Source organism: Sapajus apella, unplaced genomic scaffold (genome assembly GCF_009761245.1).
Source record: "Sapajus apella isolate SASKATOON/1434 unplaced genomic scaffold, GSC_monkey_1.0 scaffold100, whole genome shotgun sequence".
Taxonomy (NCBI): domain Eukaryota; kingdom Metazoa; phylum Chordata; class Mammalia; order Primates; family Cebidae; genus Sapajus; species Sapajus apella.
Genome location: NW_022437040.1, coordinates 3,998,354 through 4,054,280, shown reverse-complemented (window position 1 = coordinate 4,054,280; position 55,927 = coordinate 3,998,354). Strand labels below are relative to the sequence as shown.

The window sequence follows — 55,927 nt, the reverse complement described above, 5'->3', positions numbered from 1 at the left end:
TTTTTTTTTTGAGATGGAGTCTCCCTCTGTCACCCAAGCTGGAGTGCTGTGGCGCCATCTCAGCTCACTGCAACCTCTGTCTCCTGGGTTCAAGCGGTTGCCCCTGCCTCAGCCTTCCAAGTAACTGGGACTACAGGCATGCAGCCACTATGCCCAGCTAATTTTTGTATCATTAGTAGAGACAGGCTTCCTCCATGTCAGTCAGGCTGGTCTTGAACTCCTGACCTCTGGTGATTCACCTACCTTGGCTTCCCAAAGTGCTAGGATTACACGCGTGAGCCACCACACCTGGCCACAGGGCGAATTCTTGATACAGACCAGATTAAAATCCAAAGGGGAAACTGGGACCGGAAAATACAGAATTGTTTTACATGTTGTTTTACGCTGATCATTGTGTGTGTTAATAATGTGTGTGGTGATTAAGTGGAATTACAATGATATGGAAATGGGGAATAACTTTGGCCTCTGCGTAATCAGTTAAAGTCCGTAATTAATATATGCCCAGCCTGCTTATCCCCACAGACTCTCACTATCCCTTGGGAAAATGTATGCCCTTAGTAAGTGTAATTTTCCTAACATTAACTTTTTTCCTCCAATTCTCAAGTGCAACTGCAAGAAAAAAAAATTTTTTAGGCTGTCTCCTCCATATTATGATAATTACTGCCATATTTCAAATGTAATCCTCTTCTAAAAATATGAATGTTAAATGCACCAGCTTAGCTCTACATTATAATTATCCATCGCTTCAATTTCTCAATTGATGTTCCAAACAGTTGCAAATCAGTTAGGTATTTATTAGAAGAATTTTTTTTTTTCTTTTGGAAGAAGAAACATGCATATTTCCATCTGTGGGAGAGATAAAGTAATTAGAGCATTTTTAAACTGGACTGGTCTCACTTCTAATGCCTTGGGAGGGGTTAATGATTATGTATTTAGACACATTGAAAATGGACATCACTCCCTGTATGCTTTAGAGAGTATAATTGTATACAATACTTAGGCTGAGCCAGGCATGGTGGTGTTTCATGCCTATAATCCCAGCACTCACTTTGGGATGCCAAGGTGGGCAGATCACCTGAGGTGAGGAACTCAAGACCGGCCTGATCAACACGGAGAAACCCCATCTCTACTTAAAAAAATACAAAATTAGCCAGGCATGGTGGCGCATGCCTGTAATCCCAGCTACTCAGGAGGCTGAGGCAGGAGAATTGCTTGGACCCAGGAGGCAGAGGTTGCAGTGAGCTGAGATACTGCCATTGCACTCCAGCCTGGGCAATAAGAGCAAAACTCCATCTCAAAAAAAAAAAAAAAAAATAGCCTGAAAAATGTGATATTTGTTAGCCTGTATCAAGGTTGAATTTTTAGTAATGGTGGTTGATATCCAACTCTGGTAACCTGAATTCACATTCAGGTTGCATAAGAGAATTTTGTTGGATTTGGCCATATCATGTAACAGTATGTATGGGTCTCTCTCTTTCAAGACAAATCACTCTGGCAGTATTTTTTGAGCTTTTAGTGGGTACCCAGCACTTTCAATTACATTGCCACTCTGACTGCTCATTCGGTATTTATCTCTTGAATTGGCCATGAGTTTCAAGTTTCTAAAATCAATGATCCTCCTCCAGGATTTATTCAAAAGAATATTTTTTCTTGCTCGGGTGACTTATTATTTGAGCATTTCTAATTTCCTATAGCTAGAAAATGATCAGCATTACTGGGAAAAAAATGCAAAGTCTGAGGCATTTCCTAGACCACATGAACCAATCTGAACACGAGCCTCCCTGGTAGGTTGCTGTCCAAGTCTACATAAGAGGATCTGTTGACGCCATTGGGGGAAGGAGCCATTGAGCTGGAATTCCCACCCAGGAGCAGAGCTCTCGGGGTCCTCTTCAGAAAATATCTTTTGGCCTCTGTTATTCCTCGACAACATGAAACATGATGTTGCCCAATACTTGATGAAAGTTCGATGTTTTCTGCATAGAGTGGGTTGTGTATTTTTGAAACACCAAGCCATCTTGTGAGCAAGAGTGGTTCCCACCCACAAAGTAGGGTGAGGAGATAGAAGTTCTATTTAAATCGAACTTATATAGACAACCACATGTGGAATGTTCCTCTATTACCAAGGAGGGACAGAGTGATGGAGAGAGGAATTCGGCATACCTTCCTCAATTGTCTGGGCATTCAAATCTGTAAGGGGGATGGAAAAAGGTGTCTGAATCAAGAATTAAGCACCAACTATGGTACACAGAAGAGGCATTAGAGGCCCAAAGAAAACAGAAGTCATGAAAAGTTTTGGGGAGATGACTAGAGGCTTTACATTTTATGTTTTAAATTTATTTTTATTTATTTTTTATAGAGACAGGGTCTTGCTCTGTCTCTCAGGCTAGAGAGCAGTGACACCATCATGGCCTGCTACAGCCCCAACCTCCTGGGCTCAAGTGATCCTCCCACCTCAGCCTCCTAAGTAGCTGGGACCACAGGCTTTCACCACACCACAGCTGGCTATTGTGTGTGTGTGTGTGTGTGTGTGTGTGTTGTGTATGTGTGTGTGTGTGTGTGTGTATGTGTGTGTGTTGTGTATGTGTATGTATGTGTGTGTGTGCGTGTGTGTGTGCACGCACTTTTTTTTTTTTTTTTTGGAGAGACAGGGTTTCACCATGTTGCCTAGGCTGGTATTGAACTTCTGGGCTCCAGCAATCCAGTTGCCTGGATAACTCCAAAGGTGCTGAAATTACTGGTGTGAGCCACCGTACCTGGCCAGCCTCACATTTTAGATTTTGATTTACTGATATTTCATTCACTCTTCTGGATCATATTTGATTTAGCATTTTACAATAAAAGTGCCCCGGGAGTCTTGCTGACGACATGGGACCCAAATCCCTGAAGGCTTCATCGAGCTCCCTTTTAATCTCTCTTCCGTCACTGTAATAGAGTCTGTCTGGTGACATATGTCCTTCTGAAGATAATTATCTCCCTCTGGCATTTTTTTTATTCTTCAATAACTTCCACAGTGTTTGAAATCTTCAGTCATTTCTCTTTTATCTCATATGGCATAACACATAACATTTTCCCTCATGAAGAGTTCTTTCATGAGGAGATCTTAAAGTCCTTTGCAGATGTTAATTCTCTCGTCTGGAAATTCCTCTCCCTATTTTGCATCCTTGGGAAACTGAGGCAAAAAAACTCACTGACATATCAAAGTCACATTAAAAATAAATGGGACCAGAGGTTGAATTATTATCCAGAAGATAAAGTTCTCAGTGCTCTCTTCAGAAAGAAATTGTATTCTAAATGTGAGCTAAATAATGATGATCAAGAAATTAAATCAAGGAGTAGACAGACCTGTGTAGTTTCAGTTCGATGATCTACAACTCTGAAGAACAACTTGCTCTTAAGAAAGATTAGCCACTACAACTTATGGTGAAACTCATATTGCCAAGATTTATTACCATGCACACATCCCCACACAGCAGGATTTTTAGTATCCTACTATGAGGTGTTATTTGAAATTAAAACTAAACGGCACCTGTCAAAATCAATCAACCAATACACTTAGTGATTCAGAATCTCTGGTTTTTAATGTTTTCTCTATATTCATTAATTCTTAATGATCTTTCCCATCATTAGCATTTAATTTCCAAGTACTTCTGTCCTATAAAAATGGTGCATTAAAATGAAATTAGCTCTTTAATGCCCGATTCTGTCTTTGATTCATCTGGGTTGAGCTTTTGTCCACACAGTGCCACTTCCAGGGTTGCCCACGGTTTTCCCTCCTATAAAATGTTTTTATGGCTTTATGCTGTAAAAGTCAATCCAGCTGACATTCTCGGCTGTGGCCTCTATGTAGGTCTATTTGATTGAACCCGCTTCTGTTTAACAATGGAGTTTCCTGATGCTGTCAAAATAAGTAAGGTATTAAACGCCTTTTGCGAAATGACTGTTTTTAAAAGAGAGATTAAGTAAACAAGCCATTCCTGCTGGTAAAATAATTGATTACGTTACTGACTATTTAATATTATGTTTAGCCAGAACTCCCTAGGGACAGTTTATTACATTAGCATAAACAAAGAGAGCAGCCCAGCTCCACTAGCGAAGCTCAAGAGAAGCTGATGCAGATATTTGCATTTGAAAAGAAGAGAACAAACAAGTTCCTTGTTGAAGTGACCAGCAGATCCCGTGAAAATGTGCACACCGATTGGCATGTTGCAGACGTATCCTTGCCATATTAAAAAACAGACCTACGGGGTTCATAAATAACTCCTGCCGTTCTCTAACGAGGTACGCAATTAAGAAAATGATTTGGTTAAGAAAGTTTGAAATCCTAAAGGCAGGTAGGAATCTGGCTGGTTTTCATCTTCATTTTTCTTCGTAACAGTCCACTTTGCTTCCACATTCTGGTTACACTCGGGGAAATCTGTGACCCTATTTTCCACAGACTCCTTTGGTCAGGGTATCATAAAGAGAAACCGATTCACTCTCCAAGGCTCCCTTGCTGAATTAGACATAAAATATATTATTAAAAGATACTGGGCTAGCCAGAACATGTGATTATGTTTATATCTGCACATGCCACTGTGTGACAGCTCTGTGAGTTCTTGAGCATGTGTTTTCTTTTTCTGTCTTTTTTTTTTTTTTTTTTGAGACTAAGTCTCATTCTGTTGCCCAGGCTGGGGCTCACTGCAACCTCCATTTCCCAGATTCACATGATTCTCCTGCCTCAGCCTCCCAAGTAACTGGGATTACAGGCGCCTGCCACCACACCTAACTAACTTTTGTATTTTTAGTAGAGATGGGGTTTTGCCATGTTGGCCAGGCTGGTCTCAAACTCCCAACCTCAAGTTGATCTGCGGCCTCAGCCTCTCACAGTGCTGGGATTACAGTGCAGTGAGCCACTGCACCCAACCTCTAGTATATGTTTTCATTTTGGGATTAGAAAACATTTGTCTCTCTCGCTACGTTGGATTTCGAAAGAAAGAAAGAAAGCTGGAAACAAATGTGTTAAAAACCTAGGCAAAACCATTCAGGACATAGGTGTAGGCAAGGACTTCATGACCAAAACACCAAAAGCATTGACAACAAAAGCCAAAATAGACAAATGGGACCTAATCAAACTCCACAGCTTCTGCACAGCAAAAGAAACAGTCATTAGAGTGAATCGGCAACCAACAGAATGGGAAAAAATTTTTGCAGTTTACCCATCTGACAAAGGGCTGATATCCAGAATTTACAAAGAACTAAAACAGATTTACAAGAAAAAAACTAACAAGCCCATTCAAAAGTGGGCAAAGGATATGAACAGATACTTTACAAAAGAAGACATACATGAGGCCAACAAACATATGAAAAAATGCTCATCATCACTGGTCATCAGAGAAATGCAAATCAAAACTACATTGAGATACCATCTCATGCCAGTTAGAATGGTGATCATTAAAAAACCTGGAGACCACAGATGCTGGAGAGGATGTGGAGAAACAGGAACACTCTTACACTGTTGGTGGGAGTGTAAATTAGTTCAGCCATTGTGGAAGACAGTGTGGCGATTCCTCAAGGACCTAGAAATTCCATTTGACCCAGCAATCCCACTACTGGGTATATATCCAAAGGATTATAAATCGTTCTACTATAAGGACACGTGCATACGAATGTTCATTGCAGCACAGTTTACAATAGCAAAGACCTGAAACCAACCCAAATGCCCATCGATGATAGACTGGACAGGGAAAATGTGGCACATATACACCATGGAATATTATGCAGCCATCAAAAATGATGAGTTTGTGTCCTTTGTAGGGACATGGATGAACCTGGAAACCATCATTCTCAGCAAACTGACAGAAGAGCAGAAGATCAAATACCACATGTTCTCACTCATGGGCAGGTGTTGAACAATGAGAACACATGGACACAGGGAGGGTAGCACTACACACTGGGGTCAGTTGGGGGGAAATAGGGGAGGGACTGTGGGGGGTGGGGAGTTGGGGAGAGATAGCAAGGGGAGAGATGCCAGATGTAGGTGATGGGGAGGAAGGCAGCAAATCACACTGCCATGTGTGTACGTATGCAACAATCTTGCATGTTCTTCACATGTACCCCAAAACCTAAAATGCAATAAAATAAATAAATGGGAAAAAAATAAAACTTAATGTGTTTCTTTGGGTCTAAAAAATAAAAAAGCCGACTATATTGTCCTTGTCTGTTTGTGAAAGCCAGGAATTTTTTGCAAGCACTCATTTATTGAATTCTCCCCCAAACCATGAGAGGTAGTTATTATGTGCATTTTTATAGTTGAAGACACAAAGAGTGAGTGAGGTTTAGTAACTCACTCAAGGCCACATAGCTAAGAAAAGGCACCATCAGATGAGCTGGTGTCTTCGGGATGTCAAAATCCTCTTCTTCGTGAATGCAGACTGGCACTCCCCTACCATATGCTCCCCTCCTGGGGAACCCAGGTAGGAAGGCTGGCACTGAGGAGTGGATGAGAAAAAAGGCTAAATAACAAGGGACCCAACAAAGGCAGGAGCCAGCCTGAGGAACAATCCTCCCCGAACCGTACCAGTCCCATAACACTCTGTTCAGAACATCTAGCATTTACTGACTGCACTGATACCACCTGGATGCCTCCCATTCTTCAGAGAAAATAGCTGGTTAAATAAAAGTGTCAAGAGAATTGGCCCAATATGAAGGCCTACATTTAAATTCAAAATGGAAATATGGGTTTTAGAGGTGGGGAAATAAGAATAGTGGATAAAGAGTTAACATTAAGTTTCTCTCTAGATATTCAACTTCATAGATTTTTAATTTAAAGATAACTGAAAGAACTTTCTTCTTCTTTTTTTTGTTTTTGAGACAGGGTCTTGCTCTGTTGCCCAGGCTGGAGTGCAGTGGAAATGATCTCAGCTCACTGCAACCTCCACCTTCTGGGGTCAAGCCATTCTTGAACTTTAGCCTCCCAAGTAGCTGGAATTACAGGTGCGTACCACCATGCCCACCTAATGTTTATCTTTTTAGTAGAAACAGGGTTTTTCTATGTTGGCCAGGCTGGTCTCAAACTTCTGACCTAAGGCGATCTGCCCACCTCAGCCTCCCAAAGTGTTGGGATTACAGGCATGAACCGTTGCACCCAGCCCTCTTCCCTATTCTTTATCATTGGTATATCTCAGTTCATTATATATTTGCCAGTAGAAGTGTTTTCTTCCTTAAACTGGAACTCATAATGGCCACCACTAATGGCAATCACACATTCTCATCAGCTTCTTCTATCAGCATCTACAATGGCCCTAAACCTAGAGGAAGAGTTGAAGGAAGAAACCTTGGGTCAGAATTACCATGGGAGGATTCAATCAGTCAAGTTTTCTGTGGTTTGTGGGACATAATTTTAAAAGCATGCGTTTTGGAATCAGAAAGGCTTTTATTTATATGTTAATTAGCTAGCTAACTAATCCAACCACATGAATTCACGATTTGCATTCTGGCTCCAAAACCAGCTATGTGGCCTTGGCAACTTTCTTTCTTCTTTTTTTTTTTTTTTATGCCTCTGAGTTTCACTTTCCCTGCTGAGCTGTAGAGGTGTCATCTTGGTCCTTCTCAAGGCTGAGAACAGGCAAGCAGCAGTGGGCCTTGCAGGGCAGCTCCCAGTTAGGAGACAGGGTGAACCAGCTGGAGGGGTGTTAGTGGGAGGGCAGCAGGTGAAATCGAAAGTGGGGTTTGAGGTGAAAGAAGGATGAGTGGAGCAATCTGAGAAGAGTTCACTGTGTTGCTGGGAAGACAACCATATATGTCAAATCTGTGCAGCAAGACATGCTCCGAAAGATGAGCCTAAGTAGAGAAACAAGAGCAGAACTAAGACTAGTGCAGTAGCTTAAAGTGATGTTGGTAGGCAAGGCAGAATTAGATGAGATAATGTAAAGGAATGTAGCCTGGATTTTTACAGTAGGCTCTCCCAGCTCTTCCTTTTATTTTTTCTTCCCCTTTCTTTCCCCTTTCCACTTCCTATAAAATAGGATCAGTTGCTCACACAAGCTGCTAAAACTCCATCTGACCCAACTGCATTGCTTTCAAATGATGAGTCATTAAGTCAGTGATATTTCTAGAGGGATGCTCTAAATCCAAATGCTGCCAGATGTCCCTTCCATTCAAAATGACTCGCTGTTCATGTGTGCACAGTTTGAATTTTTGAGTGTGATCTCATCTGTAAAGATTTATTCAAGGATGGAAATCAAAGCTAGGTTAACTTTTTGACACAGAAATCTGACCTTTTAAGAAAATGAATGTTTAAATCATTTTAAATCCTTGCCACATTTCTAAAGCTCAGCTTCTATCATGAAAACGCAGAATTAAGTTGCATGACTGAAGTTTACCCTGACAGTATTTTTTTCTCTGATGTGCAATCATTTCTATCAATGTCATTGTATGTGCCTTCTGCTGCTACCGCCTCCCCTGCCTCCCCGAATATTATAAATCACCCAAGACCTCAGAGTACTTCCCTTGGAAGCTTGCACAGAGTCTCCTATTACTTTAACCACTAATACATAGTTTCCACTTGGATGAGCCCCTTCCATTGCTCCAGGCTGTCTCTGGGACAGTCCTGCCCCACCATTGACTGGGAGGGGACTGAGGAATGTCTGGACATGGCCATCACAGACTAAAACTCAGGGTAGGAACAGATATTTATAGCATAGACTTCAATGCCTTCCAAACCCAAGGTTCAGGTTCCTGCATGCACGGCGCTGTGATAAGAAGATCTGAGTCATAGACATAGGCAGATCTGTACCCGACACATACTAGAAATTGACTTCTTCTTGCTAGTTTTCCCATTTGTAACATGGGAATAGTGTTACAAATGCCAACCGTACAGTATTGTCAGAATTAATAAAGACATCACATAAAAGCTCTCGTCACATAATGGCCACCTAATAACTAGGGCGAACAGACACAATAGCTAATGTTTACGAAGCACGTAATAAGCTCTGGGCACTGAAGGAAGTGTTTTATGGGCATTGTCTTTCTGTTCCTCTCAACAACCTGAAAGACTGTGTATCATTATGCTCATTTGACCCACCAGGAAACAAAGCACGGAGAGGCGGCAGGACCTAGCCAGGGTCCCACAGATGCTGAGTGGTAGATGGGGACTCAGATCCAACCCAGGGCTGTGTAAGACTCCTATGTTAGTTATATAAATAAGGAACAAACCCACAGGAACCATGAGATTATAAATGACTTAGAGCATCACAGAGAAAGCTGCCAGATGTTTATTATCAATAAAACGAAATATTTTTATCTATAAGTAAAGTGGCATTAACTCAGATTACCAGAGCCACTAGGGTTTTTCTTTTCCAGACTCTACTTTTCTGAAATTCATTAATTCCAATTTTAAATTCCATTATTTTTTTTTTCCCGGAGACCAAGTCTCACCCCGTCACCCAGGCTGGAGTGCAGTGGCACGATCTCAGCTCACTGTAAACCCTGCCTTCCAGGTTCAAGTGATTCTCCTGCCTGAGCCTCCCTAGTAGCTGGGATTGCAGGCCTGCACTTCCAAGCCCAGCTAATTAATTCCAACTTTAGCGACCACACTGAAGTATAGAAATAGCGCCCAGATGAATGTCATGGTGTCAACCCAGAGGAAGGTGGAGGTGGCTCGGAGAGACGGCACTAATCCATGCAAGAGATGCCGGCACATCATTTGGAGCTCTTATCTCTGTTCGGATTATGATGTAACCATTGACTGTCACCCAAAACGCTGTCACTTGCGGGCCGAGCTGAGATTCAATCTCCAACTCCATGTTTAATGGTTGTTGTCAGCTTGTTTCTGGAGAAATTATACTTAATTGCATGAGTAATGTGGCGGATGTTTGCGTGGGCATTTTTTTTTTTTAAGAGGAAATGGCTTTAGCAAACTTCATAGGGTGGGGGGGGTCCTGGGACGATCACAGACAGAGGGAGAGACGTGGTATCGAATAGGAGAGGGAGAACTTCCTGTGAAAAATGGGAAGCTTAATGAGAAAAAAATAGAATACATGTGATAAAAAACAGCGCAAGGGAACAGATCAGGGACAGAGAGTCTCCAGTGTCTGTGTGCTTAAGGGTGTCAGGGATTGCCATCAACTGCCATCCTGTAATACACTGGCTACTTGGGCCCACTTTATGCAGTGCTGAGAGCTACAGCAATTGAAAGATAAGAGGAAAATGAATAATGAATCCGTTTGGTTGTATGCTGTAAATGGCCTCATTGAAACAGCCTGTGTTTAGACTGGTAATAAAAATGAGTGATGAAGGCAGACGTTTAACATGGGAATTGGTTCAAGCAAGAAACATATTTTCTGTTTTTTTTTTCTTTGCCCTCACAAATAATTTGTGTTATGGCGAAATTTCTTGCTTGGAAACTTTCTGTAACTACTGCACAGTTTTTATAAGCCTTGGCAAGGTGTGTGTGTGTATTTTTCTCATTTTGTACCTTGAAACGTTGGCAGGGGCTATCACGGTAGCCAAGGAACTTTGAATTTTATTTGTTAATTTGTCACATGTGGGCCTTTGTCTCTCCACTGGGTGAACACAGGAGCCCTAGGAAAGACGATGATCACAAAACATGGAGCACTTCTTAGGTATCATGGATTCTGCGGATGGGGAGATCTGTTCATCACATACTCAAACTGTAGCCTTGTCTAAGCCCTGAAATTATTAATCCAACAGTATATCAGCTCCTCCTCCTTTTGTTTATTTTTATTTTTTATTTTGAGACAGGATCTTGCTTGTCACTTAGGCTGGAGTGCAGTGGTGCAACCTCATCTCACTGCAGCTTCAACTTTCTGGGCTTAAGTGATTCTCCCTCCTCAGCCCTGCACCGAGCAGCTGGGATTACAGGTGCACACCACCACATTCAGCTCATCTTCAAACCTGTTGTAGAAACTTTTTGTAGAAGTGTTGCCCAGGGTGGTCCTGAACCCCTGGGCTGAAGTGATCCTTCTGCCTTAGCCTCCCAAAGTGTTGGGGTTACAGGTGTGAGCCACCTCGCCTGGCCTCGTAGCTCCTCCTTCTCCTTCTCCTTCTCCTCCTCCTCCTCCTCTTTCTTCTTCTTTTAAGACAGAGTCTCGCTCTGTCACCCAGGCTGGAGTGCGGTGGCATGATCTCGGCTCACTGCAACCTCCACCTCCACGGTTCAAGCAATTCTCCTGCCTCAGCCCGCCAAGTAGCGGAGATTACAGATGTGCATCACCACGCCCAGCTAATTTTTGTATTTTTAGTAGAGATGAGGTTTCACCATGTTGGCCAGCCTGGTCCAGAACTCCCGACCTCAGGTGATCTACTCGCCTCGGCCTTCCAAAGTGCCAGAATTACAGGCATGAGCCACCGCCCCAGGCCAGCTCCTCCTTCTTATTTACCCTCCCCCTAAAAGAAAAAAAAAAAATCTGACCAGGCACAGTGTCTCAAGTCTATAATCCCAGTGCTTTGGGAGGCCAAGGCAGGAGTAGCACACTGCTACAGCCCTAAGGAAACAAAACAAAATAGCAGTTACCCTCTTCTCTAACCTGGGCCAGAAAATGAGACGTTCTTAGTAAGTACATATGGAGCACATTGATATAGTTAGGTGTGGCATTCCGTGTGGATTACGACTTTGCAACAGTTAGAACGCGGAATCCCTGGATCAAGTGACACACCACTGGCAGTGTGGGTGCTGGAGAGAGCAGAGGCAGGAGGGAGAACAGACAGCAGGGGAGCAAGGCCCGTGGGCAGAGATGCAGCTGACCCTGAAGTGTCCTGTGCCTCAGTTTCCTCCTGCATACAGGAAGGTTAGATAATTGCAGAGGAACTTTCAGGTTCTAAAATGTGTGGGGAACCTGAAGACAGTGAAATATCACACAGAGGCATTTAAAGACTAGGGAGGGTAGAAGTCAATCTTTCAGTAATACATTTCATCAAAATAATCCTTTCAGGCTGGGCACGGTGGCTCACCTCTACAACCTCAGCACTTTGGGGGCCGAGGTGGGAGTATAGCTTGAGGCCAGGAGTCCAAGACTGGCCTGGGCAACACAGTGAGATCACATACCTACAAAAAACAAAAATAAAATCAATTAAGCCGGGCATGGTGGCACATGCCTGTATAGTCCCAGCTACTTGGGAGGCTGAGGTGGGAGGATCACTTGAGTACGAGACTGCAAAGAGCCATAATCACACCACTGCACAGCCAGGGTAACTCTCTCTCTAAAAAAAAAATTTTTGAAGAAAAAAAATCTGATTTACTATTTTTCTAACCCATTGTAGTTTAAGAGTCTGTTAAGAGTCTGAACATTGGACTAGCTCATTGTTTGGAAACCTAGAATGTGCCTGGCACCCCAACACAACCCTTCCAGCATCTCTGTGAGGTGGGTCCTTTTGTCCTCATTTTAAGAAACAGAAATTGAAGGCTTAGAGAAACCTACTGACTTGTCTGCTAATAAGTGACAGAGCCTGGAACTCAAAGCTGAGTTTGACGGACTCTGGAGGCTCATGTTCTCTCCAGGACACTGTCGCTCAGAGTGCAGTGTGTCGCCTAAGTCATGAAAATGCCTAGCGGTCATCACCTGGTGGATGCAACAATAACGAAGAAGAACACACCTCTGGCCAGGCGAGGTGGCTCACGCCTGTAATCCCAGCACTTTGGAAGGTCGAGGTGGGTGATCACTTGAGGTCAGCAGTTCCAGACCAGCCTAGCCAACATGGTGAAACCCCATCCGTACTAAAAATGCAAAAATAAGCCAGGCATGGAGGCACATGCCTGTAATTCCAGCTACTCAGGAGGCAGAGGCAGAGGAATTGCTTGAACCCAGGAGGCAGAGGTCGCAGTGAGTGGAGATGGTACCACCGTGCTTCAGCCTGGGTGACAGAGCTACACTCAAAAACAAAAAAGGAAAACAAACAAAGGAAAACAGAAAAACACTTGTGGGCATAGGAGATGGCACGGCTGTCTGCAACAGGCTGGGGCTAGAGAAGCTGCACCTACACACTGCCCTGGGATTTTTTGCTGTCTCCGCTCCTCAGACCTTTGCTCCAGCCCCTAAAGCAAATTTCCTGGGTTGCTTTCGCAGTGGAAAAGCAGCAGCACCCATTACAGAGGAGACTGTGATTAGGAAGCGAGGGAAGAGTTGGTAAAATGGGACAAAGATGAAATTGGAACACAGCCTGAGGAAAGGAGATTGTGGGGACCCTCCCTCCATTCTCCCAGCCCCAGCTGTGAAGTGATCCATCAGAGGCTGACCAATGCAATTTATGCTTTCAGTCCACAGGAGCATCCAGGGAAAATGGAGAGGGTGGCAGGGAAGAAAAATTACTTTCTTGCTCTTCCCATGTTGCTCCGGCTTTCAGCTCATGCCTGCAATATCCTTGATGTATTTGTGCTGCTTGGAATTCTTAGCAATCACAAGAGAAGGACAGAATTGGTGCAGGAGATTCCATCCAAGGTTTGCATCTGCTCACAACTCAAAGTAGTTCTTTTGAAAAATGGATTCCCACTTGAAAGCAAAATTCATTTCCTTGTGTTTACAAGGAAAAAAAATTCCTCATTCTTTCAGGTAACTGCAGTCCACTCAGCACTTTAATCTTTTAGAAACCAGAGCTCCAAAAGCTGCTAGAACACCTTCAGCAGATTAACTGTGGCTTTCCCATGTGCCTAGAACAGCACTCATTCCAGGATTCCCCATAATGCGTAAAATACTAATATGTGATAAACTAGAAATGAAATAGCACCGCATCTGAGGAACACAGATCAGTCTACCATAGCCGAACGGTAAGCCTGCAGGGAGATTTCTCCAGGATTGCAGGTGGAATTTCAGAAGCAGCAGCACAAAGCCCAGACACCTGGTCTGGCCACGCTGGCCAAGACAGCACACAGGACACCTCCTTGTATCTCATGTAGTAGGGGTGGTCAGTGCCTCTGGGATCCGGGGTCTGGGGACTGCCCCTCATCCTAGCTGGCTGAGTCATCCCCTTTCTTTAAATGCACAGTGATTTGACTTTGTTACTGTATTTCCCATCCGATTCTCTGCCCTGTCTCCATGCCCAGGCAGTGACCAGAGCGCCATGTATTCAGATTCTCTAAAGGAAACACACGTTTCAGTTTGCAAGCAGGTATTCTGCCTCCCTCTCGTTGTTCTTCCCACTTAGGCTTTTCTGGAACTACTCAATGAGCTTGCAGCTTGGGCAGCCCTTGAACTTGAGAGAGGAAGGAGGAGTGGCTGCAGGGAGTGGGGCAGGAGCAGAGGAGCACACCTCACACCTCTTTGGGGGAACCCAGCCTGAGATTCAAACTTGGTAAGTCAGCACAGGAAGCAGCAGGCTGGATGGGGACCTGGGTCCCACGACACACGAAAGGAGGAAATACCTGGGGCCTGAGTGTGCTCCCACCGTGAAGCTTCAATCACGCCGTGTAGACAGCTGACTCTGTGCTGAGCCATGAGTCGGCTCATCCACAGGCCATGCATGTCCCAGTGCCGCACAATCCATGATTGATTTTCCCTCCATAGTCCAAGAAGAATTCAGTATAAAAATACCCTGTTCAACAAACAAGTCAAACGACCTGAAAGTGAGATAAATTGGAGGTGAGGCATGGCTGGTGGGTTGGGCAAGCCATTTGCAAGCTAAACATGCCTTGCACTCAGCCACTCCGGGGTTCTCTGCAGGAGCACAGAGCAGAGGTAGGAATTGGAATCCAAGATGTGGGGACCTCTCCACCCCATAAAATGGGTAATTTTTAAATCTTGGTGCTAATTTTTAACATGGCAAATATCAACACACATATTAAAAAAAGCTCTAGGATTGTGAATAATGTTTTATGAGTTTAAAGATGACATAGACCAAAATGTTTGAAAGCCACTAAAAAAACTACTCTTTTTCCTTGAAAAACAAAAACAATTACAGTTTGTATTTCCCTGTCACTATTATTCTTAGTCTAACTGTAACCACTTATATTAATTATCACTTTTCATCACAGCAACTTCTGTTTCATAAAGGAAACGGGGAGCCAGGGTGGAGGTTTGAGGGATGTCATACACAAGTATTGTCTACAGGAAAATGGGTAATTTTGAAAAAGCATTTTATGAGTAAATAGTTACATAACCTGAAATGTAAAACTGTTTTAATTCCCATTCTTACTTTACATGCTTATACTCATAACTTGCATTGAGTCTTTCTTTTTATTCCCCTTGAACTCTTATTTTTGCGTTTTTCTATCAAAACATGTCATAACATTTGTCTGCACTATGACGGTGCCCCAGTTATCACGGTATCCAGAGAGCCCTCGCCTCGGAGTGTCACTTCCTAAGTAGGAAGGAACAAGTGGTAGAAGCCGTGTTTCTGACTCTAAATTCTAAAGTAGTGGTCTCCAATTTTATTTTTATTTTTGGACACAGGGTATTGTTCTGTCATCCAAGGCTGAAGTACAATGTGGCGATCACAACCCACTGCAGCCTTAAATGGCCAGCTCAAGTGATCCTCCCACCCCCGCCTCCCAGGCAGCTGGAACTACAGGCACGTACCACCATGTCTAGCTAATGTTTTATTTTTATTTTTCATTATTATTTTTTTGAGATGGAGTTTTGCTCTTGTTGCCCAGGCTGGAGTGCAATGGCACGATCTCAGCTCACCACAACCTCCGCCTCCCGGGTTCAAGCAATTCTCCTGTCTCAGCCTCCCAAGTAGCTTGGATTACAGGCATGCGCTACCATATCCAGCTAATTTTGTATTTTTAGTAGAGACGGGGTTTCTCCATATTGGTCAGGTTCATCTCAAACTCCTGAATTCGGGTGATCAACCGGCCCCAGCCTCCCAAAGTGCTGGGATTACAGGCATGAGCCACCTCCCCCGGCCTAATGTTTTAATTTAATTTCTTTTTTTTTTTTTTTTTTAAAGACAAAGGTCTTGCTGTGTTGCTCAGACTGCCCTCAAACTTCTGGCCTCAGGCATTCCCCCTGCTTTAACCTTCTAATGTCCTGGGATTACAGGCACCAGCCACCACACCTGGCCTCCAAAAATTTTTATTGCCTCATATCTCTATCTGTAAAAAATTATAATATAATCAAGCCTAAGCTTCCCATTAAATTTATAATTATTTATTTAAAGAGAATGACCATGCGCTACTGTATTAATACATGAGGTACATTATAAAACATCCAAAAAATGGGGGAAGAAAATTTTAAAGGACCAGAGAAAAATAAGCTTAATTGGATGCTCCCAAGTTTTCCCCACATCATTTAATTGAATCAGAAATCCCATTTTTAAAAACCATTTGATCCAGTAAAAAGGAAGGATGACTTAATAAAAACGTCCTGTGTGTTTGATAGGAGAGGCTTTTCCATTGTATTTCTTGCCAAATAATCAAACACGCTGAGAACACAGAACAGCTCCCCAAGAAGCTTCCCTGTTTCTGTCCTTAGATGAATTTAAACCAGGCTTGCTGCTACAAGCTCACTTCCTGTGGCAGAGAAAGCTGCCTTGGCTTCCTGGCTTTGTCCCTCGGTGGGTGGCTTCTCCACCGGGTGGGGCTGGGGACAGGCTCAGCAGAGCCTTCACTTCGGTGGCTTTGCAGCAGCCGTTTCTAAGGAGCTGGTGCCTGTGCCCCGTGCAGAGCGCCATCCCTTCCTTTCCCAGCGATTTGTCTCGGCCTAATTGAACTCTCGCTGGCTGTGTTTCGGCACAGTTCTGTTTTGCCTACTGATAAATGGTTGTTCACTTTCCAGTTTCAGAACTTAACTAACCCCTGGAATGAACCACGGTTCATCTTCACCGTGTCCCCAGCGCAGAGTCTTGCGAATCTGACGATCGATGGTGTTCACAGCAAATTGGCTGTTCAGCAGTGACGTGCAGGAACCCCCCCAGACGATGTGCCATGGCTTTTCTGACAATGCCATGGCCTTCCCCAGACTCACTGGGGAACCTTATTTGAAGTTTTAAGAAAAAGAATTTGGACTTTCTTATAGCTTTTGCTAAAGTTCAGGAGTTCTAAATGATTACCCCAGTGAACCCATCAGATAAATATTTCTGCAACTAAACGAATGAGATGAAATTTGAAACAAAATATATCCATATTTTGTATATTCATACATACATACAATAGCTCTGCACCTATCTATCCACACGTCATGTGGGAACACAAGAAACATGTAATTAAGGCATGTCTCTGAGCTTCTCTACCTCCAGTCATCAAAGTAGCCAAAGCTTATAGAGCCAGCAATTCCATGGATGATCAAAACCCATCCTAGCCGGACACCTTTGAGAAAGTGAATTAACATTAGGATTGTGGTACAAAGATAGGAATCTAAGTAAGTCTAAAATGTGGAACGTGCTGCTTATGTTTAATTTTGTTTTGTATTTTCCTTTTTTTTTTTTTTTGAGATGAAGTATTGCTCTATCACCCAGGCTGGAGTGCAATGGCATGCTCTCGGCTCACTGCAACCTCCGCCTCCCAGCTTCAATTATTCTCCTGAATCAGCCTCCTGTGTAGCTGCAATTACAGGTGCACACCACCTCACCCAGCTAATTTTTTTGTGTATATATATATATATATGTATAATTTTTTTTTCAGTAGAGATGGGGTTTCACCATGTTGGTCAGGCTGGTCTCAAATGCCTGACCTCGTGATCTGCCCACCTCAACCTCCCAAAGTGCTGGGATTACAAGCGTGAGTCACCACGCCCGCCCTTTTGCCTTTTTTCTCTTCTAATGAGGTGATTTTGCAGGAATAAACTCCCTTAGCCATTAGTCAACATTTTACAAATGAAACCCAGCAAGGAAAAGGAACTCACTGAAGGCCGGTGCTCATTATTGAGGAAGCAGAAACAACAGAACACGGGCTGGATTCTCTGGGCCACGCTCCTTGATTTCGGAAGCACTGTTCTGGTTCACCCAGGACAAGACATCGTTTTTCCTTCTAGAACAACAGCTCGGCCCCATCTGAAAGTAAAAGTTCATTGACACTTTTTCAAAGGTTTCACAACTCTTAGCTTTTTTGCTGACTTCAGCAAAATAAGCAGTTATCTGGCCAACTTTAAGACTGAGGTTTGCTAAATTGATCAGCATTCTGAGGCTATCAGAAGACTCTGCATATCTCATGGATACTGTCAATAAATTCACAGTTTCATTTGCTCATTGATTTCACACATTGCTTTTCCTATGTGAAATGCTTTGTAACAGGCTCAATATGAATGTTCAAAGGGAGTGTGATGTGGTCTGCCATGAATATAAGTCAGTGAATAACAAACATTGCTAAATGTCCTATTCTGTGACATAGTCATAACCTACTCCCTTGATTTAGGAAAATCATGTGACCCTTGACTTTTTTTTTTTTTTTTTTTTTGTAAGTCAGGGTCTCACTGGCACAATCTCAGCTCACTGTAGCCTCAACTTTCTGGGCTCAAGTGGTCCTCCCATCTCAGCCTCTTAAGTAGCTGGGACCACAGGTGCGCATCACCACTCCCAGCCTTTTTATTTATTTATTTATTTTTGTAGAGACAGCGTCTTATTATGTTGCCCAGGCTGGTCTCAAAACTACTAGACTCAAGTGATCCACCCACCTCAGCCTTCCAAAGTGCTAAGATTACAGGCATGAGCCATCGCACCTGGCTAGGCCTTGATTTTTTAAAAATTCAAGCAATAATACCTCCTAAAATGAAAAGCAAACCCCCTTCATCTCAGAATCCTAGTCCCATTCCTCAGCAGTTCCTGGTGTACCTTCCAGATACTGTCCCTGCAACCACACAACGTAGATCTGCTTTTCAATACAAATGGGGACATATACGTCATATTATTCTATGTATACGTCTTGATTTTTGTACCTGGTGACACACCTCAACAATCTTTCTGTATCAGCACACACAGCTCTATTCATTTGTTTCCAGTTCTGGAGTATTCCACTGGAATGATGTGCTATATATACATTTTAACCAGCCCTTGATTATGGATATTCATGTTATTTTCAGTTTCTGTTCTTGCCGTGGCAAACAGTGTGGCAATGGCTTTGCTTTTACATACATCTTTATGTGCATTTTCAGAATTTTTGCAGAATAAATTCCTAAAACTGAAATTTCTGGGTCAAAGGGTGTATTCATTTTCTAATTTGTTAGATATCACCAAATAACACTCTATCTTAACACGAAACAAACACATGCAAGGAAGCGGTGCTAATTTACACTCTCATCTAGCATGTGTGCATGTGCTGGTTCCTCATGCCCTTGCTACCACCTAACTTTGTCAAGGTGACTGGTTAAAGAAAACCATGTCTCGGTTCCATTTGTAGTTCTTAATTGTCAGCATGTTTGAGCATCATTTCATCCCAGAACTCTGTATATAATGATTTTTATGTTACCTACCTGCCTTTGTCCATTTTTTTATTATTTACAAAAGTATCTTAATAAGTTTTATAAGGTAATCTTTATCTTTTGTGTTGCAATTTTTTTCTCAGTTCGTCCTGTGGCTTTAATATATTTTACCATGTTCAAGTTTAAGATATGTATATATTATTTATTTATTTATTATTTTTTGAGATGGGAGGGTCTCACTGTTGCTGAGGCTGGAGTGCAGTGGCGCAATCTCAGCTCACTGCAACCTCTGCCTTCTGGGTTCAAGCGATTCCTCTGCCTCAGCCTCCAGAGTAGCTGGGACTACAGGAGCGTGCCACCACGCCCAGCTAATTTTTGCATTTTTACCATGTTGGCCAGACTGGTCTCAAACTCCTGACCTCAAGTGATCCACCCACCTTGGCCTTCCAAAGTGCTGGGATTAAAGGGCATGAGTCACTACACCTGGCCAAGTTTAAGATATATATATATATCATATACATAGAGAGAGAAAGGGATAAAAAGATAAAGGTTGATTAAATTATTTTTCTTATGGCTTCTGAGGCTTGTGTCTTGCTCAAAAAGGATTTTCTTTTTGTTCTAAGATTACTTTTTAAATATCTTCCATATTTTCTTCTAGTGATTTTATGGTTTTTTTTTTTTTTTTAAGTTTAAATGTTTGGTTCAGACTTTCACTTCGGAAGGACATGAAAGCCTTTTGTTCCCATGGTAACGTCAAGGAAAACTCAGAAAAAATAAAAATTATACTTTCCCATGGGGCTAACAAAGATCAGCAGTCAAAAGAAGACTTAATGAACTGAATTTTGGAAACATGAGCCCTTCGTTGGCAAAGAGAAAGCCAGGACAGCTTCCATTCCTCTTCTATTCCTGACATGAGTTTCTAATCTAGGCATCTAAGGGTTGGCCTAGGCAGAGATTTGCAAGGAGGAGAAAAAAGCAGCTGAACTATACATGACGGTGCAGCCTGGATGTGTGGAGTGCAATATAAGAGTATGCTAATCGCAAAAACAAGTTAGGCCAATCACTTTCACATCATCACCACCACTACGCTCAAACTTTGACCAAAAAAGTGTCAGTGAAGAAAGGGCAAAGATGCAGGGCAAAACTACAAAGACCCATGTACTTTCACAATGCTTGGATTCCAAGGGAATATCAATTCATAATATTCAAAGGGAATGTTATGGGCTCTGAAAGGACTTTTTGTTCTAAGATTATTTTTTAAAAAGATGCCATATTTTCTTCTAGTGATTTTATGTTTTTTTTTTTAAATGTTTGGTTCAGACTTTCACTTCAGAATGGCATAAAAGCCTTTTGTTCCCATGGTAACGTCAAGAAAAACTCCAAAAAAAATAAAAATTATACTTTCCCAGGGGGCTAACAGCGATCATGAATACAAGTCTGTGAGTAATATACATTGCTAATGTCCTATTTCATAACATAGGGATAACCTACTCTTTTTATTTATGAAACTCACATGGGTCCTTGACTTTTTTTTTTTTTGGAGGACAGGGTCTCATTCTGTCGCCCAGGCTGGAATGCAGTGGCACAATCACAGCTCACTGTAGCCTCAACCTCCTGGGCTCAAGTGATTCTCCCACCTCAGCCTTTTGTGTAACTGGGAATCCAAAGTAAGTTAAAAATAGCTAAAGTGGAAGCTCATCCACTCAAATATTGGTAATATCTAAAAGATAATAGTACTATGAGAGTGAGGGCTGGTCTAAGCATAAGAGATCTCAATCTAATTAAAGATTCAGCCAATTTGACTCTAAAAGGAATCTGAATAATTAGTCCTTCTCCCTGTTAGACAGAGGGAAAGAGCTTATGTTCTCTGGGGAAAAACAACAAAACATTATTATATTTCAATCTTAATTGTATTTTTATACGCATATTTTAGGTATAATAAAAAATTATGAGGCATGCAGAGATATAATACATACTCACCGATAATTAAAAGAACGCATAGTCAATAGAAGCAGACCCATAGTTAAACCCAGTTACTGGAACTAGGTGCAAGATTATTTAAGCAACTATTATATACATTTTAAACAAATTTATAGAAAAATGTGGATCTAATGGGTAAGAGATAGGGATATGTCAGATGAGAAAAGAGAACTCTTAAAAAAAAGACAAAGTGGAAATTCTAGGATGATAAAATGCAATGTCCGTGATAAAACATTCACTGGATGACAATAACAGCAATTTGAATTTTCAAAAGAAAGCATTAGCAAACCTGAACACAGGTTAATAGAAACTATCCAATTAAGTCAGAGTTTGAAAAAATATAGTAAAAACAATGTGGTGTCAATAATGAGATTAACAACTGACTTCCTATCAGAAATAATGCAAGTCAGAAGACAATGAAATGATAACTTCAAATTATTAAGAGAAAAACACACTATCAACCTAGAATTCTATATACAATAGTCACCCTTTGTCTATGGTTTTGCTTTCCAAGGTTTCAGATACCCAAAGTCACTGCAGTCTGAAGTTATGAAATGGAAAATTCCAGAAATAAACAATTCATAGGTTTTAAATCATGTGCTGTTCTAAGCAGTGGGAAGAAATTTTATACTGTCCTTCTCCTTCCTGCCTAGGATGTAAGTCATCCTTTTGTCTAGCATATTTACAGTCTATGATACCTGCCTGCTAGTCACTTAGTAGCTCTCTTGGTTATCAGATTAAAAAAAAAACAGTGTTTGTAGGGTTCAGTACTATCTGTGGTTTCAGGCATCCACTGGGGGTCTTGGAATGTATCCCCCACAGATAAAGGACAACTACCTTTCAGAGGCAGCAGATGGGAAAACCAGATATAAAAGAAACAAAGTCACAGTGCGGCAATCATGCATAGGGAGTGACAGATGTCCAATTCCGAGCGCACACAAAGATGTCTGGTCCCCAGAGTTCCTGATAGGTCATTAATGCTGGTGGTGTGTCCTGACGATAAGAAGCCATTGTTCTTTTTTCTGTTAAGTAGTGGCTGTGGCTGCTTAGCTACTGATATGCTTTCCTGATTCCTCTATTTTCTGTTCTTTTTCTTTTAAATGACAAGTCACTACCTGAAATAAGAGAAAGTCTCTATGTGTTAAAACCAGAAAGAGCCGACAATATAATTCCTTTAGACAGGATGGCTTCTCTCCTAAGATTTTGGGACATTTCAAACATTCAATATTAAAAAAGGGAGAAGAAGACAACTAGACAGCCCAACAGAGGAAAAGATCACCAATGGCTTCCCAGGATCCTGGACTTCCAGGCATGTAAGTTTTCACAAATTCTCTCCAGTGATAATGCAAAGAGAGAATGAAATACCACCCACTGGTTGATAAAAATTGAAGAACAGATTGTTGGCTTTGCTGAGACAGTCCACATTTTTAATGTAGAATGTAGACAGGTGTCCTGGGTGAAAGTCAATATAGAGAAATTGAGAAAAGGACAGTAAGGGGCTTTTTACTTGTTTCTGCGTTCTAAGCTGAGGTAAGTTCATGAGAGTCTTTTCTAAATTGCCACAATTATAATAACCTGTCCCCTGGTAGTCATCATTTAGCAGTGTGTTTTTCCTATTGCTTGTGTTCAACAAATAGCAATGTAGCTATTACTGGGAATACTTATAATAGGACATTCTGCCCATCAGCCACTCTGCAGGAGTGAGGTATCACCAGTCATTTTCAGGGAAATGCTTTTTTTTTTTCTTTTTTTTGAGACAGGGTTTCACTCTGTCACCCAGGCTGGAGTGCAATGGCACCATCTCGGCTCACTGCAACCTCCACTTCCCAGGTTCAAGCCATTCTTCTGTCTCAGCCTCCTGAGTAGCTGGAATTGCAGGTGCCCGCCACAATACCTGGCTAATTTTTGTAGTTTTAGTAGAGATGGGGTTTCACCACGTTGGTCAGGCTGGTCTTGAACTCCTGACCTCAGGTGATCCGCCCACCTTGGCTTCCCAAAGTGCTGGGATTACAGGTGTGAGCCATCATGCCTGGCCTCAGAGCAATGTTTAGACTCTACCCTCTGCCAAGAGATGATCTAAAGATGGACAACCATCCTTTGGCTTTTAAACCTTCCTTTCACATACACAATACTTAAGTCCAAGGTTACAGTAGCTCTGCTTCTCTGGGTCTCCCTTGGCCCTTTCTCCTCTCTGCACCAGCTTTGTCCTAAGGCCAGCACCTCTCAAGGTTGCAAGATAGATAAGCCATTTCCAGGTTTTACATTTAAACACAGCAATGTTCAGAAGAAGAGTTTTTGTCACCTGGCCATTCCTAAGCCAGTCACCATCAAGGAGAATTGGATTATTCAGACAAACTAAAATCTACTGCATGGAGCTAGGGATAGGCTAGCCTCTCTCAAGAGGCTTGGTTGTGTGGAAGAGAATATATTTCTCAATAAACTGGGTTCTGTTAGGAAGGAGGAAGAGTTCATGGATGTTAGGCAATTTAGGGTATCCTGCCCAAGTTAAATTTTCCAATGGCTGGTATCATTGCTTTTTAACAAACCACAGTTTGTTTAGTTTCATCACCATTAATTTCATTTACTGTGGATTGTTTTCCTAAGCCTACCATGTGCAGTGAAGCATATCTTCACCAACAATACTTTGAACTGTAATTTCCAATAACTAAACTTAAAGGCTATGAACACTGTGAACTAAGAACAGATTATCCACATCGCATCACCAGAGCCGATGAAGTCGCCATCCTCAACACCACCACCAGTATCCCTAAACTTGTGTCCATAATGATCCTTGTTGTTCAGAGTTTTTCCTTAAGAAGGAGAAGAAGAAAAAGCAAGTTGTGTTTGCTTATGGGATATGATACTCTAGCCAAGAGGGCTGGGCTCAGAAAGGATCAAGAATCTCTGCTTTGGGTGGGAGTTCCTATTAGTATTTTCCATTCTTCTTTGCCATAACGAGGAAAGATAATGAATAAAGATTTCTTAGCATCATGTGTGCTTACCTCAGTCTTAGGATGGGAGACACTCAGCTCCTCCTCATTAGTCTCTTGTCTAAAATTAAAAGAAATAAGATCACTTTACTCAATTGACCTTCTCCTACTTCTTGTATAAAGTAAAAAGATCAAGACTTGGGAATTAAAAATACAACTTCTCTGGCTGGAGTAATTGCAAGCTAATTACTGCTATCATTAGGCATTAAATTAAAATTTCAGCACTTAAATTCTACATGCTACAAAGTTCAGGTCCTCATCACATCTTACTTAGATCACTTCAATTGCTTCTAACCTGATCTCACTGACTTCTCCAATTCATCTTAAACAACATTCCCAAGGGATCTTTCAAAAACACAAATCTGATAGTGTCACTTTCTTACCTATAATTTTTTTAAGAGACAGAGTCTCACTGTCTCCCAGGCTGGAGAATCACTTGAACCCAATCTCTGCCTTCCGGGTTCAAGAGATTCGCCTGCATCAGCCTCCTGAGTAGCTGGGATTACAGGCTCCTGCCACCACGTCAGGCAAATTTTTGTATTTTTAGTAAAGATGGGGTTTTGCCATGTTGGCCAGGCTGGTCTTGAACTCCTGACCTCAAGTGATCCACCCACCTCAGCCTTTCAAAGTGCTGGGATTACAGGGGTGAGTCACTGCACCCAGCCTGCCTATAATTCTTAAAAAGCTTTCTACAAGATAAGTAGGCACACATACCCATCTTATTCTGGCCTCTGCCTGTCTCTCCAACCTCATCTCTCACCCCAGTCCCCAGCAAAATTCTACCAGGTGCTGCAGTCTTAGGACTCCCTTCTTGCAGTGTCCAGAACATCTGTGTGCTTCCTGGCTTCCAGCCTTTGTGCACCTTGCTCCTTCTACCTGGAATGTCCTTTCTCCTTTATTCTTCTGCTAAATTCCCATTTATGCTTCAAAATTCCCTCCAAATACCCCATTGTCTTTAAACATCTGTTTTGACTCTACCAGGAAGTTAGTTGTCTATCTTTGGTGCCTTATTTATTCATAGTGTTTAAGATGGTGAGCTTCTAAGTCAAACTGTCCAGGTTGAAAGTCAGGTTCCACCACTTACTGGCTATGTGGCCTTGTCAAGAACTGTGCAGAGTTTGATATTCTATTTCACATACAAGCTATCTAGTTCGCTGTTACTCTTTCATAGGTGCTGGCAGAAGGCACAGAACTCTTGGGTCAGAGACAAAGGACTTTGCTAATCATGACCAAAGCAGTAGGCAGAGCTGCACAATTGCTGGTTCCCTGTGCCCCCAAGTCTTATGATGGAGATGCAGACGGCTCCTCGTGGATGCCTGTGCACAAGGCCAGTCACCTTACAGGAGAGGAACCCTGAGCTTGAGCTTGGGAAATCACCACTTTTATAATAAGTGGAATAAAAAGACTTCCCTGTGGAGAAAGGGGAACATTTATGCACTGTTGGTGGGAATGTAAATTAGTACAACCTCTGTGGCAGTTTCTCAAAGACCTAAAAACAGAACTACCATTCAACCTGGCAATCTCGCCACTGGGCATCTACCCAAAGGAAAAGAAATTGTTATATCAAAAAGTCAGTTTCTCTCATATGTGTATCACAGCACTATTCACAATAGCAAAGGTATGGAATCAACCTAAGTCCATGGATGAATGAATGAATTATAAATGCCCATCAGTAATAGACTGGATAAAGAAAATGTGGCATAATTCACACCATTGAATACTATGCAGCCATAAAAAAAATAATGAGATAATGTCCTCTGCAGGGACATGGCTGGAGCTGGAGGCCATCACTCTTAGCAAACTAATGCAGGAACAGAAAATCAAATACTGCATGTTCTCACTTATAAGCAGGAGCTAAGAGATGAGAATACATGGACACAAAGAGGGCAACAACAGACACTGGGGCCTATTGGAGGGTGGAAGGCTGGAGGAGGGAGAGGATCAGGAAAAATAACTAATGGATATTAGATGTAATGAAATAATCTGTACCATAAACTGCCATATCACAAATTTACCTATGTAACAAACCTGCACATGTACCCCTGAACTTAAAAGTTAAAAAAAAAAAAGAAAATGTGGTACATATACACAATGGAATACTATGCAGCCATAAAAAAGAATAAGATCATGTCTTTTGAAGCAATATGGTTGGAGCTGAAGGCCATTGTCCTAGGTGAAGTAACTAAGAATCAGAAAGTCAAATATTGAATGCTATCATTTACAAGAAGGAGCTAAACAAGGGGTACACCTGAGTACACAGAGGTAAATAATAGATATTGAGGACCCCAGGAGAGGAGGTCAGGAGGGGGATGAGGGTTGAAAAATTACCTATTGGGTACAGTGTTCAGTATTTGGGTGATGGGTACACTAGAAACTCAAACCTTGCATTCAATAATATATCCATGTAACAAACCTGCACACATAGCCCCGAATCTATAAAAATAAAATTTTAAAAGGTGAAACAGAACCTTCTCTTTGTCCAGGGGGAAATGCTACATCATCCTTCAAGGTTGCCTGCTGCAACCCAGAGACACAGCTCAGGTAAAGGGCCATCAGGCAGGCACACCTGCAGGGTGAGGAAGAGACACTCAGGGCCGCAGGGGATCATCTCTCCCGGGACCCCTGGACCTACGATTGAACTTCTCATTACCTCAGTTTCCTTGGGTCTTAAGTTGGGATAATCAAAAGGGTTGAAAGGATTAACCTATGGTAAGTGACAAGCAACAGCTATTACTGTCAATCCTCCACTCTGCCCCTCCCTACTTTCCACATGTTTTATTTGTCACTTTTACTCTATTTCACAGTAAATAAATAATAGAGATGGGGTTTCACTGTGTTGCAAAGGCTGGTCTCAAACTCTTGGGCTCAGAGGATCTTCTCCTCTAGCCTCCCAAATGCAGGGTGCAGGGGTAACAGATGTGAGCCACCACACCTGGCCATAAGTGTTCATTTACAGTTTTTTTCCTACTGCCCAACAGCTCCTTGAAACATACTCATCCCTGCATCTCAGACACCAGTACAGGGTAGATAATTTTACATTTTTGATAAAAGGAGGAAATGAAAAGTCTCCCTGTATATCAACCACTGTGATCTGACTAGAGTCTCTGTATACTTTTGATCAAATTTCATGACTCCAAACTCTTCAATGCTTTGGTGAAAAAAAAAAATCATTCTCTTTTAGGTAGTGCTGTTTTCTTTTCTTTCTTTTTTTGAGACAGAGTCTCACTCTGTGAGACTGGAGTGCAGTGGTGGGATCCGGGCTCACTGCAACCTTCATCTCCCAGGTTCAAGCGATTCTTCTGCCTCAGCCTCCCGAGTAGCTGGGATTACAGGTGCCTACCATGAAGGTGGGCTAATTTTTGTGTTTTTAGTAGAGATGGGGTTTTGCCATATGGGCCAGGCTGGTTTCAAGCTCCTGACCTCAGGTGATCCACCCACCTCGGCCTCCCAAAGTTCTGGGATTACAGGCGTGAGCCACCACGCCCAGCCTAGGTAGTGCTCTTTTCAATGCAATAACATGAAATGACAATTCATTAACACAGGAAGATTAAGTAGTTCCTCTAGGAAAGTTACTTGGTCTCACCTGTTTCCATTTCTATGGAATGGAATGGGGACTATAATAGTGCCTACCCTGTAGTGAGGTTGGAAGAAATAAATGAGTTAATGTATATAAAATGTTTAGAAGAGCACTTAGCACGTGCTAAATCTATGTCAGCTCTTTATTTCTCACTGGATCTCATAACCTCTTGTTGAGTGACGGGAAATCATTGCAGATTTTGGTCGTCTGAGATGCCTAAAAGACAGAAACTTAGTTTCCACTATTATTGCTCTAATTCAGAAAACAGTGACTCTGGAGATAGAAATCCAGTGGGTCCTTGTTTTATCAACAGTTACTCAGAACAATCCAGGTGAACATGTGGCAGGCATTCTCGTGGGCTGCTGGACCTAATGGGCTTCCTCTGACCAGACAGAAGCCGCCAGGAGAGGTGACCCAATGTCTAACATAAATTCTGACCCGTGACCAGTAAATCAGTAAAATCAGAAAAACAAACACATAAATACATAAAGGAAGAATAAAAAAAAGTCCCCGAAACCATTTAACATGGCCATTGTTTCACATACCTGATAGGAAACCATCATTTAGTCTTTTTTCTGAAATAAAGGAGGCTGTGGATAGGCAACTCTTTCTGTAACAGTCTCCAATTCTTTCAGCTGAGTTTTCTGAAATCATGGTCCTTCACTCTACTTCTTTGATTGTCCAAACCTCACTGAAACAAGACTTTCCTGTTCTTTGGCCCCATGCGATGTTTTGTTAGCTAGAAAATGCAGCCTTCTAACCGGTATGCACTTTACTGGTCTCCAGTGTCTATTAAACAGCCAAAAGCCCCTCTCACCCGAGAAACGTTAGAACTCAGAAATGCCTATGGCCTGCGGGTGAGACGAGATTGACTACAGGTCTGTGATTTCTCTGGATTTCACAACAAGACCTGTGTTGTTTTCTACCCCAGTCTACCTATAACAGGATTTCACCCACAGCTGCTGCCAGCATTCACTCACCTCTGACGACACACACCTGCCTGGCCCGCCAGAGATCCACAGCACTAATGCGCAGCTTTTCCGAGATGGGAGAAAGAAAATGCAAAGATTGATAGAAGCGGGAGTTCAACAAGACAACAAAATCCTCAGAAGAGCAAACCCTAGTCCCAGTTCTAACCGCACCTGGCCTTGTTATATGCCTGTAGCTTCTTACGCTGGCATGTGTGTTGTGCATGCATACATGTGTGTAAAAACATATACTCTTTTAAAAAATATTTAACAATCATGGACTATGATAACAAAAGAGACTATTATTTTTCAGATCAAGAGGCTTTCATGTCCCAAATCACATACTCGGTTGAGAGTGGGTCCAGAATTCGGTCTTGGTTGTTCTCTCAGGTCGAAGCACGTGCTACAGTGTACCACGGTGTCTCTCCCGGGTGCCTCAGCATGAACCATTTGCACCTGAAATCAGCTACATAAAAAAAACTCGTTTTCTAATATAGTATCCAGTAAGTAACAGATGTGTCCAGAGCTCCATGCGTTCAGACAAGGCAACAGGGAGCCCCTCAGGGTACCGTTACAGGCTCCCCAACTTTCTTCTCTTCTTGAGCATGTGGAAAGGCCAGACTTCCCATGCAGTTAGCTAGGGACTCATGAATGAGTTTTGGGAAACGGAATATGTGTCTAAGTGGCATCCTCACTACCAGACTGGGCCACACAATATCCCACGTTGCATCGCCATCCTTTAAATGACTTTAGCCCAATTCCTTCCACAACCTCTTTTCTCTAAGAAGCAGAGGACCCTGAGATTGGAGAGCATAGACAAAATTTGAGGCAGAGCTGTCCTGAAAAATTGCGGGACCTGCAAAGCAGTTTATATGAGCAAAAAAGAAAATGTTATGATGTAAGCCACTGCAACTTTAGAGGTTTGTTTTGTTTTGAGACAGAGTCTCGGTCTGTTGCCCAGGCTGGAGTCCAGTGGCACGATCTTGGCTTGCTGCAACATCTGCCTCCTGGGTTCAGGCGATTCTCCTGCCTCAGCCTCCTGAGGAGCTGGGATTATAGGTGCCTGCCACCATGCTTGGCTAATTTTGGTATTTTTAGTATAGATGGGGTTTCACCATGTTGACCAACTGGTCTCGAATTCCTGATCTCAAGCGATCCGCCCACCTCGGCCTTCCAAAGTGCTGGCATTACAGGTGTGAGCCACTGCACCCAGCCTTTAGAGGTATTTATTACAGCAGCGTCTCTAATTCATGTCCCTTTAGTTCACTGGAGATGTCTCCTGAAGCTTCAGTCTGTGGCTGAAGGCCCCACTCAAGGATTGGGTCTCTCGCTGTGGGTCTCTCTCCATTTACCACGGTCATGGTTTCGCTTACCTGATAGGCAATCATCACTCAGTGTTGTTGTTGTTTTTCTGAAATAAACAAAGCTTTGGAGAGATGCCTATTTCTATTATGAGACCAAACTCTTGAACTCTTGACCTCAGGTGATCCACCCATCTCAGCCTCCTAGGGTGCTAGGATTACAGGCATGAGCCACCATGCCCGGCACTATGATATCAAACTCTTATATACCATAGGTCTCTCTCTGGTTATAAAGGATTGCTTATCCTGCTCATGGGACAGACAGGAAGTGCTAAGGAATTAATGCCTTTAGGACCAGCCCCCAATCAACAAGGGATGTCTCCCCTACTGTGGGGAGACAACTGTCAGATACTCTCCGCATATTTGCTCCGCAGCAGGACTGTGCCTAGCTGCCCAGAGTGGTAGCCCTCTCTTCCTTGCTTTCCTTCCTTCCCCCTCCTTCACTGTGCTGGTCAGGATCGCTTCCCAAATAAACGATTTAAAACAAACCCTTGCCACAGTGCCCTGCTATTGCAAGAGGCCAGATCCACAGAAGGAAGTTAGCATTCATTTCGCTCAATGGGAAGGATGTAGTTGAATGAATAACGTGGGCAGCCTAATATTTTTAGGCTTGTAAGTTCCAGTTCTGTTGATGGTTCTGGTGCATGAACCAGCACATCAGGGCCATCTTACTTACCCAATATTTGAGGGAACTGGTAGGGAATGAGTCATAATCCCGAGACTATTTGCAAATGCTAAATGTCATTTTTAAATTAATAAACAAAAACTACAGCCCTTAAAGAGTGTTTTGTGTTTAAAAGCAAAGCCCATTCAGCATATTAAACCTGGAAAACAGAGACAAACCCGAAGAGAAAAATAAAATGTCCTCATTATCCCATGGCAGTTTTAAAATTTTAAGTGTACAGCCTTTTGGTGCTTTTCTCCCCCTATGTATATATATTTTAGCAAAATGAGATCACGTTGTATAAATAGTATTGTAACTTGATTTGCATTTACCAAAAAACAGATGTGTAGCTTTCAGTGGTACTCCGGATATATTTTAGAAAGTGCTCTAAGCCACCAGTCTGCAAGATATAAACCAATGTCTCATATCCATGTTGTACTTTATTCCATCCCAGGACCACTTGATATACTAAAGTAAAAATATGCAAAGGTCAAAATGAATTTATATTTATTTAGAAAACTCAGTGAGACCAGGGATTTTCCTTTTTCCACTTGGTTATAGCCAGAGTTTAGAACAAGGCTTCACACAATATGCATTCAATAAATATTTATTGGATAAATACATGAAGCAACAAAGCAGCTAACACCATTTTACTGACTGGTTTATGTCCACTTGTCAACATGAAGCCAAAATCAGTGTCCAATAACAAGCACTGTTATGAGCATTGGTTTTCTGGGATGGTTGCTTATTGCATTTTCTCTACTTTATTCCCTTAGTCATGGGAATGTAGTAATGGGATTTTCCTGACATCAACAGCGATCAAACCTTGCCATTCCATAGCAACCTAATGCCCCAGAACCGAGGTGAGGTTTCCCAAGGGCGAGGCACAGCTCGTTCCTATTGCTGGAACTCTCCCTTCTCTACAATATCATGTTCTCGTAAATCATTCACACCAAGTTCCATTTGTCAAGATAATTGGGAGCAATTTATAATGCTGTAACCTAGATTTTATCATGAAGACTCTCCCTATTTCCAATTTGCAGTGTTCAGGAATGTGACATGCGCCTGCCACTCAGCAGGACCATGGACCCTTCGTCAATGGACTCACAGTGTCACTGACCTTTATAATCCTGAGACCATCCAAGGCACTGGACACAGAGCCTCTGGCCACCTCTTGGTTCTCTCTTGCAAGTCCAGACAAGGTCTTTGTGGTTTATGTTGCATAGATTCCTACCTCTTGGAGGCTTTTAGAACTTGGCATGGTATTGAAATAACCTTAGGGATCTAACTCTGTGACCAACTAAATGCAATTGTCACCATTTTGGTTATTTGGTGACTTCGGATGTCACCTGGCTGAGCTGGCTCCCCGTTGAAAACGGGACTCTGCCTTTGCAAGGGTATGGGTGAAGCGGGAAAGCATCGTTCTCGGCAAACTGACACAACAGAAAACCAAACACCACATGTTCTCACTCATAAGAAGGTGTTGGACAATGAGAACACACGGACACAGGGAGGGGAACATCACATACTGGGGCCTGGTGGGTGGGGAGCTAAGGGAGGGATAGCGGGGGAGAGGGGATAGAGGAGAAATAGCATTAGGAGAAATACCTAATGTAGATGACGGGGCGATGGATGCAGCAAACCACCATGGCATGTGTCTATGTATGTAACAATCCTGCAAGATCAGCAAATATACCCCAGAACTTAAAGTATAATTTAAAAAAAGAAAGAAAATGGGACTGATGTAATGATAATGCTTTCGGTGGAATTTCAACTTCAAGAACAAGTGGGAAAACTTAGCTTTGGTGAACGGGCGGCACAAGTGCAATATTCCACAGCAGTGGTGTGTTCTAGACCTTGAACACTCCTCCAGGCTGGGTGGGCAGACATGACGGCTGTGCCAGCCAGGCCTTCCTCCCACTTTTAGGTGATAGCTTCCATTTCTTTTCAGAAAAACTCACTCCATGGCATGAACTGGATGATAGTACCATGGAGAAGGGCAAAGAGAGCCTATTAGCCGCCTTGTTAACAATAAAATCCCTTTCCAGCCGCTTCTGTAGCTCCAAGGAGCCATCACAGGGCCTTGAATGTAGTGGACACTCATTCACAGCAAACGAAACTGAAGAGAATAAGCCATCAATTGCTGTATCATCATAGTTGCCTTTTTATTGTTTTGGAATAAAAGTAGCCCAGTACACCCCTGAAGAAACAAACAACAAAAAAAGTAATTACTCTCTTACCTAAGCCAGTCAGGAAAAAGGTATTCCAGCCAAGTGCGGCGCCTCATGCCTGTAAACCCAGCACTTTAGGAGGTGGAGACGAGGGGCTCACTTGAGCCTAGGAGTTCAAGAACAGGCTGGACAACATGACAAGACTCTGTCTCTATGACAAAGTAAAAAATATTGCCAGGTGTGGCAGCGCACACCTGTAGTCCCAGCTACTTAAGAGGCCAAGGTGAGAGGATCGCTTGAGCCCAGGAGCTTGAGGTTACAGTGAGTTATGATCATGCTATTGCACTCCAGCCTGGGTGACAGGGAGAGACCCAGTCTCAAAAAGGAAAGAAGGAATGGAGGGAGGGAGGGAGGGAGGAAGGGGAGGAGGGGAGGAAGGAAGGAAGGAAGGAAGGAAGGAAGGAAAGGGAAGGGAAGGGAAGGAAAGAAGGAAGGAAGGAAGGAAGGAAAAAATCAGATGTTCTTAGTAATTACACATAGAACACATTGATATAGTTAGGTATGGCATTCCATGTGGATGATTAATTTGTAATAATTAGAACTCGGAGCTCTGGGTTGAGTGACACACTGCCAGCAGTGTGGGTGCTGGGGAGAGCAGAGACAGGAGGTGGAACAGACAGCAGGGGAGCAAGGCCTGTGGGCAGAGACGCAGCAGACCCTGAAGTGTCCCGTGCCTCAGTTTCTTCCTGCATACAAGAAGCTTAGATAATTGCAGAGGCGCTGTCAGGTTCTAAAATGTGTGGGGAACCTGAAGACAGTGAAATATCACACAGAGACATTTAGAGACTAGGAAGGATAAGCGAGAAACCACTTTAATAAGACACTTCATCGACTGGGCATGGTGGCTCTCGCCTGTAATCCCAGCACTTTGGGAGGCTGAGGCAGGCGGATCACGAGGTCAAAAGATTGAGATCATCCTGGCCAACATGGTAAAACCCCGTCTCTACTAAAAATAAAAAAAATTAGCTGGGTATGGTGGAGCCTGCCTGTAGTCCCAGCTATTCAGGAGACTGAGGCAGGAAAATTGCTTGAACCTGAGAGGCAGACATTGCAGTGAGCCGAGATCACACCACTGCACTCCTGCCTGGTTACAGGGCAAGACCCAGTCTCAAAAAATAAAAATAAAAAATACGTTTCAGCAAAAAATCTTCCATTTGATATCACAATTTAGGATAAGTAGCCAACATAGATAAAATACCAGAAAATAGCACATGATTTCCATTGTCCTACCAAGCAGAATAGCATTTTTTTTTCTGAGATGGAGTTTTTCTCTTGTTGCTCAGGCAACCTTATATTTATAGTTGGGTAATGTTAGAAAAATGTGCTAAGACAATTCAATGGGGGAAAGAAGAGTTTTTTCAACAAATGATTCTGGGACAACTGGGTATCTTGATGCAAAAAAAAAAAAAAAAAGATATTTGAACCCCTGCTTCTCACTATCCATAACAATTAACTCAAAAGGAATCAAAGACCTAAAGGTAGGAGCTAAAACTGTAAAACTGAGAAAGATACAACAACATAAGTCTCCGTGACCTGAAGGGTTAGGCAATAGTTTCGTTTTCACCAGAAATAGTCTGGTTGACCTTAAAAGAGCCTGCTTCACACAGCATTAAAGATCTGTTTCACACTTCACACATCGCTCTTGCAGTAGGTAGGGCTGCCTATGCCAGTCTTGTAACACAACTCATGCTGCAGCTGAAATGTGTGTACACCTGCTTAGACGGTGTGAACACACATGCACACATACAGCGTAGTTGCAGCCACTCACAAAGCCTGAATCAGTCTCTTCAAATCCTCTATGTGCTTCAGCTTAGAGAGTCACTGGGAACAGCAACCTCTCGGGGTAAGCCGGGAACAGTACAGTCATGCTGATCCTGAAACTGTTTCAAATATAGCCTGGAGTAACTTAATACCTTTATAAACAGAAATGAAACTGCGTTTAAATAACGACCCAAACCAGATGGCACCAATGTCGTGTTCTCTTCAGAAACGGAAAGAGGAACAAAAGAGAGACTCCTTCCCAAGGGAGCAGGTGCAGCAGCTGGGGGCCATGGGGGCTTTCCCTGAGTGCTGCAGGCACTCTACAGCCTGGGAGCATGTGCTGGGTAGAGCTGCTCAGAATGCTCATTCTCTGATTTTAAGCAATTAGTATGGCTGTGACAGCAGCAATGCAGAATTCTCAACACAATTCTACTTCCTAACTATAGTATTTGCTGAAATGTGCAACGTGTTATATAAATCGACTAAAATTTGTTGAGTGTTTACTGTGAGCCAGACACTATTGTAACAGTATTACCTATATTAACATATTTAATCCTTACAATAATCTTTTGAGATGGATTCATTTTTACCAAAAATGTACATTGAAATGCAAGCAGGTTAAGTAATATGCCCAATTCATAAAGCTTCTCATCAGAGTTTGGATTCAGGTCATCTGACTCCATAAGCCAGGTCTGTAGCCCTTACTCTCTTTTGCTAAACTGCCAAAATTTTAAAAAACTGCTAAATGAAATCATCCATTCCTGGGTGTATTTGTTTCTATTGTCACTGTAGCAGATTGCCAAAAATTTAGTGGCTTTTAAAATAACACAAATTTATTTACTTACAGTTTTGAAGACCAGAGGTTGGGGCTAAAATCAAAGTATCAGCAGAGCTTCGTTCCTTCTTGAGGCTCTAGAGGAAAAGCTATTTCTTTCCCTTTTGCAGCTTCTAAAGGCCACCTGCCTTTGTTAGCTGGTGGCCCCCTCCTCCAACCTCAAAGCTCATCACTACACCCTCTGATTTTGCTGTCTCGTCTCCTTTCTCACCCCGACTCTCTCGCCATTCTCTAATTGGGACCCTTGTGATGACACGGCATCCCACTGAAAAAAATCTGCAATAATCTCCCCATATCAAGTTCCTTAACTCAATCACATGTGCAAAGTCCCTTTGCCACATAAGGTAACAGATTCACAGGTTCCAGGCCCTGAGATATGGACATCTCTTGGGGGACGGTCTTTATTCTAACACAAATGGGGAACTAATAAGCCCACACATGTGTCTGCATCATATGCCTCTTAAAAAAGTAAAAGGCAAGAAAGAAGAATAAAACACAAGTCTGCAAATTCATAAAGCACTTGGAATCTAGCAGTGGTCAATATGGGGGTTACGTTGAATTGCCCACAATGTCAACTTCTGGTAGATTTATGCAAAATCAACAACTGTGAAAAGTTTCACATGAAACTCAAAATCAATAGCAGAGAGATTTGAGAAAATCACAAATATGTGGAATTAAATAATACATTCCTAATAACCAATGAATCAAAGAAAAAAACCACAAGGGAAATTTGAAAATACTTAAAGATGAATGAAAATGAAAATACAACATGCATAAACTTATGGAATACCAAAAAAGCAGTTCTCTGAGGGAAATTTATATCTGTAAATGCCTATATTTATAAAAAATAAAAGTTTCAAGTCAATAAACCAATATTCTACCTTAAAAAAACTGGAAAAAGAAGAGCAAACTGAAGCCACAGCAGGCAGAAGAAAGGAAATACTAAAGATCAGAGTGGAGATAAATGAAATAAAGAATAGAAAGACAAGGGAAAGAATCAATAAAGCCCCAAGTTGTTTTTTGAGAGCATTAAAAAAAATAGATAAATTTTGGATAAACCGACCAAGGAAAAAGCAGAGATAGCTCAAGTTAATAAAATCAGAAAGGAAAGTGAGGCGATTACTACTGACCTTACAGAAATAAAAAGGGTTATAAGAGTGTACTATGAAGAGTTGTATGCCAACAAATTACATAACTTAGATGAAATGGGCAAATTCCTGAAAACATACAAACTGTTAAAACTGGTTCAAGAAGAAGAAGAAAACCTGAATAGCCTATACCAAGTTTGGAGACTGAGTTACCTAAAAAAAAAAAAAAAAAAACTTCCAACAATGGATTTTATGGATTCGATGCAAGTGCTAGCACAGTTCTAATCTTCCTTTTTTGTAGAAATGGATAAGCTAGTCCTAAAAATTATATGGAATTATAAGGGACCATGAATAACCAGATAATCTTGAAAAAAGAAGAACCAGGTAGGAGGACTCAGACTTCCTGACTTCAAAGGTTACTATAAAACAACAGTAACCAAAACAGCATAGCATTGGTGTTAGGATAGGTATAAAAATAAATAGAATAAATTTGAAAAAGAGAATTAAACACATACATCTATGGTCAATTGATTTTTGACAAATGTACCAATGGGAAAAGAACAGTTCTTTCAGCAGATGGTACTGTGACAACTGGATTTCCACATCAAAAGTATGAGTTTGGGTCTGTACTTTATGCCATATACAAAAGTTAACTCACATTGGAGCAAAGACGTAAATGCAAGGCCTAAAACTATACAACACAGAAGGAAACATAGGTATAAATCTTCATGACCTTAGATTGGGTAACGGTTTCAAATATGACACCAAAATCATAAGCAACATGATATAAAATTGATAAATCGAACTTCATGAAAAATTTCAAATTTTCCACATGAAAGAACACTATCAAGATGGTGCAAAGACTATTCTCAGAATGAGAGAAAACATTTGCAAATTATGTGTTTGATGAGGGTCCAGTACCCAGAATATATTGAGAACTTTTACAACTCAATTTAAAGAAGGAAATAACCAATTTTTATTTTTTTAAATTGTGGTAAAATATAAATAACATATATATAATTAAGCATCCTAACCGTTTTAAAGTGTGTAGTTCAGTGGCATTAAGTACATTTGCATTGCAAAAAAAATCTGATTTTTTAAATAAGCAAAGGACATCATAGACATTTCTCCAAAAATGGTTTATAAATGGCCAATAGGCAGATAAAAAGATGCTCAGCATCATTAGTATTAGGGAAATGCAAATAGAAACCGCCATGAAATATAATTCACATTCATAGGAGCAGAAAATAACAAATGCTGGTGAGCTCGTAGAGAAATTGGACCTCATACATTGCTGGTGGGAGCAATGGTGGGCCCCAAATCATACCGGTAAAATGCAAATGATACAGCCACTGTTGAAAAGAGTTAAACATAGCGTTATCATATGACCCAACAATTTCACTCCTAAGTGTATCTCAAGAGAACTGAAAATGTATGTTCACGCAAAAACTTGCTCATGAATGCTCATAGCAGCGTTTTTCATAATAGACAAAAAAATGGAAACAATTCAAAGACCATTAAATGATGAATGGATAAACAAAATGTGGTATATTCAAACAATGGAATATTATCCAGCCCTCGAAAGGAATGAAGAATTAAGACATGTTATGACATGAATGAACCTTGGAAACACCAAGCTCAGGGAAAGAAGTCAGGCACAGAAAGCTACTTACTGTATGATTTCATTTATATGCAATGTCCAGAATAGGCAAATCCATAGAGATGGAAGGTAGATTAGCAGTTGCCAGGGGCCGGGGGGAGGGAGGAATGGGGAGGACCTTGGTCCCCAGCAGAGCACACGCCAGCTAACCTGTGATGGCCATGTGGCATGAATGAGAAATGGACATTTACTGTTGTATTTTATTTTTTAATTTTTTATGTTTTTTTGAGATGGAGTTTCTCTCTTGTAACCCAGGCTGGAGTGCAATGGCACGATCCTGGCTCACCGCAACCTCCGCCTCCCTGGTTCAAGTAAATCTCCTGCCTCAGCCTCCAGAGTAGCTGGGAGTATTGTTGCCACCACACCCAGCTAATTTATTTATTTATTTGTTTGTTTTTATTTTTAGTATCGATGGGGTTTTGCCATGTTGGCCAGGCTGGTCTTGAACTCCTGACCTCAGGCAGTCACCTCCTTTAGATGATGGCCTTTTTTCTGTGGTTTCCCTGTTTTCTCCATCTCTGCCACTGTCCCTGTATTCTACTCTACCTCCCTAATCTACCCTCCCTGGACTTGCCTGAAAGACCTGGACCTGGATTGAACATGGAACATTTCTTACTAGACTTGGTTGTAGGAATATTACCAAGCATTCACTGCAGATGCAAGTTAAAGAACAATATTTTAAATATTGTCGGCTTAAACTAGGCGGCAAAATATTCAAACACAAAATCTCAGATGCAGCAAATCACAACAGTGTGTTCTGGTGATGCATTGGGGTAAATGCAATCATTCACAGGCTCCTCAGAGCCTAATTAACCAGGATCCCAGCTGGGGGCTACAGGAAGAATAACTGTGGATTCTACCTTCACTGCAACAGGTTACAACTGCTGATTTATGACTCTTGGCAGGAACAGCTGGCCCTGGGCCAGGGAGATCACACAGGCAGCCAAGGAGCCCAAGGGTTGCACCCCATCCTGGTCCACCCCAGGGTGAGGACAATGCTCTTGGTCACCAACTGCTCAGGATTTACCTGAAGTGGAGTAGTCAGAAGCTGCAGAGAGTCAATGGAAAGATAGGGGCCACCTCTTGGGAACAGCCAGGACCAGCCCTGCACCATATCAACACTTCCGCTGAGCCTTTGCTCCTGGGTCCCTCGCCAGAGCAAAGCCATTTCCTGCCAAGAGCCTAGTACCTTCCTGATGATCCAAGCTGTTTCTTCCCAGGGGTGACCTAGCAACCATTGAGCCCTTGCATTCTTTTCTTTTAAAGGCCACCGTCTCCCTCCTTCCCCCAAACAAGGGGACTGCAGAGCGCACCCTGACCAAAGCATTCATGCTCAAGTGTTTATGGTTGCATGTATTCTTGTACAGGGATGTCTGCGTTTTAAATGCCAGCTTCTAGACGTGGCTGTCACTCCGAGAAATAAATCTGTAAGGGATATTTCTTTTCTAGAACGGATGGAGTGGAGGTGGAAGCTTTCAGCATCTTTTGAAATTTCATTTTGAGATAAAATGATGAGAATTTCATTTCTCCTCATGCAAGGCCATTCTCATTCTCGCTGGCCAGCTGAAATGTGTGTTGGAAGAATGCAACGGGCTCTTAGGGAGCAGATGTTCGGGGCAGCACAGACACGCATTGGCTCAAGAGCAAACACTCAGGGAAGGAGCTGAAAGGAGTTTTTTTCAGAGAGCACAGCTAGTTCCTGAGACTGAGGGTCATGTCCCAACTGCTGCTGCATTTTTCCAAGTTCTCCATTTCTTCCAAAATCATACATTTTCTCAGTATTTTTTGGTGTACTACCTTTAATAGGCATATAAACGTTTTAAAAGCTCATATCAGTATTGATAGCTTTCCTATAGATTAAATGTATTCTTAAACTCTCACTGCCAACATCCACCAAATAGAAACACAATTTTTTTCTTTTTTTAGACAGAGTCTTGCTGTGGCACCAGGCTGGAGTGCAGTGGCAGGATCTTGGCTCACTGCAACCTCCACCTCCTGGGTTCAAGCAATTGTCCTGCCTCAGCCTCCTGAGTAGCTGGGACTACAGACGTGTGCCAACACGCCCAGCTAATTTTTGCATTTTTAGTAGAGATGGGGTTTCACCATGTTGGCCAGGATAGTCTCGGTCTCTTGACCTCATGATCCACCCGCCTCGGCCTCCCATAGTGCTGGGATTACAGGCATGTGCCACTGCGCCCAGCCAACACAATGAATTTTAAGGCAAAGGGGCTCCTTGCCTCAAGGTACCCCCAATATTACCCACTGTGATATTGTTGTCTGCCCCGCTATAAATCACGTCCCATTATTATGAATAATTATCTTTCAATAGGGGTTAATTTAGAATTCTATGCTTTTTTTTTTTAATTTAAAATGTGTGGTGGCTCACATCTGTAATCCTAGCACTTTGAGAGACTGAGGCCAGGAATTCCAGACCAGTCTGTCTCTACAAAATAATAATAAAATTTAAATATTAAAAAAAACAAAATTGAACAATAAAATGTGTGTGCCCTTACTGTATTTGCTTTCTCCTTATGAAAATATACATTTTCCTTATGACTTAAACAACATGCTAGTTTATTACGAAAAACTTAAAAAACAGAAATTATAAATAAGAAAAATCTTTCTGGCTGGGCACGGTAGCTCGCGTTTGTAATCCCAGCAGTTTAAGAGGCTGAGGTGGGCAGATCATCTGAGGACAGGAGTTTAAGACCAGCCTGGCCAACATGGCAAAACCCCATCTCTACTAAAAATACAATAGATTAGCCAGGCATGGTGGCATACACCTGTAATCTCAGCTACTTTGGAGGCTGAGGCAGGAGAATTGCCTGAACCTGGGTGGCAGAGTTTATAGTGAGCTGAGATCGCACCACTGCACTCCAGCCTGGGCAACAGAGTGAGACTCTCTCAAAAAAGAAAAGAAAAATCTTTCATAAGTGCATGACAAGGAATTTCCCCAGTAACTTATTCTCTGCATATATATGTATATATATGTATATATTTTTAAAAAATCAGAATCACACTATGGTGCAAACATTTTTGTCATTTAGTAGAGTGCATTTTTTCTGATGTTCAATATTCTTCTATGTGATAGACATGCCAAATCCATCTCTAGACTCTATCCTTTTCCCTAACTCTAACTGGAAGAGTTGACCCTATGTGTCATGTGATCCCAACTTGGGGCATCTCTTCACTTACTCCCCCCAAATACCCTCCCCACACCCCTGATTGGACCAGGTCAGACTCAAATTGGTCCAATCAGATTCTCTGTCTCAGTAGTTTGGAATAGGGCTGTTGCTAGGGCCTGAATGTTTGTGTTTCCTTAAATTCGTAAGTTGAAACCTCTTTCCTCAGTGGGATGGTATTAGGAGGTGAGGATTTTGGAGGTGATTTGGTCGTCAGGGTGGAGCTCCCAGGACTGGGATTGGGGTCCTTATAAGAGAGGCCCCAGGGAAATTCCTCACCCCTTTCACCATGTGAGGAAACAGAGAGATGGCTCCCTGTTAACCAGGAAGTGAGCTCTCACTAGACATTGAGTTTTCTGGCACCTTGATCTTGGACTTCCCAGCCTCCAGAACTGTGAGGAATAAAATTCTGCTATTTATAAGCTTTCAGTTTATGGTATTTTGTTACAGCAGCCAGAACTGACTGAGACAAACATGCAAGGCTGAGTCCCTTAGACCATGATGAAGGCCTGTGTGCTGCACAGTTGAGCAGCGTCTGGGCAGGCACTGCTAAAATCCAAAGGATGTGCTCCATGCAAAGGGAATTTATGAGGGAGTAGAGACAGCATGAGTAGGCCAAGTGAGAAGATCTAAAAAGAGAAGCAGAAAATTAGAGTAGACCTGTGGACAGAGGCAGGCACAAGATGCCACAGGTGTCCCTGGATGAGACAGTGGGCAGCCCTAACACCTGCTAACCTTCCTAACCCTAACCCTAACCCTAACCCAGTGGACTGGCCAAACTTCTCATCTTAGGTGTTCATGAGTTTGCTTGTTTTGACTTTTCAGTAATTTGCCTTTTTACTTACCTTACTCATTCAAGTCAATTTCACCTGAAGAGCATTGGCTAAGAAAATCATAGTCATTTTAATAGCTGCCTAGTTTTGTAGTGTATAAGTATACCATAATCCATGTAATCAATTCCTTTTTGGTTAGATATTAAGATATTTCTATTTCTTAACTAGACTATTAATAAAGAACACTATTTTAAATATCATTCCACTAAATCTTTGCAAATATTTCCTTAAGGTCAAATATGCAATCAAATAGGATTGCATCAGATGAGAAACTCTGGGTCAAAAAAATTAGCATCATTTGTGCATTTCATTCCCAGCAGTGGGATGTCTGAACATTTCTGTTTTTTGCATCCTTGCCAACATTAGGTTGACTACTGAAAAAAGAAACAACTCTGCCAATTAAAGTAGTTAAAAATGTTGTCTTCTCATATTAATTTAGATTTCTTTGATTCCTGGAATTGCACATACTTCCCTGTATTTAGTGCTCAGCCTGTTTCTTCCAGTATGAAATGCTTATTCATGTCTTTTATTAATTTTCTTCTATTTAAATGCTCATTTATATATTTTTGATTTGTTGAGCACATGCTCGCTCTCTCTCTCTCTCTCTCTCTCTCTCTCTCTCTCTCTCTCTCTCTCTTGTTTTGGTTTTGATTTTTGGTTTTTTGGTTTTTTTTTTTTTTAAAGGCAGTATGTCACTATATTGTCCAGGCCAGATTCAAGCTCCTGGGCTCAAGCGATCCTTCCATCTCAGCCTCCTGAGTAGCTGGGACTGCAGGTGCTGCTCCTACTGCCTGGCAGGATGTTAAACTTGATTCTCACACACTTGAAAGTTACCTTCTCCCACCTAGCTGTGTGCCTCTGAATTTTATATATGAAATATTTGATAGACATTAAAAATATATTTGTTTAGTCATGTGTCGAGATATTTTCTGTTTAGTCCTTTGATGTAGCTAGAAAGTAGTTCATCTGCCTAAGATTATATAATCACATACTTTCATTTTTAAGAAGACACATTAAAAAGGAAATAAAATACCATAGCACTTAGAAATCAAATACTTAAAAGACATAGACACCCAAAGCAACATATAGTAAAACAAGACAAATCCATCGCCAAACCACCTTTAAATTTCAGTTATACTGAAAGTTATCAATTATGAAACCATTCTCCTTGTAGGAAAATAAAGCAGACATTTTATCACAGAATAAAATTTGTTTTAAAGCTATTTCCATCTTGCCTTAGACTTGCCTGTATTAATTAAGTTATTTAAAAGTACCAAGGGCCAGGTGCAGTGGCTCATGCCTGTAATCCCAACGCTTTGGGAGGCGGAGGCAGGTGGATCACCTGAGGTCAGGAGTTCAAGACCAGCCTGGCCAACATGACAAAACCCCCTCTCTACTAAAAATACAGAACTTAGCCAGACATAATAGCTCATGCCTGTAATCCCAGCTACTTAGGAGACCGAGGCAGGAGAATCGCTTGAACCTGGGAGGCAGAGATTGCAATGAGCCAAGATCACGCCACTGCACTCCAGCCTGGGTGACAGAGTGAGACTGTCTCAAAACAACAACAACAAAAAAGTACCAGGGGAAAAAAATAAGACATTTTAAAAAAATAAGTATTGATTAATTCATGTAGCCAAGAGTCACTGTTTCTCTTTTCCCTGTGGATAAAACTGCAGAGAGGCAGTGACAAGGGAAAGTCGACTGTAGCTCTCCAAATTCATATGACCCCATTCCTTGGTATGGTGAAGCAAGAAGTGGGGTCATTTGGATGTGATGTGCTGTAATTTGGTGAATTCTGGAGTTCCTCATTGATGTGTTCCTATTCAGAAACATCCCTGGAGAGTCTTAACTGTGGACTATGGAACACTGCATCAGTCTCTAATTCACATCAGTCTTATTATCATTTGTTTTTGTCTTGTGGCTTGAGAGAGGAGTAAAGTGATGCGCTGTTCAGTCACGAGATATAGCAGGGACCCAAGATGGGAAAGCGGGGAGGGGAATAAAAGGCGAGAGAGAAAATCCAAGAGAAATCAAGGGCATGTTGCAAACCAGCTGATGTGGGGTGTTCTGTAGCTGAAGGAGATACTGTTACCCCTCCTACAGACAAGGAAACAGAAGCTCAGAGAAGTCTAGTAACTTCCCATGGTCACACAGCCAGTGAAGGAAGAAGCTGGGATTTGGAAAACATGATGTTGGAAATAGCAAAAATAAGTAAAGAGAAGAGTCAAAATCCAACATGAACTAGGAGGGGAGGACCAGCTTTGTAATTGAGGGGGTCTTGTGACTGTCACTCTGATCCTGATGGGCAGTGTTCAGATGGGCAAGGTTGAGAATGCAGCTCTGAATTCTCTCTCTTCAAGCATACAGTGCATGTCTTAGTAAGAATGCCTTCAATTGGTATTGTAATTTTAGGTCATCTCATTTTATTCCAACAACAATCTTTGTGGGTAACCCAGGACTTATTTTAACCCTTTGCTTCAGAGTTAGAAGTTTTTGTGAGTTGATTTTAAGGATTATTATTATTATTATTTTGAGATGGAGTTTTGGTCTTCTTGTCCAGGCTGGAGTGCAGTGGCACGATCTCGGCTCACTGCAACCTCCACTTCCCAGGTTCAAGCAATTCTCCTGCCTCAGCCTCCCAAGTAGCTGGGATTACAAGCACCCGTCACCACACCTGGCTAGTTTTTGTATTTTTAGTAGAGACATGGTTTCACCATGTTGGACAGGCTGGTCTCAAACTCCTGATCCACCCATCTCAGCCTCCCAGAGTGCTGGGATTATAGGTATGAGCCACTATGTCCAGTCAAGAATGTTTCTGAGTATGTTTAAACATTATGCCCCAGTTATCAAACAAGACCCAAGCCTAGTCAGGGTCTTCCCCTATGGAGCATGGAGAGGGATGAGCCTTCTAAGGGATCTGTACCTTTAAGGAAGCCTCTGCTCTCCTGCCTGCTTCGAGCTGCTGCATATAAATGCCCTCTGTGGCTTCAGCCTGCTTATTTCCATTCAAAGTGTACACTGCTTTTTCCCCAAAGTAAAAGCATTTCCAGGAGTGCCAAGCACATTTCTTTTTTGTAGACTTCCTCTTGGCGGAGTGAATACTGCTGATTTATAAATTACATGGAGGTGTGCGAAGGAGATCAAGGTTCAGTGGCTGTGAGCCCATGCACTGCACCTCCTACAGGCCCAGACGCTGCCCTTAATTCTCAGCTTGTCACTTCTGCCAAGCTTGTCAGTTCTGGCCACTCAGGTGGCACTCTAATCAAAGCAAAAGGAGTTGTCCTCTTCTTAGAAAAGAGGAAACAGGGTTCTTCCTTTTGCAAGTTAATATACTTAAAGCATCACTTCTGTTGTTGAATTTTTCCTAATCCTTATTTGAAATAGGCCCCTATGCCTTCATAGGGGGGTGATTTCATTGGCAAAGAAACTGTCTTTTTTTTTTTTTTTTTTTTTTTTTTACTATCAGATGCAGAACTCTTTCTATTTGAATGAAATCTTTGTTGATGACATTCCCCTCCCATAATCTGATGCTAAAATTCAGTGGAATGTGCATTGCTTCCCAACACAAACAGCTACTGAAAAGGAGAAATTCTTTGGCATTGTGGATTCACTACTTCGTGTAGATAATTACTGGAAACTTACGTGTGTGCATGCATGTAGGTATGTGTGTGTGTGCATGTCCAACATGCTGGGTGAAACCTTTGGATCTTTGAATCATACGGACTGCCTGGAATATAAACATGATACCACGCTCTGTGGATCATCACTGTCTCTCTGTTTCCCTCGGCAATGCTCTCTGGTTGTCTCACCACTTGATGAATGAAAGAAGAGAGGAAGGGAAGAAGGGAAGGAAAGGGGATGAAGAGGAAGAAGAGAAGGAGAGAGGGCAGGAAGCTCTGACATTCAGAGCCCCGCTCACTGGCTCACTTTCCAGTGTCTGCTGTTACTCCTTCCTTCTGTGCTCATGTTCTGGGTCTCCAGCCAGCGGATGATGAGAGTCCCAGGGACTTGACTGCCCTTTCTCCTGTCTGGTACCTTCAGACAGAAAACTGCAGGACAAGGCCATCTTACCTTCACAGTAGGAAGTGAGAATTAAAACTGATTTCAATTCAGGCAGGCTCGGTGGCTCACACCTGTAATCCCAGCACTTTAGAAGGCTAAGGAGGGAGGATCACTTGAGGCTAGAAGTTTGAGACCAGCCTAGGTAACAGAGCAAGACCCCATCTCTACAAACAATCAATAAAATAAAGGTGATCTCCATCCGATAGCCACGAGGAACGCCATGGTGAGACAGATTCAGCGATTTTTTTCCCATGGTCATCAGGACCAGGACAAAAAGTCTGTTCTTTGGACTTCAGTCCTGTGTGACACCAGAATCAGGCTTCTTTTTCACACCCGCCTTAGGTCAGCCTGGCCTCAGCAGCTTCAGCCTGGCCTTGGGGACACCTGTTACACAGCATGAGGAACAACATCACCGTGTTTACAGACACACCACAGCAGTGTTTTCTAACCAGGGGTGATTTTGCCTCCCTGGGAGATTGCTGGCAATGTCTGGAGATAATTCGGGCTTTCACAGCTTGGGGGACGGCGGGTGGCACTGGCATCTAGTGGGCAGCAACAAAGCTGCTATTTCTGTGCACTCAGGAAAGCACTTTCTGTCTCAGGCCTCAGATTCCACTGAAAGGTATCTTGGCCCCCAGGGTGGTCAGGGTTGCACAGACTTGAAGCTGGTCCAGTGCAGCCCACAGAAAACGCTTTGGAAATATCTGAGCACCGTAGGCAGGCTTGGCCCAGGCTAAAGCTTCCAGCACATGGCGGTCATTGGCTTTCACTCCACGTGGTCAGGGCCCAGCCCCTGTGAACAAGGACACTCTGACCGGGCTTCATCGGTCCCTTACCCACTCACTGCCCAACTCTGCTCTGGACAGGCAGGGTGCAGTCCCAGCATTCCCCTGTGTACAGCCTGCTCCATTCCCATATCGTTTCTACTTGCAGTCATTTGTTGTACCTCCATGCTCTTTCCTCAACCCCCACTCTCTGTCTTCATAACCATCGTGAACAATATCTACGATTCGTCCACATCCCAGACCAGACACCATGACGGCAGAGCTGTGGGCCCATCTAGTCCCCTCCCAGCATGGCCGTCAATCCTCACAACCATTATGGAAATCTTTCTAGTGACTGGTCTGAAAAGGTTGGCTCTCCTGCCCCGCGTCACCTCCAGGCCCTAGCCTGACCACTCAGGACACCAGAGCCACTCCCCACACATCTCATTCACGCCCTGTTCGTTCCCTGGTAGCCTACGACTCAAATAGCCCTCCTTGGAGGACCCTCAAAGTTATTTGAGAATTGCCGTTCAAAATAAATTTTCTCCATTAGCAATGTCTTGAGGTCCATGAATGGGTGTCTAGGATGCCTTACACATACGAGTGGCTCGAGAAATATTTGCCACCTCGATTTGGCAATCAACAGTCTCGACAAATGTCATAGCATCGTATTTCTCTGTGTTATAATTGGCACGTCTCAGTTGTGCAGTGATTTTTTAGTTTCCATCATTACTGCTACACAGAGCCGTTTCCTTTTCTTATCACTGTAGTTTCTTGCTATTTCACCAGAAATTTATAGCAGAGAGGAAAAAAGAAAACAAAACCCAGAGAAGAAGGGATGAGATGGAATCCAACCAAAACCTCAGCGTTGCAGCTGGCCCCAAATCTGAATTAAAACAACAACAGCAAAATATTTCTCTGGTCCAAAGCTTTTAGTTATTTTTTATTATCCCTCAGAAACACTAAGTAAATTAAGCAGTAAGTGATTTAGCTCTTCTTTTGTATGTTTAAAAAATATTAGACATGGATTTATTCTTTGGGAGCCTTAAGTCTTTTAAGTCAAAGGAGAATTAATTTTAGTAAACTGCCGTCAATGTGACGGTTGTGAACCACAGTCTGTTTATGTGCAAAACGGTACTTTTCCATCGAGTCTATTCTTTGAACTGATAAATCTCTCCTGAGCAGAAACCACCGCCACAAAATGTCGCAAGCAGAGAGCGCAATGCTGCAAGCACTTAGTAGCTCAAAGTTTTTACACCGCGGCTCTACAGTGGCAGCTGCATTTGCCAGCGCTGTGTAGCTGCAAGATTTTCACTAATTGCGTGGGGCCCCAGGATGTGTTTTGGTTTTGCAAGCTCTTTTGCAGAAGCTGCCTTCCTGTTCCTCTGTCGTAGTGTGCGATCTCTCACACACAATGCAGAGGACAAGTGTGCGTCTTTTATAATTCAAAACCAGAAAAGACCAGAACATTTTTAAGTAGTCTGAAAATAAAAAATTAAAAAAAAAAAAAAAAAAAAACAGCAGCTCTGAAAGATGTGTTCCTCTATCTCTTTCCTCTGGAAGGCTGCAATTGAATATGTTTATGGGGAGACATGAGCCTTACAATCCCAAGAAAAGTAGCGGGGAGTCAGGAGAGTCTCAACCCAATTATTTGGCAGTCAGCTTTGCCCCTCCAATAAGTGAACCTGCAAAGCTGTCTTTAACCAGCTACCCAGGCACTGACAGCAAACTGCAGGACCACAGCTTCACATCCATTCCCTGGGGGCATGATTTAAACCAAGAAATCTGTCATCAGGAAGGAAGTGGAGAACCGCTCCAGGAATAGCCGAGAAGTGATGTTTTGTAAAGGGTTTTTGTCTCCCTTGCAACCCTGTAAACCTAAGTGAGCCCGATCTCTGATTATTAAACACTTTGCATTCAATGGCTGAAGGATAGTCTACTTATTAAACCTGTGATTCTTAGCAGAGTTATTTCTGCTAGTTAATATTGTTGGGTGCTGGGAGGGAGGTGCTCATAATGAGAAGGAAGTGGCCGTCGCAAGTTGGCAAAATTCCCAAGGAAGTTAAAAAACAAAACAAAAAACACTTCTGTCAGCAACATTGCCTGCGAAATGGATGCCATTCTTTTTGAGATTAAGGAATCCAGTGAACAAACATCAGTCAATCACATTTACTCTGAAAAACAGTTACTCAATTCGGCGAAAGGAAGAACATCTCCCAGGGTTCTTGTCTTCCGTTCTGAAGGGACATGGAGAGGGGACGAGGTTTCTTCCTCATCTTAGATGGATCCTTTGCAGAACTCATGCTAATAAAGGTTAACCTGTTTCTCTTTATTTCGGTCATGAGTTATTAATATCTGGTACCAGTTATTTACAAATTTTAAAATATTTTGCACAGCAGCGCCTAACACCATTGTATTTTGTCTAACTGGGGATTTGGGGGTCTTCATAGCACACTTGGTGTGATTATGGAAGGCATCATCGTGTGTATTTACAAGATGTGTTTTCTTACCATTTTTATGGCTTTTACGTTTCCCCCACTACACTTGGAATAACATCATCTCCTATCTATCTAGGGATAAAAGATGATTACCTTTTTGTTCAGAATCCACTAAACTAATACAGTTCCTCTGTTTGTTGCTAAGCAACCAAGCTGGGTTACCCAGAAGAAGCAGACTCCACTGACAGTTACCTGCTCCCTTCTGATAATTGACCATGGACAGAGTTTGCCTGGTAGGGGGAAGAGCTCTTAAAGACTTAACGAATTAAAAAAAAAAAAATTATCCAAAGGTTTGCCAAAGCTTTCTATCCTAGGTAAACAAATTATGGCAAATGCACCCAATAGGTTATGAATCAGTAATAAAAGGAACAGCACACACATGCAGGAACGGAAATGAAACTCAGATGCATTAGAAAGAATCCCGACACAAAGGAGTCCCTCCTACACATTCCAGCTCATGTCTGTGAAACTCCAGAAAATGCAAATCGAATCTAAAGGAACAGCAAGTGAGCAAGGGCCGCCCAGGGCAGGGGACGGGCACCACTGGAGACAGTGTGAAAGGAACTTGGGATGGTGGAAATGCGCCATCATCTACAGCTTGATTTTTATGGATTTAGGGAGTACAAATGCATTTTAGCCACACGGATAGATTGTGTAGTGGGGAAGCCTGTGCATTTAGTGTCACCATCCCCTGAAAGGTGTACCTTGCACCTGATGGGTTATTTCTCATCCCTCACACCCATCCCATCTTCCCACGTTTTGGAGTCACCAGCATCTATTTTTCCACACTGTCTGTCCATGTGTACCTATTCTTTGATGAGAACATACAGTATCTGACTTTCTCTTGAGTTACTAAAAGATGGAACGCATCACAAATTTACAAGTCACCCTTGCACAGTCATCATGCTAATCTCCCCTGAATCTTTACAATTCTAGTATATGTGGTGCTGGAGAGAACACCCCATCATTTATATCTTCGTTGCGGCTGAGATTGCACAGATACAAATCAAGAAGCCATTTAAATGGATTTTTTTTGTATGTAAATTAATAAAGAAATGAAAGCTATTAGGGTGTATCACAGTTTAATATTAAATCTTGACTGAGTTGTGTTATTTTTAGAGTTAGGAAGCCTTTTCCTATTGACAGTCATTGTTTTACAGAGAAAGGAAATTCATGTCACATAAGTAAAGTGCAACTTCATTTTTAAAGGAAGAATTTCATTTTTTAAAAGGACATTTACTTGAGAAGTATTATAATTGACATTTCTTCGTTGGTGGCTTTTTTCCTGTCATTTTAATTTTTATTAAAATTATACAGGCAAATAATTTAGAGCATCCTACTCCTTGGAAGCAACTACTTTCAATTCTTTTCAGCTATTTCTTTCGGAATTAGTTTTACATTTCTAGTGAAATGTTTATACGACTGCTTTTTGACTTTTCTGGTTTTGCTGTGTTGGTTTCTAACTTTAGAAATTTAGTATATAATATTCTGTCTCACCCTCTCTGCTTCTCTCACCACACACACACACACACACACACACACACACACACACACACACACACCCTGGTTCCCCGGTTCCTTATCTTCCCAATGTAGTTATACCATAATTTTGTTTAGATTTGGTGTTTACCTTTTGTGTCTGTGTAAATGGCATTTGTTGCTGCTGTGAGTAGTACACTGTGATTACTTTTCCTTCCCTACGCAGCTTTTTGTTTTCCCTGGAGTTAATAGGTGCCGGGTTTTGTTTTGTGCTTTTTGTTTTCCCTGGAGTTAATGGGTGCCGGGTTTTGTGTTGTGCTCTTTGTTTGCTCAAAGGTCACTGCACATCTACCATCCTGGATCTTCCTCCAGTATCATCCTGTCGACTGTTCACCTCTCATGGGACTGACACAGCTGTGTGCCGGATCACATGTCTTCCGAAAGTCCCTTTAAAGGGATAAATGACAAGTCTGCACAACTACAAACAGGTACATTAAGACCAATAAGAAGACACAGGCTAGCATGAAATAAGAGGTTTATGGTCTGATTTCCTGTTAAAGTCATGTCCTTGTTCTGCAATGGAAAATTGCCAGAGCATAGATAGCAGAGAGAGTGGACCTCAAAAGCCACAGTGTGAAGGTTTCGTGTTGCATGAAAAGATTCTGGACTTACACCTCGCACGCCACTGGAATGTCCCCTAATATGTTCCCCAGTCTCTCCCTTCATCCCTGCACACCATAACCAAAGGAGAAATGCTCTGCTGGTTACCGTAGACAGGGACGTTCTGAGGGGCCCTGAGCAGATGGGACCTTAGGTGACCTGGGTGCCTTTGCATAGAAGAATCTCTCTCACAAGGTGGTTTATATTTATATTTATACTTGGGAGTCACCAAAAAACAACTAAAGTATCTGACAACAGAGGGGCAATTTCTAAAGGTTACTTTAAAAAAAAAAAAAAAACAAAGTCACATATATATATATATACATATATACATATTGCACTTCAGACACAATCTCTAAGCATCACAACAAACCTGCAAGGTAGATATTTTGCATGAACATTTTACAAAAGATGAAACTGAAGTGCAACTGGAGAATACGACCTTCCCGAAGCCATTTAGCAATGAACGGATATAGGTTTAATTCCAAAGCCAATACTTGCTACCCTGTATTATGATGCAAGACGGGTGAGACCTCCTCTCCAGACATCCCGCCCTAGGATTATGTTTTGGTCTCTTGAGGTGAGCGACACTCAGCAGATACATTCATTTTTAGTAACCTGTGAAGCAAGAAATTGGGAACTCCTAAAGGCTACACTAGCCGGGACTAAGCACTTTAAGGAGGCAAAGGGGCAGATGCTCAGAAAACCAGTGAAGGCGAGGAGTTAAAAAGGCGAACAATCCAAGTCTCATGGCAGACGGCCAATGGTCCTCTCCAACCTCACAGCACAAGATTTTCAGAACTGCATGCCCTTGACCGATAGAAACCCTGCAAAATACATTCGAAGTATCACTATTTTGAAACTTGAGAGGGCTGCAGAAAAATCCAGATGGCTCACATCCAAGAGAATTTTCAAGATACCACAGAAAATATAACAAGAGCTCAAATGCAGAGATTTTTCCATTAAAAAGTACAGTGTGTAGCAACTTGTGAATCTTTTTTAAAAAAAACAAAAACAGCTGTTGCTTTGGCTGCCATTGCCATAATCTTGTTTCCTAACTGTGGCTCAGTACAAGAGATTAATCTTCAAAGGTGTACTTTGAAATCCGTCTATACAGGAAAGAAGACTAAAATCAGAGAAAACTTGGAAGAACTGGTAATTATACTTCACTGCTTCTGAAGCAATTAGGCTGCAGAGAGACATGCAAGCCATCCAAGCAACAGTTTGAAGGAGAATCCTCACTTGGTAAAAGATTAAAAGAAAAGCAACACACAATCAGCGATTCTTTGTAAACTTACCTATATCAGCAGTGAGGAGACTGAAATTAAGGTTTTACAGCTTGATCACAATTCTTAAAACAAGTCACACTAAAATATAAACTCCTAAGAATGCATTAATATGCTATCCCTTCATGGGATTTATGTTAAGGCAAAGATGGAAACTTCTTGTTGCAGAATCTCAGATAGGAGAGAGTAGAATCTGAATCCCTAGCCAGGGAGGACCTGAGAGGTCATCTGTTCCACCTTCCTCATTTTATAGACATCTTGGGCATAAAGATATAGGTAATTAGCAGGTGTTAGAATTCAAATTTCCTGACTCCCCACTTCTGGGTTGGATCCGCTTCACCAAGGCGTCTCTTTCTATGGGAGTGGAGGTTTTGCCTTGTGGCAGAAGGGCTTGTGGCATCACAGGACCAAGATAGAATAAACCCTAAAGTCACACGGGGATTTGGCAGGATGGGGTAGAGTTGGGAGGATTTGACAACCTCAAAGGGAAACTGAACACAGAAATCTTTCTGAAGGCTATGCTATTCCACCCAATCTTTCAGGTGGTAAATAGGAAAGGCCATTTTGAAGCAACACTTTGGCTTTAAGAACTTTCAACTGTGGGCATTAGAAAATCCCTCTCCATGGTCTTTGGGCTATTATACATTTTATGTGTTAGAAAACAACTCAAAATTATGAGCACATAGATCATTTGAAGAGTTAATCATTTCTGCAATTTTTACTCTCCACATTATAAGTTTAAAAAAATACGTGTGCATATTTTTTTGGTAAAGGCTCAATTTAATATATAGACCTGTTAACAAAAATGGTGAGCTAAATCTACACAGATAGCCTCATACGTGCCTGTCTTTTCCTCTTTATTCTTTCTTTTGTATCTTTTGTTTTTACTTAGGTATGTACTGTTATTGCTTGCAATAAGGAGGACCTATCACACAATTATTTCTAAGTATTCTTGTGGGGGATTCAAAATTTTGAAAAAAAAAAAAAAGCAGTGAAAATTATTCACTCACTTGGATGTAATTTTGGGAAAGTTATGGTAAAAAGTGTCGGCAACACTATCTTGCCTGAAGCTTGAATAGTTTAAGGCAGAGAAATGTTATCATGGTCGTGATCCAAGTAAAATTAGATTTCTACTTCTCACAACAAGATTGGATCCCAGGGAGAGGAGAGGCTAAGAGGCCTTAGTTCATAAGCTCCACTTGGTGTACCATATGAAATAGCTTTATATACATCTTTGCTTTTGGCAAAATTGGCATCCCTGACCTCTGACCCAGGCATGTTCGCTATGAGCCAGGCATAAGGAGACAGTAGAGAAAACAAAGACTCTGCTCAGGCCGGGTACGGTGGCTCATGCCTGTAATCCCAGCACTTTAGGAGGCTGGGGCAGGTGGATCACTTGAGGTCAGGAGTTCGAGACTAGCCTGGCCAATATGGTGAAATCCCATCTCTACTAAAATACAAAAATTAGCTGGGTGTAGTGGCATGCACCTGTAATCTCAGCTACATGGTAGGCTGAGGCAGGAGAATCACTTGAATCCGGGAGGCAGAGGTTGCAGTGAGCCAAAATTGCAGCAGTGTACTCCAGCCTGGGCGACAGAGAGGGAGTCCATCTCAAAAAAAAAAGGTTCTGTTCAGCAAAATCTCAACCACACATCCCAACACTTAGCCAGCCCCTTGCACCAGGAAAGAGAGGGCAGCAGGGGAAACCCCAGGGGAAATAAAGACTAACTTTGTCTATTTGCAGGTTTGCATTGGGCTCTGGTTACTGCTGAGAGATACCAAAACCTGCACAAAAATATTAAGACCAGGTGGGAAAATTGAAATGCTTCATCAGGACCACTTCAGTTCCATTTTCCTCTGCTTCTAAGGAAGAGAAAGAACGGAGCAAGAGAACAAGAGCAAGAAGGAGGATGCGAAAGAGTTCCTGACATCCGCCTTCATAAGTGGCCCCTATGTGCGAAGTAAAAAGATGAATAAAACACAGCCTGTCTAGAGTAATATTGTATCTGGTGAGCCACACTCTCTCACAATATATCCCTGAGAACAAGGGGAGAACAAGGGACACAGAAGTGCCTTGCGTAGTGTTCAGGACACAGTGTGTGCTCGGGAAGGGTTTGTTAAATCTCCACACACATCTGAATGTCTAGGACCTGCTCTGTTGAGGGCATGTGACTTTCTTGGCCGGGGTGTGATGGTTAATTTCATGTGTCCACTTGGCTGGGCTGTGGGGTGCCCAGATTAAGCCTGTTTCTGGGTGTGTCTGTAAGAATGTTTCCAGATGAGATTAGCCTTTGAATGGATGAACTGAGTGAAGCAGATGGACCTCCCCAGTGTGGGTGGGCCCCATTCAATCCATGGAGGACCTGAATAGAACAAAAAGGCAGAGGAAGGAGGAATTTGCCTCCTTTCTTCTGCCTCACTGCTTGAGCTGAGACACCTCATCTCCTCTTCTCCTTACTTTAGACTGGGATTTACACCATCGGTTTCCCAGCTTCTTAGGCCTTCAGACCTGGGATGAATTACACCATGGGCTTTCTTGAGTCTCCAGGTTGTAGATGGCAGATTATGAAGTTTCTCAGCCTCCAGGATTAATGGGCAATATAGGATGTTCCTTTCAATCAATCAATCTATCATCTATATCTATCTATCTATCTATCTATCATCTATCTAAGCTTTCTCTCTCTCTGTTTCTCTCTATGTATCTATCTAGCCAATTAGAAAGCTGCCTCCAAAAGCCCCGTCTGGCAGGAGAGACCCCAAGC

At 42.2% G+C, this 55,927-nt stretch overlaps 1 long non-coding RNA gene and 1 other non-coding gene across 3 annotated transcripts; both read right to left on the bottom strand.

Moving 5' to 3' along the window:
* Positions 1–17,639: 17,639 nt before the first annotated feature.
* LOC116536418 lies at positions 17,640–36,515 on the bottom strand. 2 transcript variants are annotated; one of them, XR_004262619.1, is made up of 4 exons: positions 35,661–36,515; positions 31,156–31,291; positions 24,266–24,314; positions 17,640–17,919 (listed from the first exon to the last, which is right to left on the bottom strand). It is a non-coding gene; the product is annotated as an uncharacterized LOC116536418 (long non-coding RNA). The 2 variants fall into 2 exon arrangements; XR_004262618.1 differs by lacking the exon at positions 31,156–31,291.
* Positions 36,516–50,593: 14,078 nt separating this feature from the next.
* Positions 50,594–50,700, bottom strand: LOC116536464. The gene has a single exon (XR_004262650.1). It is a non-coding gene; the product is annotated as a U6 spliceosomal RNA (small nuclear RNA).
* Between the last annotated feature and the right edge of the window lie 5,227 nt (positions 50,701–55,927).